Source organism: Cervus canadensis, chromosome 16 (genome assembly GCF_019320065.1).
Source record: "Cervus canadensis isolate Bull #8, Minnesota chromosome 16, ASM1932006v1, whole genome shotgun sequence".
In the NCBI taxonomy this organism is placed as follows: domain Eukaryota; kingdom Metazoa; phylum Chordata; class Mammalia; order Artiodactyla; family Cervidae; genus Cervus; species Cervus canadensis.
Window position 1 is genome coordinate 23575361 of NC_057401.1, and position 72089 is coordinate 23647449.

The 72089-nt window shown below is 40.7% G+C and overlaps 2 protein-coding genes and 1 non-coding gene across 3 annotated transcripts; 1 reads left to right on the forward strand and 2 right to left on the reverse strand.

The window, feature by feature from the left end:
* Nucleotides 1–4136: 4136 nt before the first annotated feature.
* On the reverse strand, nucleotides 4137–13798 carry HSPB3 (heat shock protein family B (small) member 3). The gene is made up of 2 exons (XM_043489132.1): nucleotides 13006–13798; nucleotides 4137–4530 (listed from the first exon to the last, which is right to left on the reverse strand). Exon 1 carries the CDS (start codon nucleotides 13464–13466, stop codon nucleotides 13017–13019), a length of 450 nt encoding a protein of 149 aa, XP_043345067.1. The 5' UTR covers nucleotides 13467–13798; the 3' UTR covers nucleotides 4137–4530; nucleotides 13006–13016.
* Nucleotides 13799–34827: 21029 nt separating this feature from the next.
* TRNAA-GGC lies at nucleotides 34828–34899 on the forward strand. Its single transcript has one exon. It is a non-coding gene; the product is annotated as a tRNA-Ala (tRNA).
* Nucleotides 34900–35822: 923 nt separating this feature from the next.
* On the reverse strand, nucleotides 35823–38993 carry LOC122454452 (vasculin-like protein 1). The gene has a single exon (XM_043488938.1). The coding sequence runs from the start codon at nucleotides 37872–37874 to the stop codon at nucleotides 36450–36452; it is 1425 nt and encodes a 474-aa protein (XP_043344873.1). The 5' UTR covers nucleotides 37875–38993; the 3' UTR covers nucleotides 35823–36449.
* Nucleotides 38994–72089: the final 33096 nt, after the last annotated feature.

A 72089-nucleotide genomic window follows, 5' to 3' on the forward strand; every position in this document is an offset into this window, starting at 1 on the left:
AGTTTTTCCGTTTATCTTTCTGTGGTTGATTTATAGTTTCATATCGTTGTGATCCGAAAATTACTGTGGTCTTAAATTTGTTGAGGCTTGTTTGGTGTACCAGTATGTGGTCAATCCTAGAAAATATTCCATACATACTTTAAAAGACTGTGTATTCTTTTAAGTTTTTTTTGGATGTAGCCTCGTATAGATATCAATTCAGTCCAACTATTCTATTGTGTCATTTAGCATCTCTGTTGCCTTATTGATTTTATGTCTGAAAAGCTGTCCATTGTCAGAGAAGTATTAAAGTCTCCTTTTATAATTGTATTCCTGTCAATTTTTCCATTTACTGTCTGTATTTGTTTTGCTCCTATGTTGGGTGCATGTATATTAATGAGTATAATATTCTCTTCTTGTATTGATCACTTTATATTATATAATGCCTTCTTTATCTTTCATTATAGCCTTCCTTTTAAAGTCTATTTTGACTGATATGAGTATTGCTATTCCTATTTTCTTGTTGTTTCTGTTTGCATGAAATATCTTTTTCCACCCCTTCACTTTCAGTCTGCGTGGGTCTTTCACCCTGAAGTGAGTCTCTCATGGATAGCAGATTGGGGGATCTTGTTTTTTAATCCAGTCTGTCATCCTACGTCTATTGTTTGGAATATTTAGTTTATTGACATTTAAACTAATTATTGATAAGTATATACTTATTACCATTTTATTTCTTGTTTTCCTGTTGTTTTTGTAATTCTTCTTCGTTTCCCTCATTGTGGTTTAACGGTTTTCTTTTGTAGTATGCTTGAGTTCCTTTCTTTTCTGTTTTTGTGTATCTATTGTAAGTTTCTGATTTGTGGTTACCATCAAGTTCATATACATTGACCCGTAATTGTATCGACTTGCTTTAAATGGATTATCATTTAAATTCAGACACATTCTAAAGGATCTACATTCTTTACTCCCCTCCCCTACATCTTGTGTTTGGAGTTTTATATTTTACATCTTCATGCTTATTATCCTTTTACTCCTGATTATAGCTACTGTTGTTGTTTAGTCACTAAGTCATGTTCGATTTGTTTGCAACTACATGGACTGTAGCCCACCAGGTGTCTCTGTTCATGGGATTTCCCAGGCAAGAATACCGGAGTGGGTTGCCATTTCCTCCTCCAGAGGATCTTCCTGACCCAGGGATCGAACCCGGGTCTCCTGCACTGGCAGACAGATTCTTGCCACTGAATCACCAGGGAAGCTCTTATTGTAGTTATGGCTGCTTTTATAATTTTTTGTCTTTTAATATAGATATTGGCTTAAGTAATCTTTAGTCCTTACTTTATATGTGCCTGTATTGGGGGGATTTTCCTTTCCCTAATAGATTCTTACTTCAGCATTTCTTTTAGGATAGGTTTAGTATTGCTGAACTCTTTTAGCTTTTGCTTGTCTGAGAAATTCTTTCTCTCTCCTATTCTAAATGATAATTGTGCTGGGTAGAGTATCCTAAGTTGCAAGTTTTTGCCTTTCAGGACTTTGAATATATCATGCTACTCCATTCTGGCCTGCAAAGTTTCTGCAGAGAAATCAACTGATAGCCTTATGGGGATTCCCTTGTATATGACTCTTCATTTTTCTACTGCTGCCTTTAGAATCCTCTCTTTAATTTAAGCTGTTTTAATTATGATATGTAGTGGTATGGGGTCATTTGGGCTCATCCTGTCTGGGACTCTATGCTTCTTGTACCTGGCGTCTGCTTCCTTCTTCAGATTTGGGAATTTTTTATTCATAATTTCTTCAAATACATTTTTGATCCCCTTCTCTCTCTTTTCTCCTTCTGCAACCCCTATAACGTGAGTGTTGGCACATTTTATATCATCCTATAGATCTCTTATGTTGCTTTCTTTTCATTTGTCTCTCTGTTTGCCATTCTGATTGGGTGATTTTCATTATTGTATCTTCCAGATCACTTATGCATTCTTCTCTGTCATTTAGTCTGCCATACATTGCTTTTAGAGTGCTTTTTATCTCAGAAATTGAATTATCTGTTTTTGATTGGGTCTTCTATACAGTTTCTAGTTCCTTATTAAAATGATCTGGGCTTATAAAAATCCTTTCTTAATTCATAAGTATTTTATTAACAACTTTTAAAACTCATTGTTTGGTAGACTGATTATCTTTCATCTATTTTTTCAGGGGCTTTTCTCTTGCTCTTTCAGTTGAGAATATTTCCTCCACCTTTTCGTTTTCTTAACTTTCTCTGTCTCTGTGAATAGAGGTGAAACAGTCATATATTGTGGTGTTTTTATGTGGGAGCATCTCTATGTAGACTGCATGTGCCCAGTGTCTTTGGTACAAGCAATTTTATGTGAATGCCAGCCACGTCCTTCCTCAGGTGTGCTGGTCACTATCACCTTGATAGGGGGTGTGGCTTGTGTTGAAGGAGCTAAAACCTGCCCAAGGTGTGAGGTAGGATTTCCTCCCTGCTCAGTGGCTTCACCCTCTTATCAGAAGCAGGGTCTGTGCCGAAGTTTCTGGAATGGTAGCCTTGAAGGTTGGGCAGGTTTTGTTCCTTTTGAGCGTGTTTTTCCTTCTCCCCACACTGGGGCCTTGCCCTTTGCCCCAGAGGAAGGGAATGTTGAAGCATGTGGGGCTTGTGTGCTTACAGAGGTCCAGGGTGCTTTCTGTGTGTGTGTCTGCACCTCCACTCACACACAGCCCATGTTGTGGTTGTCCCAGATCTACTACAAGGTTGTGACATGAAGTCTGCAGGGCCTGAGTGTTTGCTCCACCAGTACTGGAGGTTGCAGCATTGCAGTTGCAGGAATTGAAACAGCTATGCCATAGTCAAAAGGCTGGGCTACTTCCATGGTGCTGTTGAGTGAGTGGCAGAATGGCTGCCATGGCCCCACCTGAATCACCTCCCCAGTCACCTCTACATCTCTAGATTAAGTCTTTTCTCAGGACCTGGCTGTCCTACATGCAGTGTAAAGCTAGGGCATGGAATGGGCAGGGAGCATTTACTCAGCTGGAACTGGGGATGGCCATGTTGCCGGGGGAAATCTTTCTTGCAGCCTTGGTTGTTTTCTTCCAGCCTTCTGTCAGTTTCCAGTTAGTTTTCTGTGAGAACTCTTCCACATATAGGTATATTTTTGATATGTTTATAGTAGGAGGTGAGCTCCATGTCTACTTACTCCACCGTCTCCTGACCCCTCTTCACTTTTGGCATTTTGAAACTTAAACTTTGATTCTTCTCTGCCTACAATAAGCTTTGGGCATGTCCATATTATGAAGTACAATACTTCCATTAAAATCACATCCCCAACAAAAACTTTTTGACATAGAGATATCCCCACAAAAAAAGGTGAAAATTTTATATACCTTTTCTTAAATTTATTTTTTAATTGGAAGAAGATTGCTTTATAATGTTGTGTTGGTCTCTGTAGTACAACAGTGTAAATCAGCCATAATTATACACACATCCCCTCCCTTCTGAGCCTCTCTCCCCTCCCCCCATGTATACCTTTTACAACTTGCTTTTCCTCCTTACATTTAGTGAGTATTTTTCCACTTCACTCAATATTTCTCTGGAAAATTATTTTTATTAGCAAGATAGTATTTTATAACTTGAATAAACTTTAGTTTGCGTAACAAATTTCTTACATTTTCAACATTTCCAATTAAAGAATGCCTCACAAATTTTATATAATTTTATTGTAACATTAGAGTAAATTCTTTAATTCTTGCTCTTCTACTTCTAAAATTATATTAAGAGCCTTAACATACTCTCTGGCAGAAAGATTGTTCTAATTTATGCTACAAATCAGCAACATAGAGGTATTGTTTACCATACTAAGCAACACTGAATATCATCATAATTTTTAGTCTTACAGACTAGATAAAATCCCCCCAAAATGCAAATATTTCTTCAGTTCAGTTCAGTCACTCAGTCGTGTCCGACTCTTTGCAACTCCATGGACTGCAGCACGCCAGACTTCCCTGTCCATCACCAACTCCCAGAGCCTACTCAAACTCATGTCCATCGCGTTGGTGATGCCATCCAACCATCTCATCCTCTGTCACCCCCTTCTCCTCCTGCCTTCAATCTTTCCCAGCATCAGGGTCTTTTCCAATGAGTCAGTTCTTCACATCAGGTGGCCAAAGTATTGGAATTTCAGATTCAGCATCAGTCCTTCCAATGAATATTCAGGACTGATTTCCTTTAAGATTGACTGGTTGGATCTCCTTGCAATTTCCTCTTATGTTTTCCTATTTTTTGTTGTCTTTTTGCTCCTTGGACACAAGAGGCCTTTCTTGTGCCTGAGGAAGGATATATAGGTGGATACACCATTCAGAGTTACAAAGGGACACAAAAAGCATACTTAGCTTGGATTTGTAAGAAATATATAATAAAATGATTATTTACAGAGATGTGGGCAGGGCTGAGGGACCAAAAAAAATGTTGAGGCACTGTGATATTGGGATTTCTAGTAAGAAACATATATTCCATCTTGGACTCCATTTCTGTCACAGAGCTTCTAAAATCCTTGGAGTTTCCTAAGTAGAGAGAGAGAAAAAAGACATTTTTTGTTATGTTAAGAGTGACCTTTGGAAAGCCCCTAGGTGACCTAAGGATGAGGGCTGGTTGTCAGAAGAGCCAATCATGTGGTTAGAGGCTTGGAAAACTTCAGTCCTCATCCTTGGGAGAGAAAAGGAACTAGAAACTGAATTCAATTACCTATGGCCAAGGATTTGATCAATCATGCCTATGTAATGAAACCTCCCTAAAAACTCAAAAGGAGGTGGTTCATAGAGTTTCCATGATGGCGGACAATTCGAGGAGAAAGGCCCCCAGAGAAAGTATGAAAACTCTTCCCACTTTCCCTGTATCTTGTCCTTTGCATCTCTTCCATCTGCCTCTTCCTGAGTTTATACTATATATTACAATAAACTAGTAATCTACTAAGTATTAGTAAAATGTTTCTCTGAGTTCTCTGAGCCAGTCTAGCAAATTAGTCCAATACAAGAAAGGGGCTATTAAAACTGCCAATCTGTATAGCCAGTTGATTAGAAATACAGGTGATAAGCTGGGCTTGCAACTGATGTCTGAAGTTGGGGTTAGAGGAGCAATCTTGTCAGACTGAACCCTTAACCTGCAGGATCTAAGGGTAGATAGTGTCAGAATTGAGATGAATTTTAGCATACCCAGCTGGTATAACAGAATTCCTTGGTGATATGGGGAAAACCCCCATACATCAGAATTGATGCACATTTATAGGCACCCAGAGACCAGTAACAATGGGAAGTCATTACCCCCTTGATCCTAAAGGAACAGGGGAAAGACAACAGAACTATCAATGTGGGCTGGAGCCAGAGGAGAAAAGGCAGTCTCATCAGGGCTGCTGACAGAGGGAGGCAATCCCAGCCACAACCTGGAATCAAAACAGCAAGAGGCAAGGAATAAAATACTTCAATCTGCCTGTCTTTCTGCAGGCTGCTGTCTTATTGGTGCCTTCAGCTGGGTAAATTGAACTTGAAATCAGAGAGTAGTGCCCTGAGGGCACAGAACAGGGCACAGAAAGACAAGAGAAAAATAGAATAACCAGCACAGTGTTGGTTGGATACTTTTAGCATTTTTTGTTTTTTACATTTAGTACTTCTATTTTATTTTTACATTCAGTACTTCTAAAAGTCATTTGTAATTTTTCTTTTGATTGTAGTGTATCATAGGAATGAGCTTTTTATTTAGTTTTTATAGATACCTATATAGTTATCTTAGGTACACATGCTGTATCATATTCCTATCCATTTTATCAACTGCCATTATCAAACTAAATTTTTACAGTGGGGTTCTTTTCAGTGTTTCCTATTCTGTTCCACTGATTCATTTATTCTTGTGCAATAACACAGTAGCATGACATTATTGTAGCATGACAGTATGTTTTAACGCTAGGTACAGCAGCTCCCAAGTGTTCTTAAGTTCTGATGAAAATTATTAGGAAAAAGTAGCTTTGAAAACTAGGGGGAAATGTCAAATATAAAAACCTTAGTTATTCAGCTATGTTTTGAAATGGATACTGCTATGTGATATGTGCAAGTTTTCATTCTTTACTATGGAATCTCAATATATATTACTAGATAATAGACGGAAGTTTTTGTTTCATTATATTCATTATTTTGGCATATTTTTAAAATTCCACATACACATGATAATATACAGTATTTTTCCTTCTCTGACTTATTTCACTAAGTACAATATTCACCATGTCCACGTATGTTGCATATTGCAAAATTTCATTCTTTTTTTTAATGGCTGATTGGTATTCCATTGTGTTCATATACTACAACTTCTTTATCCTCTCATTTGTTGATTGACACTTAAGTGACTTCCATATCTTTGCTGTTGTAAATAACGCTGCTATGAACATTAGGGTGCATACATCTTTTCAAATTAGTGTTTTGTTTTGGTCAAATATATACCCAGGAGTGGAACTGCTGTATCATATGGTAATTCTATTTTAGTTTTTTTGAGGAACATCTGCTTTTCTACAGTAACTGCGCCAATTTACATTCCCACCAACAGTGGACATATCCTCGCCAACATTTGTTACTTGTGGTCTTTTTGATGAGAGAGTCTCTGACAAGTGTGAGGTGACATCTCATTGTTTTGATTTGCATTTCCATGATATTAGCAATGTTAATTATCTTTTTATGTGCCTGTTGGTCATCTGTATGCCTTCTTTGGAAAAATATCTATTCAGGTCTTCTGCCCATTTTTAACTGGGTTGTTTGAGTTTGTTTTGTTTGTTTGTTTTTATGTTGAGTTGCATGAGCTGTTTACACATTTTGGATATTAACCCCTTAGTAGTTGTATCATTTGCAGATATTTTCTCCCATTCAATAGATTGTCTGTTCATTTTGTTGATGATTTCCTTTGCTGTGCAAAGCTTTTACATTTAATTAGGTCCCATTTGTTTATTTTTGCTTTTGTTTCCTTTGCCTTAGGAGATTATTCATATATATTCTCAAATAGAAAACATACACATATATTATTTTCAAGTATACATAGTGCATTTAAGAAAAATTACTACATACCAGGTCATAGAGAAAATCTCAACAAATTACAAAGAATGGTATTCTAGAAGCCATCTTATATTACCTCAATATATTTTTTGTATTTGTCCTTGAAGTTAGAAAACACTAATAAACAGGATTTTATAAATATATACATGCAAATATACATGCTCTTATATAGTAAACAATGCTGAGGAAACATAAAAGAAAATAGTTACTTAGAATAATTTATTTAGTTACTTAGAATTCTTCATTTTTCAAATTTAAAATTACTATTCTGTTATTTTGTGGAGAACATCTAGCCAACTCAATTGCTAAAACAGAGTTATTTTCAAATTATGTCTAAGCTACAAATCAGCATATTGAACCAACATTTTAATTCTTGTTTCCAGCTAATTATTTGAGAGCCTTTGAAGAGAACAGAGGTTATTATTGAAAAGCAGATTTTTGTTTAGTTTTAGTTTAGTTGCTAAGTCATGTCTAACCCTTTGTGACCCCATGGACTGTAGCCCACCAGGCTCCTCCTCCAGGGGATTTCCCAGGCAAGAAAACCAGAGTTGGTTGCCATTTCCTTCTCCCGGGGCTCTTCCTGACCCAGGGATCAAACCTGCATCTCTTGCATTGACAACCAGATTCTTTGCTGCTCATCCACCAGGGAAACCAGTATTTTTGTTAAGCTTGTGTAAATGATTATTAGGTATTTTGGATCTTTTTTTTTTTAACCTGAAGTTGTTGTATTTTTTAAAAATCCTTCTTCAGATGTGCTAAGACCATTAATAGCAATTTCCAGATAATCACAAGTAGGTGAGAAATAAGGTAAGGGCAGTCAGTGGGATAAAAATCTCCATTGATTTTCGGACTTCCAAAATCTTGGAGAAGTTTAAGAGGACTTACACTGCAGATTAAAAATTAGATCAAAATATGAGGTGATCCAGTGATTAAGATACTATGCCTCCACTGCAGGGGGGATGGGTTCTATCCCTGGTTGGGGAACTAAGATCCTGCATGCCAAGTAGTAGGGTCAAAAAATACAAACAGGCAAACAAAAACACCAAAAAAACAAATATATATAGATAGCAAATATACATATTATATAATATATATAAATTATAATATATATCATATGGAGATGTATGTCTTTTGGGATATATAATATACATTAATTAAATTAATTTATATATTATATAATTTATGTATTATACATGTTATATATATAAAATATCACCATATATATTATACATATATAATATATATAACATCACCACATATTTATTATATATGGTAATGTTATAATAATATTGTATATAATATACAATAATATAATGACATATATAATACATAATAATATAATATTATATATAATACATAATATCATATATAAGGTCATGTTAAAGTTTATAATTTGAAGTCAGTGTAGATGCTATAAGACTGACTTGCCTGGTACCCTCTTCCTACAGCTCTGGGTCTGAGACTGCTGTGAATACAAACCCTGTGTACCTTCTGGCCTGCCTCCTTTTTCTGCCGCTGCCGCCTGCCTCCCAAGCCAGGCTGCTGCCACCTTTGCCAGAGCCTCTGCTAAGCTTCCTCAGGTGGCTGCTGTTCAGGCGGAAGCCCCGAATCTGCTCTTTTCTCCCTGACTGAGCTCTAACCAGGCTGCGTCATCCTTCTGCCCCCAGAATGGATGAAATGTCACCCTGTGAGGCATGGGTCTGACTTTCTGAGCAGTCACTAAGGGGCTGCATGATGCCACTCAGAGTTCAGGAGAGTCTACTCCCTGTGAGTTGGAACCTGACTGATGAGATATGGGAAATAGTAGGGAACAGGGCAATTTCCCTCTCCTTTATACCCTGTGGAGTGCTCTAAGATTCGATTTCCCCCCGAAGGTCTTCTGGAGACTTCCAGGTGCCTAGCTAACACCCCTGCCCAGAGGCTGCAGTCTCTTTATATGTGGCCACTCTTATATGGCCACAATGAAAGATATGGGCAATCTTTCATTGTGAAACAGCGGCCAGCATGGCAGCACATCACATCACTTTGTTTCTCGTATTTTCTTGCCTTTTTCTCCCTATTTCCTTACCTTCACCATTCTGGGCTTGCATGTGCCAAATTGTATTGCAACTTGAAGGCACCCAAATAGTGTCTCAGGCTCTATCTTTTCGTAGAAAAGATTTCCTAAAAGAGAGCTATAGCAACAGTTCTCACTTTAGTGGAGAGCTGGTGTTTTCCCCTGGCCCCTATGAGTCACTCTCCACTTTTCTCCACCTTGCTCTCTCCCCTGGGAGGTTGCTGAACTGTATCTAAAGGACACCCACACCCTCTGGCTACCAGATAGGTCCAGCCAATAGGATACCCCGGTAGGAGATTGGAGGGAGAAAGTATTTATTTTCCTGGTGCCTATGAGTCACCTTGGCTGACTGTGTCCCTCAAGATGAAAGTCAGAGCTGGAGTTCTTCTCTATCTGACCTTCTTTTTGATTTCTGAGACCTGCTTCCTCCTCTCCTTTGGACCTAGGGAACCTAAGAGCTCCACACTGCTACCCCCAGGGTAGGGAGCTGCCTTGTGGCTCATGTCCACCCTGCCCACTCCTCTGTAATTTATCTCTTTATAAATAAATTATTCTAATTTGAATTATTCCAATTTGACAGTGCCATCTGCTTCCTATTGGGATGAGTAATGAGAAGGAATGGTTAAATGATATTGTTGTTTATCTGTGTTGGAATTGTGTGTGACCATTACACATCACTTAATGTTCTCTAGCAAAAGAAAGCAATGCAGTATTTTTTTTTTTTCCTAATCACTTAAGAAGTCAAGCAATCAGGGTTCTAGCAAAAACAAACAAACAAGACCAGTCAGAATTCCATCTCCTGTGTGGATGAAAATAATCAAAAAGTAATCTATAATAGGAATAGAAATTATGTAAAAGAAAATAAAAAGAGTTTTATTTGAGCCAAACTGAGGACTATCACCTGGAAGAGAGCCTCTCAGCTCTGAGAAACTGCTCCAGAGACACTTGATTGTCAACATAGTTTTATATCTTATCAGAACCAAGAACATTAAATAAGTCAGGCATATACTTCTCTAGTGGCTCAGACGGTAAAGAATCTGCCTGTAATGCAGGAGACTCAGTTTCAATCCCTGGGTTGATCTTTCCAGGGAAGATCCCCTGGAAAAGGGCGTGGCAACACACTCCAATATTTTTGCCTGGAGAATTCAATGGACAGAGGAGCCTGGCAGGCTACGGGCCATAGGTTTGTGGAGAGTCAGACACGACTAAAGCAACTTAGCATTGCTGCACGCATACTCCTTCAAGGTTTCAGAAAAACAGATTAGAGTTAGTGAGTCAGCACGGCCTTTGCACCGAGGAAGGGAGTCTTATGGAAGGAGGACCAGCACTGGCATCCCAGGAAGGGAATCATTTGCTGTTTATTTTTAACATAGACATTCCTTAGTGTGCCCTTTTCTTTAATAATGAAAGCAGGTGTAAAACAGGCTGTTTTAGTTAGCAGTTAAAATTCAAGTCAACTCATGTATTAGCCAGAATGACTTCCTCATACCTCAACATGTGAAATTTTCTTTTATCACCTGAAAGGGTCTTTAAAGGGAATCAATAGGGAATTGTGAAGTACCAGGAACAAGAAATGGCAGGAGACATCACCACCCCAAGTGCTGAAGGGGCATAAGGAAGAAAGAGCGTTGGAATACTGGTGCCTGATACGAGTCCACGTCTTGGAAAAGAAGCTGTCCCTGCAGACCTCCAGTCCTGCGGAATGCAGGTCCTGCCAGAGCCTCATCTGCAGCAGGCTGGCAGTAGAGAATGAAATGCCCTCCTCTTCCGCCCCTCCTGCCCACCGGCTTCCTCTCTCCAGCCCCTGGTCTGCAGTCACTGCCTCCTATTGGCTGAGCCCAGTTGGAAACTAGAATGAATGGCCCATCAGGGTGGGCCTGCTTGGGCTCTGAGTGGGGCTGAGTGGGGCAGATGATGGTCTGGGTTGCTGGGAGGTGAGGAGGGCAACAGAAATTAACCAATATGATCAGGATATCAAACCCTTTGCAAATATAACCCTAATTTTGAGAAAAGTGATACATGCATTTATGTATAAGAGAATTCTGTACTATAAATTTAAAGTAGCTATCTCATGTAGTAGAAGAATAATCAATGGTTTTTATTTTTTATAGTGCTTGGTATATCTCCCAAATTTAAAAAAAAAAAGTATTACTTTAAACTTTATCTTAGGAAAGATAATTGCTAATTGAATGATGTGTTTAATATTAACTTTTAAAGGAAACATTTCCTATCAGTGGCTCCTCATGCTAAGAACTTCACTTTCTGAAATTTCTCAGATCTCACCTAGAGTAAGATCAAGGCCAATGAGAGGATGTTTGTGTTTGTTTCTCAAAGCACTAGCTTGTTTTCACACTATCCTGCCCAGTAATAAAAAAGAATAATCTGACGTGGGACAAAGGGCATCCCAGTCCTAGTGATATTAGTAGATGTAATCCATTAATTACTATTAACTTTGTTATGTAGCAGAGTTGGTCTATGACATTCAATTTGTCAAAGAACCAAATTTGTGATCCTAGAGTTGAATGTACAATCACCAACTTCATATAAACATCTAGCTTCAAAATGCTTTCAATTTAGTTAGACTATAAACTAACATCTCTGTTTTCAAAACAACTTGTGTAGCTTCTGATTTATTTTTCTTTTGTTTCATGTCTCTCGCATCTGCATGTAAACTACAAATAAAGCACCATAGAGGAACTCAGGGGTATTATCAGCAGTCAGCAGCTACCCTACTGTTTTCCATACCCAGATTCCTCTTCTATTCATAGCATTGTCCTCAGCCTCACATGGGGTCTGGGGTAAAGGCAGCTACTTTCCCCCACAGAAATACTTCACATGTAGAGAATGAGATAGCAAATCCTTGGGATGTCACAGACCAGCTGTTGAAGGCAATTGTTCCTAACCACCAATGTCTCAGCCGCTCCTTTGGGCCAAGGCAGCAGTTGGGGGAGATAGAAGCAGCCAATGTTCTGTATAAACTCAGACACCTATGTAAGCTCGGGCCTCAGAACTTCATTGCCTGCCAAGCTATTTAAAGCTAAGGATTATGCAGTGAGAACAGATGCAGTACATTTTGCCATCTTCTGAAATCTAACATTTTAAGTAACATTTAAAGAGCATAGTTTAAATTTTCTTGAATTCAGTCATTGTACTTTTCAAAGTGGTTTCCTAAACTTCATATTAATTTAAGTATGACTTAATACATCTTAATATTTCATAAATATCCACAGAACATACACTGTACTTTGAAAAACGTTGCAGCTAAGATTCAGCTTAGCTTTTTTTTTAAAATGAGGTACATATTTGGAACTTTTAAAAATCAGATTTATATCTGAAAATTCCAGTGTAAGTTTAAAACAGTAACAAATGTAGTGACTCATAAATATATTTCAGATCCAATTTTCCAGTACTATTTTTTAACCTTCAAATTCTATATTTACAAAGCTATGCTGTAATAAAATACACTGAAAAGAAAAGCTTATTAAGCAAAGGCGATCACAGCTCTTTTTAGCAATATAAAACACTTTCATAAAATGGATAAGAATTTCTTAAATTGGTGTGGCTCTTTTGCCATCAACTGTTACAAATGCAAGCTTCCCTGGCATTGTTGAAGTAAGGAAGAAATAATTCTGAGTCGTTTCTGCTATCAGACTACAGTCTTCTAAACTGTCAATGTTTCAGGTGTTAAGAATAGCATTAACTTGAGCTGTAGGAACATATTTAACAAATTTCCTTTCGGAATAAAAATAAGAAAGACAACCTCAACATACCAGGAACTATGTCTGTATTTTTAATCTTCATAAAAATCATTTCAAACGTGGGTAATACACACATTGACGTGATACCATGGTCTAAACTAGGATCTTCCTCTCGACGTATGAACAGACACTAACCCGACACGATGTCACTTGGTCCCAGCCGAATCCTTTACTTCCACCACTAGAATTCCATCATGACAGAGGATCGCCGACAAATCTTTGGTTTCAATGCCGTCGGGCAGTTTATACTGTCGGGTGAAGCTTCTGGAGATAAAACCGTGCTCATCCATTCTGGTTCCATGTTGAGCTTTTATCAGCAGCCAGCCCTCGAAGGTCTGAATGATGATATCTTCGGGGAGGAATTGGACCACGTCCAGCAGGACCTGGAAGCGGGACTCGCCTCTCTGGGGCGGCATCTCAGCGGCGTCCACTGGAGGAGCCTGGGCCGCCCTGGCCTTCCCCAGGTCCACCGTGGTTGGCCCGGGCAGTGCATATAAAGCGTGGTCCAGCCTGCAGTCTTCCAGACCTCGAGCTTCGAACTCCTGTTCGTACCGCACTGGAGTCTCGATGAGGTGCCTCAGTATGATTTTTGCCATAGTGGAGGCAAAGCCGGCCTCCAGCAGCGTCCTCCCGGGCCGATGTCCGCGTGGAGCTTCGCCGCTGCCGTCCGACTAGGTTATCAGGGGAGAGCTGCTCTTCACTTATAACCCCGGCGCAGACGCAACCCTTTAATTAGACCTGAATCACAGTGCCGCACGCTCGCTCTTGTCTTTTTGCTCCTGCTGACAATGAACGGCTATTTATAGGGTGTGTTTCGAAGTTGCTTTTAGCACACAGCCTGCTCGAGCTGCCGAGTCAAGGATTGCCCTTACATTCTCAGTTATCCTTGGCAAGTGTGTAGGCCTCGCTTACCCAGAGAGAAAAAGTCAGAAACAGTATTTGAGAAGTATCTGAGTGCTCTGTCTTTGTGAACTACAGTGATCTGAGGGATCAGAACAACCTAGAGATGAGCACTTATCTTGTATGAACTAAGTCTGCACTAATCCTAGTTTCCCGGCACCAAGTCAGGGGGAGGTGACTTGAGCTTTAAATTGATTAGGAATCAATTACACACACAGGCACATTAAAATCTCAAACATTCAACAAGCCCTCAGCCCTCTGTCCTATACATTTGCTTTCATTTCATCCTTTAATCTTCTATCCTTAAGTGACATCTGAGCCAGGCCATCTGGGTTTATTAAATTTGACTCATGAAAAATGAGATCAAATGACTGAGCCAGACAGTGATGTCCAACCTCAGATGGGGTTGGAAAGGCATAGAACAGAGAATCTTAGCAAGGAAAATAGAGCTCCAGTGCAAAGAAAAAGGTTAAAGCTTTTTAACTCTTTGATACTAAAGCCCAGAAAACTAAGGATTAATCTAGTTGCAGCTCTGCTGTTGAAATGGCAAAAATAAATAACATACTTCTTAACTGTAACCCTCTTAACATTAAACATATTGAAAAAGAATGAGGTAACTATCCACTGCTATGGCAAGAGCTTCAAGACATGTTAAGTACAAAAGGAAAGTCCAGAACAGCATATATGTGCTGTATTTGTCTTTTTTTTTTTTTAAAGTAGGCGTTTGCTTGTGAAATAGAATCTGAAAGTTATGTCATGGGGAACAGAAGTTGCCTTCTGGGATTGGAGCAGAGTGATCAGAAGGCAGGGGCTAAAGGGAGACTTGCTTATCACTATAAACACATTTGTGCTTGTAACTTCTATAGTGTGTTTGTAATGAACATACACACAAGAGGGTTTAAAATATAGAAAACTTCCTCTCCATGGAGGTTAGTATTCTCTAGAATAGGTAGACTCCAGAATACCTTTCCTTAAAACACATGTCCATTTTCTTAGAATTAAAAATAAATCTAACTAGCTTTTAGTTTTAGTTTTTTATGGTAAAGAATCTTCCTGCAATGCCAGAGACCCAGGTTTGATCCCTGGGTTGGGAGGATCCTCTAGAGAAGGGAATGGCAACCTACTCCAGTATTCTTGCCTGGAGAATCCCATGGACAGAGGAGCCTGGAGGGCTACAGGTCAATTTTTTAAAAATTAAAAATTAGAAAACAGAAGGGAACAATTTCCTTTAGCTCTTTTATAATATCCTAAAACTCTGAGTGGATATTTTGGTATATAGCTTAAAATATGCCTTAATTATGTTTTTCACACACAGCTTTTTTGACTTGCATTTTACAGGTTGATGACCCTCAATGGAAAAATGTACTCTTTGAAATATTAATGTCCATTGGCTCATAAAATATTGAGAGGTGTTTTCATTGATGCTGCTCTGAGTGGTAAGTCAAAAACAGAACTCACTACCAGTGGTAGGAAATGTATAAGGTACCAAGGATTTGGCTTTAAATTGCTGGAAAGAGTCATAGCAAAATTGAGAAGAAAGCATATAGATTTTCTATATATCCCCTGCCCCCACACATACATAGTATCCCCCATTGTCAACATCCCCACCAGAGGGTACATTTGTTACAATCAGTGAACCTACATTAATACATAATTTACATTAGTGTTTACATCACTCTTTGTGTTGCACATTCTATGAATTTGCCCAGAGGTTGAAGGAAAGTTATGACCAACCTAGATAGCATATTAAAAAGCAGAGACATTACTTTGCCAACAAAGGTCCATCTAGTCAAGGCTATGGTTTCCCAGTGGTCATGTATGGATGTGAGAGTTGGACTGTGAAGAAAGCTGAGCACCGAAGAATTGATGCTTTTGAACTGTGGTTTTGGAGAAGACTCTTGAGAGTCCCTTGGACTGCAAGGAGATCTAACCAGTCCGTCCTAAAAGGGGATCAGTCCTGGGTGTTCATTGGAAGGACTGATGCTGAAGCTGAAACTCCAGTACTTTGGCCACCTCATGCGAAGGGTTGACTCATTGGAAAAGACCCTGATGCTGGGAGGGATTGGGGGCAGGAGGAGAAGGGGACGGCAGAGGATGAGATGGCTGGATGGCATCACCAACTCATGGATATGAGTTTGAGTAAACTCCGGGAGTTGGTGATGGACAGGGAGGCCTGGCATGCTGCGATTCATGGGGTCACAAAGAGTTGGACACGACTGAGCAACTGAACTAAACATAATCACGTGTATCCACCAAAATAGTGTTATACAGAGTTGTTTCACTGCCCTAAAAATCCTTTGTGCTCCATCTGCTTACCTCCCCTCCTCCCAAGCTTTGCTCTGAAAAACTGCTGTAAAAAACAAGCCTGTTTATTTGCTGTGCTGGGTCTTCACTGCCGCACTCCAGCTTTCTCTAGTTGTGGTGCGTGAGGGCTGCTCTTCGTTGCAGTGCTAGGGCTTCTCTCAGAGGTGGCTTCTCTTTTGTGGAGCATGGGCTCTAGAGTGCAGGCTCAGTAGTTGTGGCACATGGCCTCATTGCCCGGGATCAAACCCATGTCCCCCTGCATTGGCAGGTGGATTCCCAACCACAGGACCACCGGGGAAGTCCAAAAAAAAAAAAAAAAGGAATGTCTATTTAAAAAACTAAAAGTTCTCTAAAAAATAAATACCTTTTAGAAAGGTGCTGGTAGGGTTGACAGAGAAAAATATATCCAATTAGTCTTATGGTTTTCTTGCCTTTAAGGATCTCAAAAATAGGTGAGGAGGACTAGATATGAGTGATGTTTCCATGTTGCTTGTATGATTGAGTTGCTGAGGTTTAAAGGGAGTATTCACATTTCTGGCGCAAACACCCAAGACTTCTACTTCTGCTATTTCCCCCAAACGGCCCTTTGACCCTAATCCTGCACCTTCTATCCTCCTCTAGGCTTCTGTTCAACCACTTACCTCTTTCTTGATGTTCTCTAGTCTCTCACTGTCCACAGGCTCCTCTCCATCAGCGTAAAGTCAGTTGTACCCCACCTTTTTAAACCAAAACAAGACCTACTAGCCCTTATGTCACCCGCTAGCTAATTATTCCCCTCCCAGCCCAGTTCCTTGAATTTTTAGCCTGTGTTCAATGATCACTCTTTGTGCTACTGCAAAATAACTCTGCCCTGGATTGATATCAAAGTCAGCCTTGTTGCCAAATCTATACTTTAACCTTATCTTCCTTAACCTCTTGAGCATTTGACATAAGCCTCTCATCAGGAAAGAATGTGAACTATTTTTGTCCTAGCCCTGTCAAGAGGACAAGTAGAGTTTTCTCTTATCCTATTCCATGCATTCTCAGTGGACGTGATATCACCCTCAAGGGGGCAAAAATTGGTTCTTATGGAGCAAATCAATCAAACAAAAAATCCATGTTATCTAAAGATTATACCAAATCTTAGCTCTAAGGAATGGATTATGGTCTTCCAAAAGGCCCAGGTACATAAACAGACATAAAGAATATCTGTGGAATTAAAATTTCGTGGGGGAGAGGGAGGAGAAATCAGGTGGACAATGTCTTAAAGACTCCTGGGTGTGGAAGGCTGGAGCAATAATAAAGGAAAAATTGAGGATACAGTCCTAGTCGTCTTCATGCTCATCCAGAACCCAATGGCATCAGGGGCTCTTTGGGGGAATTTCAGTACCAACAAGGCTTAGGGTCTGAGAAGGTTCCCTAGAAAGAGTAATCTCATGGCCTGAACAAGAAGATGATAGAGTGGGACAAAAGGAGCTTTGGGAATTCAAGTGTTCCTGGCAACAGAATGACATGTTCCAGGGCCTGGAACCAGAAGCAAATTCTGTGATTGGAAGACAAAGGACACAGTGTGACCACAATGCAGGCCACAGAGTAAGAAGTGGGAGAAATGAGGCTGGAGAGGTGGGGAGCAGGGACCAGATCAGAAGAGACTTGTATGTCATTTTTGTTTTCAAGTATCTACCAGTTGCTCTAAGGGTGATTATCAGAATTCTTGTTTTATAGTAAACACTAATCTTTTTCTTCATAGTCAAAAGGCCCACTGAGGATTTTTTTTCCAAATTAAGGTTTAAATTCTATTCTGAAATATAGGAGTTAACTTCACAAAGACCCAAATCAGTACCTTTTTCACTTTTCTGACTACACCCACAATAAGAAACATATCATCACCAGTGAACACACATATACACATGTGTGTGCATGCTCAGTCATGTCCAACTCTTTGTGACCTCCTGGACTATAGCTCGCCAGGCTCCTCTGTCCTTGCGATTCTCCAGGAAAGAACACTTGAGTAGGTTGCCATTTCCTCCTCCAGGGGATATCTTCCTGACCCAGGGATCAAACCCACATCTCCTGAAGCTCCTGCATTAGCAGGCAGATTCTGTACCACTGAGCTACCTGGGAAGCCCACATATACCCATACTGGGTACAAAACATTTAGCTTTACTACATATAATGCACTCTGATGGTCTCTGTTTGATTCCATTTAGCTTAACAGTGAGCTTTCAGTTCAGTTCAGTTCAGTTGCTCAGTCGCGTCCGACTCTTTGCGACCCCATGAATCGCAGCGCGCCAGGCCTCCCTGTCCATCACAAACTCCCGGAGTTTACTCAAACTCATGTCCATCGAGACGGTGATGCCATCCAGCCATCTCATCCTCTGTCATCCCCTTCTCCTCCTGCCCCCAATCCCTCTCAGCATCAGGGTCTTTTCCAATGAGTCAACTCTTTGCATGAGGTAGCCAAAGTACTGGAGTTTCAGCTTCAGCATCAGTCCTTCCAATGAACACCCAGGACTGATCTCCTTTAGGATGGACTGGTTGGATCTCTTTGCAGTCCAAGGGACTCTCAAGAGTCTTCTCCAAAACCACAGTTCAAAAGCATCAATTCTTCGGTGCTCAGCTTTCTTCACAGTTCAACTCTCACATCCATACATGACCACTGGAAAAACCATAGCCTTGACTAGATGGATCTTTGCTGGCAAAGTAATGTCTCTGCTTTTTAATATGCTATCTAGGTTGGTCATAACTTTCCTTCCAAGGAGTAAGCGTCTTTTAATTTCATGGCTGCAATCACCATCTGTAGTGATTTTGGAGCCAAAGAAAATAAAGTCTGACACTGTTTCCACTGTTTCCCCATCTATTTCCCATGAAGTGATGGACCAGATGGCATGATCTTAGTTTTCTGAATGTTGAGCTTTAAGCCAACTTTTTCACTCTCCTCTTTCACTTTCATCAAGAGGCTTTTTAGCTCCCCTTCACTTTCGGCCATAAGGGTGGTGTCATCTGCATGTCTGAAGTTATTGATATTTCTCCCGGCAATCTTGATTCCAGCTTGTGCTCCTTCCAGCCCAGCGTTTCTCATGATGTACTCTGCATATAAGTTAAACAAGCAGGGTGACAGTATACAGCCTTGGCGTACTCCTTTTCCTGTTTGGAACCAGTCTGTTGTTCCATGTCCAGTTCTAACTGTTGCTTCCTGACCTGCATACAGGGTTCTCGAGAGGCAGGTCAGGTGGTCTGGTATTCCCATCTCTTTCAGAATTTTCCACAGTTTATTGTGATCCCCACAGTCAAAGGCTTTGGCATAGTCTATAAAGCAGAAATAGATGTTTTTCTGGAACTCTCTTGCTTTTTCGATGATCCAGCGGGTGTTGGCAATTTGATCTCTGGTTCCTCTGCCTTTTCTAAAACCAGCTTGAACATCTGGAAGTTCATGGTTCACGTATTGCTGAAGCCTGGCTTGGAGAATTTTGAGCATTACTTTACTAGCATGTGAGCCTTGCAACTCACTAATTGATTTTACAGCCACAGTTTGGAAAGCACTTAGTTAACTTTTTATATTATTAAGCAAAGTAGCTCATCATCCTTGTAGGGTGAATTATCCCTCTGTAGGGAGACTGTGATGGGCTCCACTGGTTTTTCTTCTGTGGCTGCAGAGAGATGTTGAGTGGGTAAGGAAGCAAGAGATGTAGCCAGACGGCATGGCTTGTGTCAAGTGCTGAAAGGTTAAGAACGATAAGGATGGAAGCTCAGACTTAGCAGTGAGGGTGTCTTTGATTCATGAGGGAGAGTCAGAGGCAAAATTGGGCAAAGGTTGAATTGCAGTTGTTTGGGGAGTGCATATTGCAATTTCAAGGAGTTGGGTTGGGATGAGATGGGACACATTCACTAGAGGCTGACATAAAGTCTGGAAGGCTTGTTTTGTTTTAATAAGATTTTCTTAAGAAAAGTGACCATTAGTCTGATGAAAAGGAGAGAAGTGATTAGCAAGGGGCCCTGATGGACCACGGTTGATGGAGTTTGAGACCTGAAGGGCCAATATCCTAAATATTCCTTTTAAACAAAGTAATTTTCTTATGCCATTCTCAAATCATGAGTAAGGTTTTTGTTCAGTGTTTCAGCCTGGTGTCAGATAGCCTTTGAGAGAATTAAGGCAGAGATTGTACCAGGCTTTGGGGAAACCAGTGCAAAGGGCCTCTGCTATCCAAGGAAGCAGTAATGAGACAGAAGCGGATGATATCAGCAGTCTGGAAAGAGATAAAAGTGACAACCAAGTTAGAACATAGACACATGCCTGAAGGAACCCTAAAAATAAGTGAATGATAATTTGATTGCACCTTGCTGCAATCTTAGAGGCTGGAGTCAGCTCTGGAAAGTTGGCCTTATGGCCATGAAGGAATTTACATTTTAGATAGAAGCCGTAATAAGCATGGATACATTTTAACAGGGTTTGAAAGGACGGATCAGGAGTGAGCCCCTAACTGTGTTCACTCTGCCTTCCCTGAGTGCCTCCTGTTGGGTTTACCAAGGCGCCCACACTGAGGCTTGACCCTGCTTCTTCTCCCAGGCCCATTATAACCAACAACTCGTCAACAGCCTCAGCTTGCTACCACAGGAACTCACATCAAATCTGACCTTCTCAGAGCCTGTGGCATAGCCAACAACCAGGAGTCTGCCTGTCCTTCTGAGTCTCCAGCCAGATTCCAAATTAGAGTTGGAATCAACCAGCCCTTGGAGTTGGCCCAATTTGTAAAGCTGAATGTTGGCCGCGAGTTTCTCCTTTTGAGGCGTTCTTTCCTGCCAGGTTCCACAGGTCCTCTTAAGGCCTGGATACTGTTCTGAATCTCAGCTGGTGCCTGGGTCCAGGGGACTCAGGTAGAGCTGCCTATTCTTCCTGTAGGCATAGATCCTAGTTTCTCTGTCTTCCACCTTCTAGCTAGGCTCCTACCAAGCTATCTGTGTTCTGGCTTAAAACAGCACCCGGGATCCTTGCCAGCCATAGAATGATGACCTGTAACCATCGCTCGAACAGCTGTGCCTTTTGACTTAGAGGTGGGGCCTCTAGTGCAGCCAGCGAGAGCAGCCAGGTAGCTTCGTACCTCCCCTCCCTCATCCTCCTTTTCCTGACGTGGATTTTCTGAGCACCAGTGGACCTCACTCCTGAACCTGGAGCCAAGTCTCTGTACTTGGGCCCGTCTCATTTCCAGTAGATCCACTACTTCATGGTGGTTAATAAAACAGACAAAACATGTATTCTTTGGCACACAGCTTCACTTGAGTATGTTTCAATTTCTTCATCTCTAAAACAACAGAATGTACCTCCCAGGGACATTGGTAAGATTAAATCTGATTCTGGCCATAAAGCATTTTCACTATAAGGCATTGTGCTAAGTGATCAATAAATGAAATGTTCCTGGTGATCTCTCTAAATCATAAACAGAATGGACACTTGAAGTTATTTGTTGTCAATCAAAAACTTTAATCCTTTTTCTCAGCTACTCTTTAGAATCCTTATGAAAAAGCATATAAATCTAATTTTCTAGGGCAATACATGTTACTGAAACCCTGATGGTATATTAAATGGAATATATTCTAAAATCTTGGACACAGAGGGTGCTTTTGACTGTCACTGAGTGGTGTAAGGTTTCTACCTCTAGAATAAGACCAACCAAGCAGCTGTCTTTGGCTCATGTTAATATTCCCATTCGAAGAGGTGGTTTCTAAGATATACTAAGCTCCTTTAGTTGCTAGGCCAAAAAAGCAAGACATGACATATTAGTTTCAGACTGGAAAGAAGCTGAGATCCCGGAATTTCTACTGAGCTGTAAAACTAAATCCAGACGTGGTTGTGACGTGCAAGTCTGAAAATGAAGCCAGAAGTGGTTTCCTATTTTCGTGAGATAACTGCCCTCTGGTGGCAGAGATTAGAGTTATACTCATAAGAGACATACTAATAACCGAAATTCTGAATGAGCAACTCATTCCTCTTGTCTTTTGACTCTGTATTCCAGATAAAGGTGCTCATACACTGAGCCCATTTTACTATTCTTCCTAACCCTTTCAGCTTTTAGATCATTTGTATTGGGATGGGAGGTGGGATAAGGATTGGGAAATTTTTGAAGAATAAATTTTAAAATCTTGCTTTCTGATTGAAAACTACCAAGCATAAACTATGCTGATTCTATATAAATGTACCTAAAGAGTGTGATTAAAGGAACAGTTTTTAGGGGAAATAAAGACCTAAATTTGAATCCTCACTCTGCCCTTCACTATCTGTTTGATCTAGGGCAAGTCACAACCTCTCTAAGGCTTCATTTCTTCTTTGCCAGGAAAATGGGAAAAATACATATCTCTCTTAAGGTTGTTGTGAGGATTAGCAAAGAGATATAAAACATTTAGACTAGAACCTGGCACATAGAAAGTATTCAATAAATATTAGATATTATTATTTCTAATATACAATAGGATTAGAGTTCTTTGGAGAAAGAAACTGATCCATTTCAACTCAGTGGTGGCTATTTTAAAAGCCCATGTTTCTTTAAATATTAATCAAGTCCTTGGCAAGTGTGAGATGTTATTGGATAACTATACAAGCCACTAATTCTGTGCAGATAAGATTCAGCTCAAGCCAGACCCTGGGAGAGATATACTAAGGCTTTCCTATCATTCCAGAGTGTCTTTATCAGCTATGATCAAATGATTTTTATTCTTTTTCCACAATTTGCTCTTAAGCCCTTTGTTAGTATTAACATTACTTTTTAGTTGTTGAACTACCATGCTTGAGAAACTCAAGTCTGATTTTTAACCTAAGGAAAATCGCAAGGAAATACAGCTTGCCAAAGGTTCTTGGCGGGGGGGAGGGAGGTATTATTTCTTCCACAATGTAGTTTAACTTAGAGGTCAGATAAGGATGTCAGGTTAAAGAAAATGTAGGATTGGAGACTGTAAGCAGAGGGTAGAATGAAGAATTAGCAGTCAGTGGCAGAGACAGAAGCCAGGAGTCCTAACCAGCTTTGTAGCCCCAGGTAGATATCCATGGACCTCAGTTCTCAGGTGGAAAAAGAGAAAAAGGGACTTAACTAAATTTATAAGGTCTTTTTCAAGTTAAAAAGAAAAAAAGATGGAGAAAAGAAGACACACTTAGGTACGATGCTGTTTCTACGCAGCTTGCCAAAGTGCTCTCCAAAACATTAAGCATTTTCTTCTTTGTTCCTCTGTTTTCCAGCCCTAGCAACTACCTTTCTGTCCACTTCATGCTCATGCCTAGCAGCTACATGTGGCCCCATTCCCAGGCCAGGTGAGTGGACCAAGAGTAGACCCCTGACAAGAGGTGAGCCAATGAGATTCTACAGGGGGCATGGCATTGGGATTCTGACATCAGGCCCTTGTTGGCCCTTGGGCTGAGGTGTGCATGGCATTGAATGGGCATTTCCTGCCACAACAGGTCCAAGGCAGAGAGGGCCAGTCCTCGAGTCCAACTTGCTCTCCTTTCTCTGTGGGGAACTGCAGAGAAGAGTGCTCATGTAGCCTCAGAGAGAATAGTTGTCTTGGAATTAGGAATTCCCTAGAAACCAAAAAATTGCTAAGAATCAATTCCCAAGTCACTTCTTGCCCTTGTGTTAATACTTTGTTAAACAACACTTGTATCATTTGGATAAAATTATCTTTATTTCCAGAGCTAGTGTTAGTAGGTTTCTGTTAATCTTTAAAAAGCAAACACATATGGGTAAAGGAGCTTTGAGGAATTTATTCTGGGGCTCAAGACCCCAGTAAATCCATGATTAGTTAGTCCTGGACTGACTCCAAGAAGGGGCATTTCGACACAGTCCAAGCTATTAGAGATATATTTGAAGACAGAAGAATCTTCTTGCTGCTGCTGCTGCTAAGTCACTTCAGTCGTGTCCAACTCTGTGCGACCCCATCCCTGGGATTCTCCAGGCAAGAACACTGGAGTGGGTTGTCATTTCCTTCTCCAGTGCATGAAAGTGAAAAGTGAAAGTGAAGTCGCTCAGTCGTGTCTGACTCTTAGTGACCCCATGGACTGCAGCCCACCAGGCTGCTCTGTCCATGGGATTTTCCAGGCAAGAGTACCGGAGTGGGGTGCCATTGCCTTCTCCGGAAGAATCTTCATAGGTTCCCTCAAATCCATAGCAGCTTCCTATGCTATTTTCCTGGCTCTACTGGGAATTCTAGAGGAATATACTTGATCAGACTTTCTGTTTTGCTTACAAAGCAAACAACTAAGATCAATTGTTTAGTCGCTAAGTTGTGTCTGACTCTTTGCAACCCTATGGACTGCAGCGTGCCAGGCTTCCCTGTCCTTCACTGTCTCCCAGAATTTGCTCAAATTCATGTCCATTGAGTTGGTGATGCCATCCTACCATCTCATCCTGTCACCCCCCCTCCTCCTCCTGCTCTTTCCCAGCATAAGGGTCCTTTCTAATGAGTCAGCTCTTTGCATCAGGTGGCCAAAGTGTTAGAGCTTCAGCTTCAGCATCAGTCCTTCCAATGAATATTCAGGGTTAATTTCCTTTAGGATTGACTGGTTTGATCTCCTTGCTGTCCGAGGGCTCTCAAGAGTCTTCTCTGGCACTACAATTCGAAAGCAGCAATTCTTTGGTGCTCTGTCTTCTTTATGGTCCAACTCTCACATCCTTACATGACTACCGAAAAACCACAGCTTTGACTATATAGACCTTTGTAGGCAAAGTGATGTCTCTGCTTTTAATATGCTAAGATCTAAGATCTTGTAATGTAAAAGCACTCAAGGTGGTATTTTTATGGTCTAGACTCAGGAAGTCCTTTTTGGAGGCCCTTTTGGAGGAAGAATGAAGGCTTATCCAACTGATGCAATCTGCTCGCGTGCTCATGCGGCCCATCCATTCAAACCTTATGACAGGCAGTGTTGCATGATGGTCAAGAGCATAAGCTACAGAGTTAGTTGCCTGAGTTCAAATGCTGACTCCACCCAGGACCTAAACATCTATTAATAGCTTAGTATCCAACTCATTGGGTTCTTTTAACACCAAATGAGTTCATGTATGAAGCATCCAGTAGGTAGCAGACACAGTTGTAAATACTTTTACATAAAAATAAAAGGTGGCCTGTATGCACATAAAGTGCTTAGCTTGTTGGTCACAGGTAGAACTAGAGAGACAACTGAGAAACTGGGTGTGTGGGTTGTCTACACATGGGGAAGGCAGGCTTAGTGCTTTGATAGTAAGACCCAGTTGGTATTAATTAAAGTTCATAGCAACTCACCACCCACAGCAATTGGTCAGTAATAGTCAAAGGGTAGAACAAACCCCAGTGGTTTCTTTACTTCTATATGTGTCAGCAGGAATGCTCACAGTGGACACTGTTCTGAAGACGTCTTTTCTAAGCCCCAGAGCAAGATGTGTTATCTCATGGCCAGTTCATGGGCTTCATAGCTTGATGGAAGCAAAGTCAACAGGCTTGTCTCCTTGAGTGACATGTCAGAACACCAACACAGAGCACATACTCAAGGGTTCATTTCTTTCCTTTGCTTCTACAAAACATTAACTTTACTGGGTCACCACATCTTGTTGCAACAATCTGGCCATCTCTTAAGTACCTCCTTGTGATAACATCTTAGTAGTTACAGCATGTGCTTTTATAGAATGTATTTGTTTCATTTCTCACAACACTGTACACTACTTTTCCCAACCCCTGAAAAGTGTAGACTTCAATAATCTACTGCCTCCAGGACTATAACCTCCAAGGAACCTATCTTTACAACTTCACTGCCTGCATCTCCTTCTTCCTACCCTTCCTGCAGACACCCCCCACCCCCCTGTACACACACCTTGACATTTACCCGCTGAAACTTTTCTCCAGATTTCCATCTCCCTTCCTCCTCCTCTTCTACACAGGCATTTCATCCAAGCAAGCCTCTTATGCTTTCAACTCTATCTTGATGTCTGCTTCCCAGAGAACTCAACTAACTCAGTGGCCATACTTGGCCATGTATGGGGATTGAAGAGAAAAGGAAGCCAGTTCATACAGAGACTAGAAGAGAGGACAGGAGGATGGGCTGGTATTGTTGGTTTCCCTTTACCTGTTTCCACTTCCTTCCAGAGATCTGACTTCTTTTATATCCAGGACTTCCTTGGGACCCTATTAATAAATTTCTTGTCTCTTCTTGAGTTAACCTAGGCTTTTACTCTTTTGTCACAAGGATAATTAATTAATAGATTTTTTTGACATCCTCTTTAAAAAGAGGGAAAAGTCAGGGCCACAAAATCTCCATCCTAACTATTCCCCTTACATAGCTCTACCAGTACTCACCCCCAACCCACCTGCCATCCACAACAGTAAGTCTGAAAGGGATGGAAAACCACCAAGAAAATTCCCCCAAGAGAAGGTGGAAGAGGGAAGCCAGGGCAGGAGATGATCAACAATAATTGATATAATCCTCTTATTCTATGGAGGAAATGGGAATTCCTGCTAAGTTAACCAAAAGAGAAAAAAAAATGTAAAGGTGTAATTGAAATTTTTTCAATTGAATTAATTTTAATTGAAGCAATTAAAAATAAACTTTCTTTTTTAATTGGCTCTGTGAGCAGCAGAAAAAATAAACTATAGAACATATTTCCATGTTTGGGGGCCTCTAACATTCCAATATATTTTAGCGACATAACATTGATTGAATACCTTTTATGTGCCAGGTCCGGAAAAAGCATTGGCTATGTGAAGATAAAAGACTCATTTCTTAAAATCTCAGATGAGCACAGGAGGCAAATGATGAAAAAGAAGACTAGTGATAAACACTCAGAATAAAACTTCCTTGACTTGAATTGTACCAGTTTTTAGTAAAGAAAGGCAGTAGCCAGGGACCAGTTAATGATGCACTGGAGCAATAAGAAAAAAATACCATTTTTCAAAGACAAATGGGAATTCTTTGAAAATTAGGCATGTTTTGAAATGAGGAAGAGAAATTCTATGCTAAATGTAACTATGGAGATCTATCAAGTGAAGAATGAGGGCTTCCCTGGTGGCTCAGTAGTAAAGAATTGCCTGACAATGCAGGAGACACGGGTTCGATCCCTGATCTGAGAACATCCCACATGCTGTGGAGCAACTAAATCCATGCAGCACAACTATTGTGCCTGTGCTCTATTGATTAGGAGCCACAACCAGGCTCCACATGCCCTAGAACCCATGCTCCGCAGCAAGAAAAGCCATTGCAATGAAGTCCACGCATTGCAACTAGAGAGTAGCCTGCACCCACTGCAACCAGAGAAAAGCCTGCGTGGCAACAAACACCCAGTACAGGTGAAAATAAAGAAATATATAAAATAAATGAAAAAGAATTAAAAAGAGAAATGGAAAAGATCAGGCATTAATGTCAGCAGGACATTATCCTGAGCTGTGTCTCCTAAGAGCCCCAGCTCCAAGCCTGCTCTAAAGTCCTCCTGGGAAGTGTGCCACTGGTGAGGACAGCCCGGAACCTGAGCCCTCCATGAACCTCTCCAAATCAATTCTCTCCAGCTCTACTACCGTCATATCTTTTTGCCTTTTCAACCTAGACAATATATTAAAAAGCAGAGACATTACTTTGCCAACAAAGAAATCATTCTTCATACAACATTGGAAATATCTATTCATTTCTGAGATCACACAAAGTATCATTCTATTCATGTTTGCCTCTGGAAGATTAAAGAACCACAGTAGGTAAATAGCAACTCTACAGAGGGATTCTTAAGTGATCAAAGAGGAACGACAGCTGGAGCCCAATGACTTTCATCCCAGTGGCCTGCAGGAGCAGAAATTAACAGGGAACCTCAGTGAAGGCCAATCGGCAGACAAAATGAGATTCTGTTGAAGTCAGGTTTCTAGGTTACACTGCCCAAAAGCAACTGCCCTCAAAAATCAGGTTTGCTTTAAGAACCAGCAGATTAAATAAAGGAGACAGAAGCAGAAGATTCATCTTACTGTGGCAGTCACTCTGGGGCAAAGCCAAAGGAAGGTGACTGTGTTCTACCCAGACTTGCAAATTCTGGTTCCACCTCTCCAAGATTCTACAGCACTAACCCAACCTCGCACAGACGTCTGTCCCTTCTGGCAACCTAGCCTAAATTTCTCTAGGACATGTGTGCTCAGTCATGTCCAACTCTTTGTGACCCCATGGACTGTAGCCCACCAGGCTCCTCTGTCCAGAGGACTTCCAGGCATGATTGCTCAGTTCTAGCCTCATCCTCTTCTCCTCATGATAGCCTGAATCAAGGATCTCAAATCAGGAAAACCTATGCTTGTTTCTGAGGCCTCAAGGCCCAGCATATCTTTTAGCTGTGATCCTGAAGCTGAAGCTCCAATATTCTGGTCACCTGATGCAAAGAGCTGACTCATTGGAAAAGACCCTGATGCTGGGAAAGATTGAAGGCAAAAGGAGAAGGGGTCAGCAGAGGATGAGATGATTAGATAGCATTACTGACTCAATTGACATGAATCTAAGTAAACTCTGGGAAATAACAAAGGACAAGGAAGCCTGGTGTGCTGCAGTCCGTGAGGTTGCAAAGAGTCAGACACGGCTTATCAGCTGAACGACAACAAAATCAGTAACCTAGCAAACCCTGAGCTCCTTTAATACCTCAGTCCTGCCTCTCCGAGCTTTAACTAGAGTTTTGCAGCCCACAGCACTGCAAAGGGGTAAGTCAGGAATTCTAAGACCCCACACTGAGCCCATCCATCTCAAGGCTAAAGCTCTGGGTCATGCCAGAGCTTGTAGAGGCATCTCTTCACCCTGTTCTCACTATTTTCCAGTTTGTCTAATTCTTTACTCAAATACATAGGTCAGAAAATCCCTGTTCCCTTTGTGGGGGTGGGGGTGAAACACTGAAATAATAGAGTTTTTTTTGCAAAGATTCTGACCTACCAGCTAACATATTATAATTGCACTTAGGTAATCATATACACAGATCAACACACATTTACACACATGTACATCTCTGTGTGTATCTATGTATGGGTATGTGTAAATGCATAGAGAAAGTAACTTTAAAGAAGAAAAATAGTGTTCCCAATACTCTGGGTCTTGGTTTATCTCATCTGTAAAATAGGCATAAGACAGCATATCCTGGGGGTTGTTTTGATAATTCATTGAGATGTCTGATAACAAAGGACCTGGCATATATTGGCTGCAGAGCAAATAAGATCAGATTTATATGTTAAAATAAATGTAGCCACCTCTCCTTTCACAACTAGTGTCAGGGGTATGAATTTTTTGTTGCTCTAAGAGTGCTGGACAAAGAAAGCCTGCATGGCCAGTCTCTGACTACCTCTGCAGAATCATCTACTTAAATTGTAAGAGGTTTGTCTACTTTATCTCACTGACAACAAGACCTAATGTTCTATAGAAAAAAGATCTTCATGACCCAGATAATCACAATGGTGTGATCAGCCAGACATCCTGGAAGGCTAAGTCAAGTGGGTCTTAGGACGCATGACTACAAACAAAGCTAGTGGAGGTGATGGAATTCCAGTTGAGCTATTTCAAATCCTAACAGATGATGCTGTGAAAGTGCTACACTCAATATGCCAGCAAATTTGGAAAACCCAGCAGTGGCCACAGGACAGGAAAAGGTCAATTTTCATCTAGTCCCAAAGAAAGGCAGTGTCAAAGAATGTTCAAACTACTGCACAATTGCACTCATCCCACACGCCAGCAAAGTAATGCTCAAAATTCTCCAAGCCAGGCTTAACAGTACATGAACTGTGAACTTCCAGATGTTTAAACTGGATTTAGAAAAGGCAGAGGAACCAGAGATCAAATTGCCAACATCCAGTTGATCATCAAAAAAGCAAGGGAGTTCCAGAAAAACATCTACTTCTGCTTTATTGACTATGCTAAAGCCTTTGACTGTGTGGATCACCACAAACTGTAGAAAATTCTTAAAGAGATGGGAATACCAAACCACCTGACCTGCCTCCTGAGAAATCTGTATACAGGTCAAGAAGCAACAGTTAAAACTGGACATGGAACAACAGACTGGATTCAAATCAGGAAAGGAGAATGTCAAGATTGTATATTGTCACCCTGCTTATTTAATTTATATGCAGAGTACATCATGTGAAACGTTGGGCTGGATGAAGCACAAGCAGGAATCAAGATTGCTGGGAGAAATATCAATAACCTCAGATATGCAGATGACACCACCTTTATGGCAGAAAGCGAAGAAGAACTAAAGAGCCTCTTGATGAAAGTGAAAGTGGAGAGTGAAAAAGTTGGCTTAAAACTCAACATTCAGAAAACTAAGATCATGGCATCCAGTCTCATCACTTCATGGCAAACAGATGGGGAAACAATGGAAACAGTGAGAATTTTCTTGGGCTCCAAAATCACTACAGGTGGTGATTGCAGCCATGAAATTAAAAGATGCTTGCTCCTTGGAAGAAAAGCTATGACCAACCGAGACAGCATATCAAAAAGCAAAGATATTACTTTGCCAACAAAGGCTCATCTAGTCAAAGCTATGGTTTTTCCAGAGATCATGTATGAATGTGAGAGTTGGACTATAAAGAAGACTAAGTGCTGAAGAACTGATGCTTTCGAACTGTGGTATTGGAGAAGACTCTTGAGAGTCCCTTGGACTGCAAGGAGATCCAACCAGTCCATCCTAAAGGAGATCAGTCCTGGGTGTTCATTGGAAGGACTGATGCTGAAGCTGAAGCTCCAATACTTTGGCCACCTCATGTGAAGAGTTGACTCATTGGAAAAGACTCTGATGCTGGGAGAGATTGGGGGCAGGAAGAGAAGGGGATGACAGAGGATGAGATGGCTGGATGGCATCACTGACTCGATGGACATGAGTTTGAGTAAGCTCCGGGGGTTGGTGATGGACAGGGAGGCCTGGCATGCTGCAATCCATGGGGTCGCAAAGAGTCAGACATGACTTAGTGACTGAGCTGACTGAGCTGAATGCTCTATGGCCCTCAAGATGTCTCTAGCACTGTTCTTGGGCTGTTATATCAGCTAGTTTAATCTTCACTTGAATCCTGTGAAGACCTTTTTCTTTACCCTTATTTGAGGAAATAAGGAAATGAGGACCAGAGGGGTTAAGTAAACTGTCAACACACAGCTGGACTGGGACAGAGTAGAAATTGGATCCTTACAGACAGGCTTGTCTGTGCTAGAAATCCTATGTGATAGAAAACACTCTGCCCTGCAGAAACACTGGTTCCACATGTACAAAAAGGCACATGCAGTTACGTTCACTGCAGTACTGATAAGTGAAGTCTTGGAAATCATCTAAGTGCCTATCGATAGGAAACTGAAGACATTTGTCATGGCACATTCATACTGTGGAATACCAGACTGAATTTTCTGGTTTACTTTGGTTTGGGTTTTATTGTGAACATCATGGAACAATGTTCCAGAAATATTAGGTGCAAATGTATGTCGCAAAATAGGTGCAGAATGACACCATTTATTTAAGATGTGAAAAGCTCCACATTTTCAACAGCTAGTTAACTCTGTAACTATAGATGTATAAAATGCAAAAGTATTTTAAAGATCTGAAAATAGGGGCCAAGTTACAGCAAGTTTTGGTGTTTCTGCATGTTTAAATGTTCTGACAATGGAAATTCCTCAGTCTCTTATCTGTGTGTGTATTTATGTGTTTATTTATTATTGAAGTGTGAATAAGTATAAACAAATTATTGAAGTATAGTTGATGGACAATATTATATAAATTACAGATATACAATATAGATATGCAACATATTGATATACAAATATACAAATGATTTCACAATTTTTTAGCTTATACTATGTTTATCATTGTTACTAAATACTGGCTTTATTCCCTGTGCTGTACAGTAGATCCTCGTAGCTTATTTTTTATATAATGGTTTGTACTTCTTACTCCCCTACCCCTATCTTGCCTTCCCACTCCCTCCCCACTGGTAACCACTAGTTGTTCCTGTGAGTCTGTTTCTTTTTTGTTACATTCACTAGTTGTATTTTTTAGATTTCACATGTAAGTTATCTGTGTATTTAAATGAAATATATATATACTTTTAGTTAATAACATGAAATAGGCATTTCTCCTCACTTCTTCTTACATCCTTCAGTTTGTCCATCTTGGAAAAACGGATTCCCCTGTGCTATTCTTCTATCATCCCTGGAATGCTGGTTACCTGTTTCTACAGTAATCAGCCTTGGGAAATGGATCCCCGATCTCAAGCCTTCCTAGCCCCCCATATTTCAGTTCATATTTTTGTGGACTTTAACATCCTAACTTGTCTTTCTTCCCAGGCTACAAGCAAGAATCTCTGTAGGAAGAGGCGTAGACTTGAGAGAGAGGTAAGTATCTCTGATACAAACCAGTTGAAAACTTGACTTAAAAAATTAACTTAGGACCACACGTCTATGGCCACCTAATCTGTAACAAAAGGAGCAGGAATATACAATGGAGAAAAGACAGTTTCTTCAATAAATAGTGCTGGGAAAACTGGACAGCTACATGTAAAAGAATGAAATTGGAACAGTCCCTAATACCATACACCAAAATAAACTCAAAATGGATTAAAGACCTAGATGTAAGGCTGGATGTTATAAAACTCTTAGAGGAAACCAAAGGCAGAACACTTTTTGATATAAATCACAGCAAGATTTTTTTCATTCCACTTCCTAAAGTAATGAAAATAAAAACAAAAATAAACAAATGGGATTTAATTAAACTGACTTTTGCATGGCAAAGGAAACCAAAATAAAATGAAAAGATAACCCTCAGAATAGGAGAAAATATTTGCAAATGAAGCAACTGACAAAGGATTAATCTCCAAAATGTACACACAGCTCATGCATTTTAATATTTAAAAAGTTTAAAAGTGGGCAGAAGATCTGAATAGACATTTCTACAAAGATATACAGATGGTCAAAAAAAGCACATGAAAAGATGCTCAGTTTTATTAATTATTAGAGGAGTGCAAATCAAAACTACAATAAGGTACACCACACAGTGGTCAGAATGGCTATCATCAAAAACTAAATGCTAGAGAGACTGAGAAAAAGCAACCCTCCTACACTGATGGTGGGAATATAAATTGGTATAGCCACTATGGAGAACAGTATAGAGGTTCCTTAAAAGCTAAAAATAGAGCTATCATATGATCCAGAAATCCCACTCCTGGGCATATATCTGGAAAAACAAATGTAATTTGAAAGGATACATGCACCCTGGTGTTTTTGCAGCACTGTTTACAATAACCAGAACATGGAAACAACCTAAATGTCCATCAACAGAAAAATGGATAAAGAAGATGTAGTCCATCTATGCAATGAAATATTACTCAGCAATAAAAAGGAAGAAAATAATGCTATTTACAGTGACATGAATGGACCTAGAGACTGTCATTAGAGTGAAGTCTGTAAGAGAAAGACAAATATATAATATCACTTATATGCAGAATTTAGAAAAATGGTACAAATGAACTTAGAATCAACCCTGAATATTCATTAGAAAGACTGATGCTAAGGATGAAGCTCCAATTCTTTGGCCACCTGATTCAAAGAGCTGACTCACTGTAAAAGACCCTGATGCTGGGAAAGACTGAGGGTAGAAGGAGAAGGGGGTGACAGAAGATGAGATGGTTAGTTAGCATCACCAACTCAATGGACATGAGTTTGAGCAAATTCTGGAAGTTAGTGAAGGACAGGGAAGCCTGGCGTGCTGCATTCCATGGGGTCGCAAAGAGTTGGACATGACTGAGTGACTGAACAACAAAGAAAAAGGGTACAAATGAACTTAGAGTCACAGATATAGAAAACAAACGTATGGTTATTAAGCAGGGAAGAGAGTCGAGGGAGGGATAAATTAAGAGTTGGAATTAGCAGGTATTAAATACATAAAAACAAGGCATGGAACCCAATGGCTTTCCCATCTAATTCTATGAGTTGTTGATGTCTGCTCCCATTTGGTTGGGGAGTGGGAACATCAGATCACCATAGTGGATATTTTTACTGGGCTTTATTTGCTTGATTTAAGCACATATGAATGTCTGAAGCCCATGAGTGGCAGCTTGCAGGCTGTCTGTCCCTTCCATCCATTCTGGAGTCCTTTGAGATGGCATTTAAGCTGTCCTCAGCTAACTCTGTCCCTTGATGGGACCCCTGAAGGGTTTCCTAACCCGATGTCTCTTTCCTATCACCTCCCTATTTCCTGTGTAGGGGAACTTTGCCTGTTTTGATTGTCCTTCTTTTCCTCTGCAGTTAAACTGCTTGGGCTAAAGTTGTGTCAGCTATGGTGATCTTTCTTTTAGTCCCTTTTCATTTCAACATCTGGCTTTTCAACTCACTTTTTTCATTTATTATCTAAATACTTGTTGTTGTTCAGTCGCTAAGTTGTGTCTTTACTCTTTGCAACCCCATGGACTGTAGCACACCAGGCTCCTCTGTCCTCCAGTATCTCCTGGAGTTTGCTCATGTTCATTGAGTTGGTGATGCTATCTAACCATCTCATCCTCTGCTGACCCCTTTTCTGTTGGCCTTCAGTCTTTCCCAGCATCTGGGTCTTTTCCAGTGAGGGGGCTCTTCACTTCAGGTAGCCAAAGTATTGGAGCTTCAGCTTCAGCATCAGTCCTCCCAAATATTCTGTCCTGAATCAGTCTGGAATATTCAGGGTTGATTTTCCTTTAGGATGGACTGGTTTGATCTCCTTGCAGTCTAAGGGACTCTCAGGAGTCTTCTCCAGCCCCACAATTCGAAAGCATCAATTCTTCTGTGCTTAGCCTGCTTCATGATCAACTCTGCCTGGAGGTATGGTTCAGCGGTAGAGTGCATGCTTGGCATGCATGAGACCCTGGGTTCAATCCCCAGTACCCCCATATTCATATTTTGGACCTCCCTGGTGGCTCAAATGGTAAAGAATCTGCCTATAGTGCTGGAGATCTGGGTTTGATCCCTGGATTGGGAAGATCCCCTGGAGAAGGAAATGACAACCCACTCCAGTATTCTTGCCTGGAGGATTCCATGGGCAGAGGAGCCTGGCAGGCTACTGTCCATGGGGTTGCAAGCAGTCGGACATGACTGAGCAACTAAGCACAAGTACTCACATCTGAACACGACTACTGGAAAAACCATAGTTTTGCCAGCAAAGGTCTTTATTGTCAAAGTGATGTCTCTGATTTTTAATATGCTGTCTAGATTTGTCATAGCTTTCCTTCCAAGGAGCAAGTGTCTTTTAATTTCATGTCTACAGTCACTGTCCACAGTGATTTTGGAGCCTAAGAAAATAAAATCTGTCGCTTCTTCCACATTTTCCCCTTCAATTGCCATGAAGTGATGGGACCAGATGCCATGATGTTAGTTTTTTGACTGTAGAGTTTCAAATCAGCTTTATTACTCTCTCTTTTATCTTCATCAAGAGGCCCTTTAGTTCTTCTTCATCTTCTGCCATTTGAGTGGTATCATCTGCATATCTGAGGTTGTTGATATTTCTCCCGGCAATTTTGATCCCAGCTTGTGATTCATCCAGACCAGCATTTCACACGATGTACTCTACATATAAGTTGAATAACCAGAGTGACAATATACAGCCTTGTCATACTCCTTTCCCAATTTTGAACCAATCAGTTTTTCCATATTCCATTCTAACTGTTGCTTCTTTTTTTTTTTTTTTTTTTTTTCAAACTGATGCAAAATATTTATTCCAAGTTAGTTATTTTATGCAGTAGTTTTCCCCCTCAACAGACTTGTGATAACCACATCTTTTAAATCTGTAAATAATGTTATCAAAATAATCTTAATCTTTGAAATCTCACAAAAATTTATATTTTACAATCCACCCTGAATATCAAGGCTGCAAGAATAACACAACATTTCCTATATCCAAATATTTTACAGCTGTACCCAGAAAGAAAAAAAAAAAAGGGAAAAAACCACATATGCTTGGTTAAGGGCTAACGTTACCCGAGCAGCCAGAAATAAAATAAAATATCCAAATTATTAGCATTAATTTAATACAATTATAACTTCAATAGTCACTTTGTCATTGACAATGATTGCTTGAGCACAGGGGTGAGTGCCCCAAGGGCTGGTAGTAGAAGCTGTTGCTGCAGACCAGTGTCTCCTCCTCTCTGCACTGCCAGCTCCCACCTGTGCATTGCCCCATATATACTGTGTGTATGTGTGTTTTAAAAATCTTTCCCACCACACAAAGTTCTCTCTATTAAGCAGATAACAGGGAAGAACAACAACAAAAGCTAAACAAGCCAATCGCTCGCTCTCTCTTTGGGATATGATTATTTCCCTTGTGCATGAAGTACTCAACAATAACATAGGAAAAGGAAAAGGAAAAGAACGATTTCTTCTGTATAACCCCTAAACACACAAGCTGAGTTTACTGGGTCAGATTTAACTGTGAGCATTTATACGCCTACTTCCAGGCATCGTCATCAGATGTCTCACTGCTACTTGTCTCCGTGTCTGAGTCCTCAAACTCTGCTCTGCAAGTGCTTCTCCAAGGGGAGAATAGGCTGGAACTTCGACTCTGCAAGAAGCCATTCTTTCCAAAGCCATTTCTTCTCAGCTGCTCTGTCTTCATGTGGAACTCTCTGAGCTCATCCTCTGTGAGGGGAAGACAATTCTCGTCGTTTTCAGGATACTCCTGCCATCCCATTGCTTTCAGTAACCTGTGCTCTGCTTCCAAAGAGTGAGAGAGGACCTCCCCTTCCTCTTCTACAGGGAGAGCAAGACCATTCTGATGACAGCCTTCCTCTCCATTTTCCTTTGGTTCAGGTGTGCTGTTGTCCTCCGAATCTTCCAACTTCTCACACTCTCTGCTCTCTGAGAAGTCTCCATTCCGGTCATCCTTCAGAGTCTTCAGGAACTCGCTCTTCCTGTCAGTAGTTCGGCAGGTCAACTTGGTCAGACGAGAGGAGCTGATCTCAATCGGAGGAGTGGTGCTGGCGGGGCTCTCTTTGGGAGAGCTTAAAACTACACCACCAGCCAGTACTACTGGTTTGGTAACAGAGATTGGACTGGTAAAAGCAGACTCTCGGCTAGAGGAAAGGGGTCCTGATTTGTGTTCCATTCTGTTAGCTTTCCACGCACTGGCCTTGGATGGAGGTGGTACAGGCTTAGGAACCAGGTTCTTATAGACACTTGGAACCATGGTTGACGATTTGTTTCCATTTGCATGGTGAGATCCTGGTGAGGTGAATGCAGCAGAGAAGGCAGCAGCAGGATCTTCTTTGGAAACTTTTTTGATGACTAGCATTTTGGAGGGTTGCTTGGCACTAGGTGGGTTTTCCCACACTCCAGAAGGGGTCCCAATAGGTCTGCATGGCTGATTCTGTTTGCCAGCTTCTGGATTCAAAGAAGGAAAGTCTTCCTCTTCAAACTGCAACTTTTCCACCTTATCTTCTTTCTTCTCTTCCCTAATATCTGTAGGTGGCTTTTCCTGAAAGGCACAGCCTTTCTGGGAGTGGAAGCTGCCATTCCAATGGCGATGGATTCCTGTGCCACCCCCACTACGCTGGTTCATGCCATCATGACCTCGTGAAGAGCCATGCCAACCAGATAGGTTCCCTGTGATTCCAGCATATGCTCCCTTAGAGACACCAGAGTCCACAGAATCATGGCGGAACAGGGAGGGCTGGTGCCAAGAATCTCCTGTCGTTCGAAGAGGTCCATTGTTGAAAAAGCCATCAGAGGAATTATGTCTACGACGGCTTACTCCAAATCTACCATCTCCTCGGGGTAGGTGCTCTCCGTGTTTTTCGAAAGTCGCTGTAGGTGACTTAGCTGACTGTGGTGTTGAGAAATTTAGCCAAGCAGGAACAAAGTCATGCTGCGCCATTTAGGTCCAGTGTCTCTTTTCAACAAGGTGAGGCATCCAACCTCATGGCCAGGATCCCAGAGTATAACCTCTGTGGTCCTGCTTCCTGAACTTCTTGAGTTGCCAGCTGGATTTCCACGAGGTTCTCTTGTTAAAAGGGTACTTAATTAGGCTGGCCAGCACAAGGCCTTACGATGAAGCAAAAAGAATCCAGGCTCTGTGTGGATCAATCTATCAGTCCCCTCAATTGCTCATCTTAAACTATCTAGTTCCTGAAACGTTTCCCAAAGGGGAAGGGGAAAGGGGAAGGGGGAGGGGAACATAAAAAGTATTTGTTACATTTAAAAAATGGGGGGAAGGGGAAAGAGCTATATCAACGTTCACCTCATTCAACTTCCTTGAGTGATAGCACTATGATGTTGCTTAAATAGATAATACATGGACATTTGCACAGTGAATGCAAATACTGTTCATAACAAGGTCATAGCTTAGAAAGACAGAATGACTTTTGTTTGGTCAAATAATGTCATTGAAGTGATAGATCAAAAATAAAACACTGACGAGCTATAAAAGATCTTCTGAGTAGTCAGTCAACTCTAGGAGCAAAACATCTACATTACAAAGCCCTTAATTTATAAATCTCATTATTCTTACACAGCTGGTAAAAATAGTCTGCAGGTATGAGTTTATATTTGTCTTATCCTTCAAAATCTAAGGACATAAGAAAGCTTGTTAAAAAAAAAAAAAAAAACAGACAGGAACTTGATATGCTTTTCCCTCCAAGAATAGCAGCTTTCAAGGCAAGTTTTCTTGGTATAAAGCTCTCAAATGTTTCTTCTATTTCTTTGGTCTTCACTATTTATAAATTCACAGCAAAATTAAAACAAGTAGAAAGGCAGGGCTTAAGAACAGTCACGGAGAAAGTTCCAAAGTGAGGTTTTCTTCTCTTCAGTTTTCTGTATTTCACTTGTTCTGCCCGTTCCCAAAGACTACATTGAGTTAATGGAAGGTAATAAGAATCTTCTGCTTCAGTAGAGAAGTCACTTTGGATCCATTTTCATTGTTATTCAATCATTTAAAAGGCCACAGGAATCTATCAAAGTACTAACAAACCGGTTTTGTAGGCGCGTGTGTTTTCCGACCCTTTCGCACCTTCGGCTCCTTCCTTCCCTAACTGTTGCTTCTTGACTTGCATACACCTTTCTCAGGGTACAGGTAAGGTGACCTGATATTCCCATCTCTTTAAGAATTTTCCACAGTGTTGTGATCCACACAGCCAAAGGATTTAGCATAGTCAATGAAGCAGAAGTAGATGTTTTTCTGGAACTCCCTTGGTTTCTCCATGATCTAACTAATGTTAGCAACATCTAAATACAAACGTGGACCAAAAAAATTACTCAATAATCAAAGAAAGAAAAGGAAAATTTTATTTGAACCAACCTGAGGATTATAACCTGGGAGAGAGTCTTTCAGAAAGCTCTGAGGACTGTTCTGAAGTAAGGGAACAGGTGGTCAGGATATATATATGTGTGTGTATATATATATATATATATATATGCAAAAGGAGAAAAGCAGAGGATGCAATGGCTGGATGGCATCACTGACTCACAGGACCTGAGTTTGAGCAACCTCCAGGAGATAGTGAAGGACATGGACTGCATGTTGCAGTCCATGGGACCTCACAGGAAGCAGCTGGTGGGAAAAGTGGGGAAAACATTTATTTTTCAAAGCTTCAAATGATGAACATGCTACATATTTTTAAGTTGCGCATTAGAAAAGAACACTTGTTTGTGCTTCTTGGAAAGAAGACAATAACTGATGCCAACAGTGCCCAGTCCAAAACTCACCTGCAAACCATTCCCTTGGTGCTGATAGACTCTGCTTCTCAGCCGGAGGACGTTCCCTGAACCAGGGGGAGCTTGTGTGCAGGGCCGCAAGGAAATTAACACCCTGGGATCCCCTTTCAACAGAAGAGGGCAGGAGTTTGTCAATAAATACCCCAACTTTGTCTTCTCTCAGCAGGACAGTTCTGGGGTATGTTCTATGTAGTTTCTCAGAGGCCCCCGGGAGGATTACACCCCAATGCCGCCAGCAGTTCGTGCGTGCTCAGTCGCTTCAGTTGTGTCCGACTCTTAGCAAACCTCTGGACTTTAGCCCGCTAGGCTCCTCTGTCCATGGGATCCTCCAGGCAAGAATACTGAAGTGGGTTGCCATGCCCTCCTCCAGGGGATCCTCCAGACCCAGGGATCAAACCCACATCTTTTACTTCTGCATTGGCAGGCAGGTTCTTTACTGTTAGTGCGGCCTGGGAAGCCCCCACCCACAGCAGTAATATGCTCATAAATGCATGTATGTGTTAGTTTTTTTTTTCCTCCTCTGTGTTACCCATTCCCTCACCATTTTTCCTGGGATCACCTCTCAAATTAATAACCTCTATCCAGATCTTCATGTTAGGGTCTGCTTTCATGGGAGCCCAAAGACAGAAAGCATATATACAAATCTGGAATTTTATTTCACAAGTTTTACATTGTAGTCCCACAGATCTCCTGCAGCTGATTAATCGAATCAGCAATTAGATTTACCAACAGTTGGAAGCATTCTTACATCCTTTCACAGGCCAGGAAAAAGTAGTGGATTGGCTAGCTCAGAATGGCCTACAGTTGACAGTAACTGAGAAAGATGGTAAGACCTCTCTCCAAAGAGAGGGAGGTGGTTTAAATAAATGCCCTTAGGTAGTAGACCCTGGAGGGCCTGCCCAGGGCAGAAGGAGAAAAGACCTTTTGCTAGTCCTTAAGGATGAATCCAGCTCAACTAATGTCTTATAGTTTATGGGCAGTTGCTTAACATCTTTGAAAGATATGGACAAAAACATTCAGCAGACATTAAAAGAAAAGGAAGATTGCCTTTTGCAAACCTGTTGCAGAAAGCAGCAGAGGAGGGAGCAATAGAAAGAGATAAGACAAACCAGGCCATGTGGGAGCACCCTGGATAAGCTACTGACAGTCACTGTGGGATCTCACTCTGCCTGAGACGGCAGCCTGCAGATCCTTGCTGTTCAGTGCAACCAAGAGAGGAGGCCCCTCTGCAATCAGAAGGCCATTGGAGGAAGACCTAGGGGTCAGCATTTTGCCACCAGAACTGTGAAGACGGACATAAGGACTTCAGCTCTAGCTGCCAGGCGATCCACTCAGGATCTGAAGGTGTTGGAGACAAGATGGGACAGATCTGGAAAAGAGCCCACAACCTGGGCAGCCAGAGCCATAGCTACACTTGCAAGGGAGCCGGAAGCCCCAACGTAGGCTCTGCTCTGAGCCCAGGGGCTTGGAAGTCTAGAAGGGCCATCATCCAGTCCTGAAAGGAGAATGCCTCAAGACTGAGTGCAGTAGTCCTGGCCAAATGATTTTTTTTTTTAAACTGTCATTTAGCGGAAGACTACTATGTGGGAAAATAAGTGCTGCCCTGGGTGATTCAGAGGGCTTCCCAGGGAGCCCAGTGGTAAAGAATCCACCTGCCAAGGCAGGAGACGCAAGACATAGGTTTGATCCCTGAGTCAGGCAGATCCCCTGGAGGAGGAAATGGCAACCCACTCCAGTATTCTTGCCTGGAGAATCCCATGGACAGAGGAGCCTGGCAGGTCAATAGGGTCACAAAGAGTCGGACTTGACTTAGCAACTTAACAACAACACGGGTGATTCAGAAGCTAAAATCTTCTAAATGAGCATGAAGAATACCAGATGGGGCCAGTATGCAGCCACCTGCTCAATTTTAAATAAGTTGCTAAAATTAATACCTGTTGTTTTTTATTTCTTCATTTATTTCCCTAATGTGCCAAGTTATCTTTGATTGTCCCTCCATCTTTCTCCCGCCATGGGGCTGAGCAGTAGGGATTACATCCACAGGCATCCAAGCTCCCAGTCTTCCCTCTGGGTTCAGCCAATAGGAGCCAATAGGCAGGAGATTAGAGGGAGGAGCGGGGAGGAAGGCTGGGGTGTGGGTTCCCCAGCTCTCTCTGTAAGGTCACCTGAAGGTCACCCAGGCTGGCTATGCACCTCACCGAACATCATTGTATCTTTGAAGGGGACCTGCTGGACAGGGCTCATCCTTCCAGGTTTGAATCACCTCTCTGCCCTTTTCTGATCAGGCCTGGGGGGTAACCCCTGTTGCTGCCAGTCCTGGGTTTTCCTGCTGGGACTATGGTTCTCATGCATCCCCTACTCCTATATATTTGGTCCTTTTGAAAACAAGACCTCTTTGAAAGTGAAAGTGTTAGTCTCTTAGTTGTGTCTGACTTTTTGCAATCCCATGGACTGTAGCCCACCAGGCTCCTCTGTCCCTGGAATTCTCCAGGCCAGAATACTGGAGTCGGTAGCCCTTCCCTTCTCCAGGGGATCTTCCCAACCCAGGGATCAAACCTGGGTCTCCTGCATTGCAGGCAGATTCCTTACTGTCTGAGCCACATCTTGGCTCTCTTTGGATAACCTTAATTTGACAGACCATCTGTGTCCCCTTGGGTCCTAGCTGCTACAGTAGTGGTGTCTGGTGGGGAGAGGATGAACTGGGGAGCATGACCGCAGCCGCAGGATCGGGGTAAAGAGAAGTGTTACCTTGGCAACAGGCCCCTGTGAGACCTCAGGAAAAGCTACAGACAACTCCGTGTCAGGTCCAAAGTTACTGTGACAGGACCCTCAGCAGCAGGGTCCTGTCTGGAAAGGGTTTTCCCTCCAGCTGAGTGGATGTGGGAGTGCCGAGTGCAACCCCAGACCCATGCAGGAACAGGGCACTCTAGCTTCCAGGCACGGAGCCTCCACTAACACTGAAGAGGGAAAGTAGATACCCTGTAATTGCTGTAGACACAAGTTCGTTTTTCTAAAGCTTTGCTGCCAGTTTCCAACAAGCACACAGAAAATATATCTGACCTCCAAACCCAAAGTTTACTGCCATGCCATTTTTTTTAATCTTGTCTAGTGTGGTTTTCTATTTCTATTATACCTTCTTTGGAGCTCTGTGAGAGAATGAAGTCTTCTCAGTGGCTAAAAATAATTTTGTAGTAATAGTACCAGCAAACTTCTAAGTGCTTCAATTTGTGCTCGCCATATACAAAGCTCTTCATTTGCAGCTCTCATTTAATCTTCATAGCAACCCCGTAAGTGCTATAACCAAACTCATTGTCCAGATTAGAGAATCGAGGTACAGAGAATTGAAATAACTTCCATGTAGGTAGGGAGCTGGGGTATGAAGGGTGAAGTCCTAGAGTCCAAGCTACACAGAGGAGGCATCTCCTCTCCATACCCCCAACCACCTCACTGAGATTAGAGGACTATGCCTGGAAGTGCGATGATGATAGAAGAAATTCTTAAAAAGTTTTGAAAATAAATAAGGGAGAATATGTTTAAAGTGCACACACAAAACCAATTCTAATCTAGTAAGGGCTGGTTCAAAACCTTTCAGAAGTGCCCTTATCACATGCCTCTTGGCTGCAGTTCCTGAGCTAGAACAGGTGCCCCAGGAGAAGAAAAGCCCACTGGAGCAGATGCCTCCAGAACTTATGGCTTCTGTTCTCAATATATTTGAATGTCATTTCATTGGTTTTGTCCTGAACAAAATATATTTACCTTGGAGTCTAGTACACAATATGAACTACTAAAGAGTAATTAAAATCTGTTGTGATTGATGTAAACAAATATTGAATCATGTTGTACATCAGAAACTAATCTGTCAACTACACTTCAATTAAAAGAAACCAATTGTGCCATTTAAGTGAGCAAAACCACCAAGAAAACTTGTGAAAATACTTAAGGCTGGCAGGGCCAGAAGTATGCTATATGAGGCCCAGGGAAGAGAGTCAAAACTTAGTTACACTGGTTCTTCTCCAATTCTCCTTTTTGGAATTTGACAGGAAATAGTAAAAGAAATATGAAATTAATAATAGATATTTTTATATGTAAAAATCTAAATTTACCTCAAATCATATTTTTATGTATCAATAATTACTTTTTAATAAAAATCAGATACTTTATTAAATAGCAATTCAATCATTAAATGTCTACCTATTATAGTAGTAGCAATAATAATACCTATCATTTTACCTCAAATCATTATTATTAGGGATAAATCATACCTACAGGGCAACAATACTGTTTTCTCAGAATTAAGTGTAAAATTGGAAATATTCCTTTCTCCAATTGTGGCAGAAGAGAAAAAGGAGAGTGACATGCTGTCAAGAGTCCGGTATCCTATTTCTGAAATAGAACCTTCTCTCCTTTTGTTCTTGAATATCCTAGACTCCATTAACCCCCTAACCACCCTCCATCTTCCCTTATGCATTATGCATTGCCCCCCTGCCAAACGGAGCAATGAATTAATCGGTGAAAATTTAAAGATTGCATTCTTCTTTCTGTCTTAATTCATATTAAATAGTGGACCAAGAAATTGTAGAGTAAGTGATTTATAAAGAAAGAACTAGATCGAATTTAATGATCTGTTCATGACCAGACAAGAAGAACTAGAGATAGTAATAGCATATTTAACCATAAAGTTTAATCAGAATATTAACATGCCAAAAAATATAGATAGCATCTAGACCAATAAGAAAAGCCATATAGGTTTGCCTGATTATTTATTAGTACATAGGAGCAACCAATAAATTAATTTATCACACAGAACTTCTAAGTTTGCTTTCCTGGAAGTATCATAAAGAGTCTTAGATGGACTTTTAAAAGGATGTCCTGGAGGTTAGACTTTTCAGTTCAGTCGCTCAGTCATGTCTGACTCTTTGCGACCCCATCAACTGCAGCATGGCAGGCTTCCCTGTCCATCACCAACTCCTGGAGCTTACTTAAACTTATGTCCATCAAGTCAGTGATGCCATCCAACCATCTCATCCTCTGTCGTCACCTTCTCCTTCCACCTTCAATCTTTCCCAGCATCAGGGTCTTTTCCAATGAGTCAGTTCTTCACATCAGGTGGCCAAAGTATTGGAATTTTAGCTTCAGCATCAGTCCTTCCAATGAATATTCAAGACTGATTTCCTCTAGGTTAGACTCTTAGCCAAGCTGAAAAATCTCTCTCCTCCAAACTTCACTGGCAACACCTATAAATGTGAGCAAATTCCTCTGTTCTTCAGGTCCCTCAAATTCCTCAAACTTCCTGGCCTGACCAGAAGTGACCTTTCCTCTTCTCCTGAAGGATAAGGATACCTCCTTTAGCCAGGTAACAGACCAGTTTTAGGGGGAAGACGACTTTAGCTCCCCACAAGTCTTTAGTCATATCTGATTAAGTGGCATCTCTCCCAAATATGACATTCCAGGCATTCCATAATTAATTTTTCTAGTTATGGGCTGGTTAAAGGAACCCAGATTCTTTTCTTTTTGTTGTTTTTCCCCCCCAAACTTACTTACTTTTAATTGAAGGAAAATTGCTTCACAATATTGTGTTGGCCTCTGTCATACAACAACATGAGTCAGCCATAGGTAAGCATGTGTCCCCTCCCTCTCTAACCTTCCTCTCACCTCCCACACTTCCCACCCCTCTAGGCTGTTATAGAGCCCTGGGTTGAGGTCCCTGAACCATACAGCAAATTCCCCTTGGTTATCTTTCTCACATACGGTAGTGTATATGCTTCCATGTTCCTCTCTCCATTCATCCCACCCTCTCCTTCCTACCCTCTGCCCATGTCCATGAGTCTGTTCTCTATGTTTGTGTCTCCATTGCTGCCCTATAAACAGGTTGATCAGTACCATCTTTCTAGATTCCATATACATGCGTTAATACACGTTATTTATCTTTCTCTTTCAGACTTACTTCACTCTGTATAATAGGCTCTAGGTTCATCCGCCTCTTTAGAAGTGGCTCAAATGTGTTCCTTTTTATGGCTGAGTAATATTCCATTGTATATATGTACCACAATTTCTTTATCCATTCATCTGATGATGGACATCTAGGTTGGAAAGCTGGATTCTCGTTGAACCTTTGCAAATAAATCTATTGCTGTTTAAAGTAAGGATATTCACTAATATCTTCTGAATTCAAGTAATAGAGGAAAGGGGAGTTCAGCAAAAAAATATACAGATACCATTTTAAAATGTTTTATTTCAATTTATAAAAGTCTATTAAACTGTTATGGGATACAGATAAAGATGGAAGGGCTTCCTTTTATATCCAGACAATATAGCATTAAAACAATATCAACAATATTCCAAATATAAAACCACCATCATGCCTCAGGAGTTCATTCATCCCAGGTAATTAAGTCTTCTGTTGTGTCTCTAGTTAGCAGCTTTATGATGCCATCTGTTCTTAGCTAAAGAGTTCAGGAAATCTCAACTCAGTCCTCAGTGATAGACTAAAACATGCCTGAGCAAAGCCAACAGAAGTCTACACCCCAAAGTCTATTCTCTGAAGTATCACTAACATACCTGGTATAGTCTTTTTCTGTGGGGTTCTGAGATAGTCATTGTTTGAAGACACAAACTCTGATCAGTAGCTGACTACAGAACCTTCAGGAAGACATTAGAGTAAAATAATCTATTTGCAGATGATAAAGACAACAGCTGTGGTAAATGTATTATTGGTGATTTTTAAAGTAAAAGGTCTTTTGAGAGTTTTATAGTAAGAATATTGCAATTTATAAGTAAATTTGGTTGTTTTTGTGACATGTAAAATAAAAATAATGAAGTAGCTTAAAAAATGTTTTAGATAAAATGTCTATTATGACAATATTTAGCCAATTTTCAAGGTCAGTACGTATTTCATCTGATTTGTAAAAATGGATGAACCTCATTTTTACATATAATAATCTTGAGACATACGGTACCAAGACATAATATACCAATGACATACCAAGCATTTGCTAAGACTCTATGAAGAGTATATCAAGAAAATTAAGTAAAGACAGTAAGTCTGGGGTAAGTCCTGAGCATCTATATTTTAATAAAACTTCTTTGGTAAGTCTGATATGCATTTTAAAAACACTGGCCAAGAAGATGCTAGATTCAAATTAAAGAAGTAATGTTGCAGCCAAGTTTTAAATAATAAATGAAATCATGATCAATAACCCTATAGTGCAGTCAACTAATATCACCAAAAACAATCACAACTCTGATAAATACAGAAAACCTCATCAGAACTATTTCATATAAATTATTTCAGTATTTTTCCTAAGGTTGAAACATATTATTGAAACTGAGGGCATTTACATTTCTTAAGGACCTTCCCATGAAATACCACATTTCTAAAGTATTATTATATTGCTAACATTTTACCTATACAAATTTAATAGATTTAACCTATAGTTTAAAAAGAAAAGCATGATTCTTTCATAAATAATATCCATTATTAATGAACAATAACATTGAAAGCCAATAACCCTGAAATTACTTGTATATCTGCTTAATAATAATTTAAAAGAAGAAACAAAATCCAATGCATGTTTTGTGGCTATGTTGGAAAATATATATAAACTTGCAACATGTAAAGCAAGCTGTTGCGTTGGAGGAGGTGCAGAGGTGCCACTAGAGGGCACTATAAGCAGATTACAGAACCAACCTGTATTTCATGGTACAGAGCATGACTTTGTCTTAAAAAATCTTAAACCATTAGTAACAAAAGTGAGAAAGTACATCTCTTTGAGACTTGTGCACTCTTTTATCTCATTGCTGTGCTAGCTTTATGGATATTATATAGAGGATTTCTGCTATAGGTGGAAAGGCAGAAGGTAAGGTTGGTTAGAAGGCTGCACTGGTCCATGCTAAACTAGACCCTTCACATCAGGTTCATTCAAGTTCACTTCAACAGCTTTTCAAATATTTATTATACAACATGAAATTAATAAATGAATCTATGTACTCCTCTTAAGGTTTAATAGAGAGATATAGGTATTTCCTTCAGATGTTTTCAAGAAACGAAGACCAGTACAGGTAGAAAGGAAGCCTTTTGGAACCCTCTCCTAATTCCATTTGCTCCCTCCCTCCTTATATGAAAAAAATTACAAAATATACTACTATTCTGAAACTGATATGTCCATCCCACCCTGTGTTTAATCCTTCTATTACTTATAAGGAAGTACGGTTCATGTCCTATTGTATTGTTCCAGAGGGCACTATTCCTTCCCTCCATTTGTATTCTTTTCTTTATTCCTGCTACTGGATTAGAAAATATGTTTTCTTTTTATTCTTTTAGTACTGTATTTTCAGGCCACTATACATGCTACATTTAAGGACCTTAGCATCTTAAATCTGACCCTCGCTTATCCCATTCTTCATGTCATCTATCATATTGTTCTTTTTTACCACCATTGCGCACCACCCATTACTATCTGACCCCCTATTTCTGAGTTTTGGTACTGGGAGGAAATCTGCGTCAGTTCAGAATATCATGCAGTTGAAGCCCACAAAACACCTTCCAAGTGGTCTTCCTTCCAATTCATTTTAACCTTTTTATTAGATTAAAATATTTAATGAAGTGTGGCTGTATTCCTGGTATTGTATAATATATCCTTGTATCCTTGTGAGTTCCTTACTTTATACACAGTAATCTGTATCTGTAATCCCTCACGTGTATCTTGCCCCTCCACCCACCCACCTCCCCACTGGTAACCACCAGTTTGTTCTCTAGAAATCTATTTGTATTTTCTATAGTCATTCATTTTATTTTTTAGATTCCATGTGTCAGTGATATGGTACTTGTCTTTCTGTCTGACTTATTTCATTCAGCATAATACCTTCCAGGTCCATCCATGTTTTTGCAAATGGCAAAATTATATTCTTTTTATGGCTGAGTAGTATTCCATTCTGTGTATATACCACATCTCCTTCCATCAGTTGTTGATGGATGCTTAGCTTGTTTACACATCTTGGCTATTGTAAATAATGCTGCTATGAATGTTGGGGTGTATCTTTTTGAATTAGTGGGGTTTTTCAGATATATACCCAGGAGTGGAATTGCTGGGTCACACAGTAGTTCTATTTTTAGTTTTTTGAGGAATTTCCATATTGTTTCCCACAGCGGCTACACCAATTTACATTACCACCAACGGAATACAAGGTCTCCCTTTTCTCCACATCTTCACCAAATTTAATTGTGTTCTTTTAGATGATGACCATTCTGACAGCTGTGAGATGATGTCTCACTGTGATTTTGATGTACATTTCTCTGATCGTTAGCAATATTGAGCATCTTTTCATTTGCTTATTGGCCATCTGTATATCTTTCCTAGGAAAATGTCTATCCAGTTCTTCTGACCATTGCTTAATCAGATTATTTGTGATTTTTTTGATATTGAGTTGTATGAGTTGTTTATACATTTGTTAACCCCTTAGCAGTCTTCTCATTTGCAAATATTTTCTCCCATTCAGTAGTTTGTCTATTTGTTTTGTTGATAATTTCCTTTGCTGTGCAAAAGATTTTAAGTTTAATTAGGTTCTGTTTGTTTATTTTTGCTTTTATTTCCTTTGCCTTAGGAGACAGATCCAAAAAGATATTACTATGATTTATGTCAAAGAGTATTCTGTGTATGTTTTTCTCTAGGAGTTTCCTCCAGTCTTACATTTAGGTCTTTATCATCCATTTTGGGTTTATTTCTGTATATGGTATGAGAAATTGTCCTAATTTCATTCTTTTACTGTAGCTGTCCAATACTCCCAGCACCACTTATTGAAGAGACTGGCTTTTCTGCATCGTATACTCTTGCCTTCTTTGCTGTACATTAATTGACCGTTGAGAGTGTGAATTTATTTCTGGACTCTCTCTCCTGTCCCAAAGCTTGTGTCAGCTCACTGGTGAGTGGGGCTGGGTACCAGGATGGCTGGCTGAGGGGCCCATGGTGTCTCAGAGCTAGTGTTGGCCTGCTGGTGGGTGGGCTGAATCCTGACATTGCAGGCTGTGGATTGCAGTCATCCTAGGGCTGGAGCTGCCCTGCTGGTGGGAAGGCCTGGGGCCCAGCGGGTCCTGGGGCTGCTGCCTGCCCACTGGTGGGTGGAGCTGGGTCTTGGGGTTTCTGACCACAGGGCCCTGGGGATCCTGGCTCTGTTGCCTGCACCCTGGATATACCAGTGTGGTATATGTATGGGTTGTGTCCTGGGCCTCTGGTGGACATGGCCAAGTCCAGGGATGGCTATGGGCTAAGGGAGACTTAAAGCAACCTGCCTGCTGGTGGGCATGACCGTGTCCCTCCTTGGCTAGTTACTTGACTTACCCAAGTACTGGTGCCTACAGGTTGGTGGGTGATGGCAGGGCTGGATCCTGAGGTTAACAAGCTAGAGGGAGGATTGCAAACGGCAGCGGCCTGCACCAGTGTCCGTGCGGCAGCAGGGGCTCCCCGGAGTGGCTCTTGCCAGTCTCTGTCCCCAAGGCAAGGCTCTCCAAGATCAGCAGTTAGGTCTGACCCAGGCTCCTTTCAAATTAATGTTTCTGCCGAGTCCCAGAGCATATGAGATTTTGTGCACATCTTTTAAGAGTGAAGTCTCTATTTTCCACAGACCTCTAGGACTCCCAAAAGTAAGCCCTACTGGCCTTCACAGTCAAATGTCCTAGGGGTTCAAATTCCCCTTGTAGGACCCTCAGGCTGGGGTGACCAATGTAGAGCTCAGACCCCTAGCTCCTTGGGGAGAATGTCTGCAGTTGTAATTATTCTTCCGTTTGAGAGTTTCCCTCTGGAGACATGGATCTTGTCTAGATTCATGTGAATTTGCCTCTCCTACTCATCTCATCCAGTTGTAGAAGATCTTTTCTGGTAGATTCTGTGTTTTTCATCAATAGTTGCTCTTAAATAGTTTGTAGTTTTGGTATGCACTTGAGAGGAGGTAAGCTCAGGGTTTTCCTACTCAGCCATCTTGGCCAAGCTCCTCTACTGTATATATCACTACCAGGTTAATTTTTGCAAAGAATTGCTTTCTTTCATTATACCTATGAGCATTATATTACTTTCTAGCTCAAGTACCCACTGATAAATGTTTGAAACCATATGGTATGTCATATCATATCTTTTCTAATTTCCCTCACTGTTTGCAGACATCATGTTTCCCTAATCTAGATTATGATCCTTCCTCACTGGCCTGTAATACCTCTGTGTTCATTTCTGCATTTGTGCTTTTTTTTTTCATTATGCCTGTAAGCAAATTTTCTCTTCTTTTCTTCTGTCCAAATCATTCTTCCTAAATCCACTGAGAGACATGTTTGTGAGAAAGTCTTATGCCACCTACCCCAATTCTATCTTTCTCTCTTGCCTGATCATCTCTTAAGACTCTAAAAGCCTGACCTCTGTATTTCTTAAAGGATTGTTTTTCCTCTTTATTGGAAAGTAGGGTGGGTTGTTTATTGGCTCTTTCATTTAACTGATAGATGCAATAGCATTTATTAATTTAAATTCAACTTCAAAACACGTTAGTGATTAAATGCAAAAAAATTGTATCCTATGTGGAGAGACTTTGCTAGACTAGTTTTACGAGAGATTTTTTATTAAACCAGTGCTTGCTCGCTCTCTTATTATTTCATATCATTGTTACCAGTCATTTAAGTACTTAATGAGAAAGTATGCACACGTCTTTGTGCTACATATCATGGGGAAATGCAGAGACACACGATACAAAAGCATACCTAACTCACTAGAAGTCATGCACAAGAGACGGTAGACTGGACAGCCTGAGTTCAAATCTCAGCTCTACCACCTAGTGGCTGTGTGATTTTAGAAAGTTCTTCTCTATTCTTTAGCTTGTCTTGCAAAAAGAAAACAAAAAAACAAAAACAGGTGGGATGGTGGAGACAAATGACCAAACTCCTGAAGCAGGACACACTGGGAAACACTAAAAGACAAGGAAATGACTAGGTGTGTGGGTCTCTAGTTACTCACACTAGGACAGCACACAGCAATCTGGCAGATCTAGATTTCAGATTTCAGGAGAGGGGGCCCTCTGCTTATTCCTGAGTTGTGGAGCTTTTGAGCTGCATGGTTAGGAAAACCCAGGCTTCTCTCTGGGTCATCAGGGGCTAGAATATAGCAGCAGTCTGGTGGGGTAGGTTCTTGCCTCCAGCTCTGTCCTTCCAGCTCAGCATTGGTGATTAAGGTAGCACTAGCTGTCTGTGTGCAAGATCAGGGAACTGGGGTACGAGCCAGTGGCAGGATCCATCACCTCAACATTCATGGCTGGGTAGGCACTGGCTCTTCCTAGTAAGAAGGAGGAGTAAAGGATAAGACTTGTTTTTAACTATGGTCCATGGGTGAAGGCAATCAGTCCTGATCAGCTTCCATGGAAATTTGGAGTAATTCAGTACCTTTCTTCCGTAAGATCAGCCTGTAGAGGATCAGCTTCACCTAAGTCATTCTTACCTCTTATTTTTCTTATCTGTAACACAGGCATAATAATAGTACCTACCTTCATGGAACTAGTATGAATTTAAATGAGTTACATATAGTATGTATAAAAGGGTAGCTAAGCCCTTATTAAGTATGCATGTAATCATAACACAAGAACCTTTCAAGTGATATCATGCTATAGGAGTTCAGAGTGAATCACTAACTAGAATTTCCAGAAATGACAATCTCCATCAGTCTATAGTTGGCCTCCTCTCAGATCTGCCTGTACAGAATCTCAGATCTTAATGTCAACCTCTCTGTCTTGATTCTGCATTCTGCCTGCTTGTTTTGATCCCTGGACCCTAAAGTCTATTCACATCTGGGCGTCACTTCTGCCTATGAGCTAACTGGTCTGGATGACCAAGCACTGCCTGGCTCATCCTTACTGGTGGACATCCCAGATCTCCTGGAGGCTTTAGCTCCAGCCAAGGCCCTGCTGTTATTTGCCTTCCCACACCCTACAACCCTAGACTGAACTTCACTGAGAATCATCCATTTAATCAAGCTTTGTCCTTCATCCTCTCTCCCTCTGCAGCTCTGTCCTTTGCATTTCTCTCTCCTTTATGAAAGTTATTTTTTTTAACTTTTTAAAAATTAAAATATAGTTGCTGTACAATATTACATATTACAAATGTACAATATAGTGGTTCACAATTTTAAAAGATTATACTCCATTTATAGTTATTATAAAATATTAGCTGTATTCCTCATGTTGTACAATATATCCTTGTAGTTTATTTTATATCTAATAGTTTATACTCTTACTTCCCTGCCCCTACACTGCCCCTTCCCCCTTCCCTTTCCCCACTGATAACCACTAGTTTGCTCTCTATATCTGTGAGTCTGCTCCTTTTTTGTTCTAGTTACTAGTTTGTTGTATTTTGTGTATATATCATACTGTATAGTATATAAGTGATATCATACAGTATTTGTCTCTGTCTGACTTATTTCACTTGGGAGAATAATGCCCTCCAAGTCCATTCATGTTGCTGCAAATAGCAAGATTCTTTTTTATGGCTGAATAATATTTCACACACACACACACACACCATGTCTTAATTATTCATTTATCTGTTGATGCACACTTAGGTTGCTTCTATATCTTGGCAATTGCAAATAATGCTTCTTTAAAGTTTGGGGTGCATGTATCATTTTGAATTATGGTTTTTTTCAGATATATATACCTGGGGTGGAATTGTTGGGTCATGTAGTAGTTCTATTTTCCTTTTTTTTGAGGAAAAAAAATGTTCCATACTGTTTTCCACAATGAATGACTGTACTAATTTACATTCCTACCAACAGTGTACAAGGGTTCCTTTTTCTCCATATTCTTACCAGTATTTTTGATAATAGCCATTCTGACAGGTGTGAGGCAGTAGCTCACTGTGGTTTAGATTTGCATTTCCCTGATGATTAGTAATACTGAACATCTTTTCATGTGCTGTTGACCATCTGTATCTCTTCTTTGGGAAAATGTCTGTTCAGATCTTCTGTTCATTTTTAAATGGGTTGTTTGCTTTTTGGGGGTGGAGTTGTATGAGCTGTTTATATATGCTATATAGTAATCCCTTATCGGTCATATCATTTGCAAGTAACCTTTCCATTCAGCAGGTTGTCTATTTGTTTTGCGACGGTTTCCTTTGATGTGCCAAAGTTTTTAAATTTAAATAGGCCCCATTTGTTTATTTTTGCTTTTATTCATTTACTCTAGAAGATGGATCCAAAAAAATTATTGCGGCAATGTATGTCAGAGTGTTCTGTCTATGTTTTCCTATAGGAGTTTTATAGTAACCAGTTTTACATTTAGGTTTTTGATCTATTTTGAGTTTATTTTTGTATATGGTGTTAGAGAATGTTCTAATTTCATTCTGCTACATGTAGTTGTCCAGTTTTCCCAACACCACTTATTGAAGAGATTTTTTTCTCCATTGTATATTCTTGCCTCCTTTGATGTAGATTAATTGATCATATATGACAGTCATGTTTGACAGTTAAATCAGGTGTGTCTTAGTCAGTTCAGGCCACTATAACAAAATATCACAAACTGGGTGGCTCGGACAACAGACATGTATTTCCCACTGTTCTTGAGACTGGGAGATCCACGGTCCAGGTGCTGGTAGATTGTATGTCTGGTAAGAGTCCTCTTTCTGGTTCACACATTGTCGCCTTCTTGCTCTGTCCTTGTATGGTCAGGAAAGATCATCTCTCTCCTGTCTCTTCTCAGAGGGCACTGACTCCTTCATGAGGGCTCCATCCCATGACCTAATTACCTCCACTTCCAAACAGCATCAAGTTGGAGATTAGGGCTTCAGTGTGTGAGTTTGGTGGGGAAACATACATTCAATTCATATCAAGGCTCTACCACCTGATATAACTTCTGTTCCCACTTTTTCTCTTCTTTCAAACTTGTCTCTGCTTACAGCATTTCTTCCGTGAGTGACAGGACCAAATCATATCATATTTTAGAGGAGATCATGAGGCATTCAATAGGTGCTCAAGGATGAATAAAACAAAACCCTCGCTATCAAGGAACTTGCCCTACTGTAGGAAAGACAAAATGTATCAATGTGACATGTGCATTTATAATAGAAATACATAGGAGAAGGAAATGGCAACCCACTCCAGTGTTCTTGCCTGGAGAATCCCAGGGATGGCGGAGCCTGGTGGGCTGCCGTCTATGGGGTCGCACAGGAAGAAAAAAAGAAAGAAAGAAAAAAAAAGAAATACATATAGGGTAGCCGGGAAATATGATTATCATTGAGAAAGAGATGTCTGGGTCAAAATTCAATTTTTGGCATCTACCATATGTCAGATACTGGGTATGGGAATAGAGAGAAAGGACTGTTTCTTTTCAGGCTTGACACAATTGGAGCTTGAGTGCACAAAGCTGATAGCAATAAAGAAGAAAATCCTATGAGCTTGTTTCCATATTTGCTTCAAGTATCTATTTATCTTTCTTGTTGAACCAGTTCAAAGTAAATATATCATCATCACATTTCATCCCTTAATACTTCAACATGCATTTCAAAAAACTAAACTAAACCAAAAAAAAAAAAAAAGAAAACCCAAACTCAGGGCATTCTCATATATAACCCCAGCATTATTATCATCTAACAATTAACAAGAATGTTCTACTTTACTCCCCAGCTGTGCCTTATTGTCCCTTTGATCCTCACCTACAGACACATTATCCACATTCTGTGCTCTTAGCCCCAAGAAGCTGACTTGTACAGACTGTCACAGCCAGGCTACCGATTGGGTTCAGCCAATAGGAGTTGCCCACAGACACCAGAGGCTAACAGAAGCCCTAATAGAAGATGATGGTGCAGAGATAAGCTGGGATACATTTCCTCTGCTCTACACTGCCAGGTTGCTGGTCTGGCATTGAGTGTACCTAGCACTGAATCTTCTGTGAAGCATCGTCCCCTGCCATAGCTCTACCCATGACTGGACTCTTGGAATTGCCCCCACACTTGCTTATTAAGGTCTAAAAGTAGCTGGCAACGGCTTCCCTGTTAACCCTGGGTAGCTCAGCATCCTTATTGATTCCTTTAGACCTGACCACACCTCTCAATAGTCTTTGTCATTAAGTGCTTCATTGGTAAGTTCTTTGAGTCTGTGATTTGTTTCCTGCAAGGACCCTGCTTGACATTTGGATAATCCATAATCAAATGTCATCATTAGTTTAAAGTGTTTTTAAAGATTATTTTTAACCAAAATCCAGTGAAAGATCTTGCACTGAACTTGGTTATGCCTCTTTATTTTCTTAATCTAGCAGCTCCTTCCTTTTTTCTTGCCATTGGCTTTCTTTTTTTTTTTTTTTTTTTTCATTTATTTTTATTAGTTGGAGGCTAATTACTTTACAATATTGTAGTGGTTTTTGTCATACATTGATCAGCCATGGATTTACATGTATTCCCCATCCAAATCCCCCCTCCCACCTCTCTCTCCACCCGATCCCTCTGGGTCTTCCCAGTGCACCAGGCCCGAGCACTTGTCTCATGCATCCAGCCTGGGCTGGTGATCTGTTTCACGCTAGATAATATACATGTTTCGATGCTGTTCTCTCGAAACATCCCACTCTCGCCTTCTCCCACAGAGTCCAAAAGTCTGTTCTGTACATCTGTGTCTCTTTTTCTGTTTTGCATATAGGGTTATCGTTACCATCTTTTTAATTCCATATATATGTGTTAGTATACTGTATTGGTCTTTATCTTTCTGGCTTACTTCACTCTGTATAATGGGCTCCAGTTTCATCCATCTCATTAGAACTGATTCAAATGAATTCTTTTTAATGGCTGAGTAATATTCCATGGCCATTGACTTTCTAAAAAGACTGTGGACCAGTTTTCTTCAAGTGCCACATTCTGAATGTACCCAGTCGTTTCCTCGTAGTGTCACTTAATTTGTTCTTCTCCTCTGTGTATTCCTTTAACTTGAATCTAATCAAGCCTTCAGATTCAACTTCCATTTAAATATTGTTAATTAGAAAACAGGTGATAACATATCATTTATAAGGCATTATCAGAGCCTTGAGACCTCATTAATAATGGGACAATTGGATAGTAAGTTCAACTACCAAGTGATAATAGCCATATTTGTCTATTGTAAAAGGCACTCCACCCCTACTGCTATTAGCAAATCATCTGTGAGGTGGTCCTTTTGTACCAACTTTTGTACCAAAGTGAATACCTAGCTCTCTATCAATTCAGTCCTTCTGCTAATAGTTTTAGCATTCATTATTGATTCTTGCCTGCATCAATTATTTGATTATGTCTTGCAAACTTCTTCTCTATTCCAATCATCACTTCTACATTTATTAGCTAATGTTCTTCCATAAATAAGAACTTTAATGAAAAAGAGACTTTTAAAAAAAAAACAAAGAAAAAGAGACTTTTTCTTTTTCCTGACGACAGTTGCTACAATAAAGCAGAATAAACCCTAAGTGTTTCCCCTTCAAATACTTACTCTAAAATTACATAATCAATATAATACTATTGTACTATGCTAATAGTATAAACATTATACTGTATTTCATTAATTAAGCTTGAACTGGTTATCAGAGAAACTAAATGCTTAAACTTTCTGATACACAATATGTTCAACTCCATCTGCCGTCTTGCTTTCAATGATTGCCTCAGAGTTTCCTACCCCAGCCCTGGTCATGTATACAGTTCTAGCACTAACAGACAGAGACTTCATATAGCACAAATGGTAGGAATAAAAACCAATATCAGTAGCTGGCAATTACACCACAGTTAGATTGCACCTCTCATAGGAGCACTCAAGATGCATTCTAAATGGCTATTATCCTCCTCTGTGTTGGCTATTAGTTTCACAAATCTTTGATCACGGGATCTTAAAGCTTTGTTCTATTGTGACATTGCTTTCTCTACATGTATACTGAAATAAGCCATTTTGCTCCTCTAAGTGCTTCTGTCTGGATGAAACAATGGAATTTTAAAAGCTTAGGCAGTGAGACTTCTAGGTTCTGTTTGGATTTTTATAAGCAATCATCTGGGAGCTGGTCTTCTGTTATCTGAGTGACCTCTGGCTGTCCCCATTCTCCCTGTGCTGTCACAGATACTTGCTGCAGGTAGCAGCAGCTGGTTACCAAGCTTCCTGTCAGGAATACTCACTGCTGTTCATCTGTATGCTCCTGGGCTTTTTTCTGCAGCCCCCACCTCTTAGTAACTGTTCCTCAATCACAAACACCAAAGCAGAAGGAGAGAGCCAGTCTCAAGAAAAGGCTGACATGGCCCTCATCAATTATTAAAATCCTTCTCCAAGATTCACAAAAATTAGCTGAATTTTCTAATATCATACGGTCATCATAAATGAAGCCTCTTTTGCTAGTTGATGAAATCTTCATCATCACTGAGAAAACAGTGATCCATATATGCCAAAAGCCTTAAGGATGTATGAACAAAACTGTGGTATGGTCTGTTGGGTCACTGGCTTCTTTGCTCTCAGGCCCATTATTTGTTTCACACACCACCCCACCCCTCAAGTCTGCTCTAGGTTATAGAGACTGTCCCCTGCAAACACCAGTTGCCAGTATATTCATTTGTTATTGCTATCTGACAAATTACCACAAACTTAGTGGTTGAAAATAACACCCAGTAATTATCTCCTGTTTCTGTAGTTAAGAGCTTGGGTGAGTTTGACTGGCTGTCTGCTCAGGATCTCGGGAGACCACACGGCTGCTGGGCTCTTACCTGCAGGCTCTGGGGAAGCGGCCACTTCTGAGCTCGTTCAGGTTGCTGGTCTAGTTCAGTTCCCTGCAGCTAGAGGACTCAGGTCCCTTTTCCTTACTGGCTGTCAGTGGGGGGCTACACCTTGCTCAGTTACTGCCACCAAACAGACTGGGCTCAGGGCTCGAGTTGAGGTGAAACTCAGTGATAAAGAATCCATCTGCCAATGCAAGAGATTCAGGTTCAATCCCTGGGTCAGGAAGATCCCCTGGAGGAGGAAATAGCAAGCCACTCTGGTTTTCTTGCCTGGAGAATCTCATGGACAGAGAAGCCTGGCAGGCTATAGTCTATGGGGTTGCAAAGAGTCAGACAGGACACAGCAATTAAACAACAACAACAAAGGTGGAAGCTAACTGCTCAAGGTTGTTAGATAATACTCCTCAGGACTGGGCATTACTCCTTTCTTACAGGAGGACCTAAGCCAGGGTTGGCAAACTGCAGCCTGAGGGTGAAGTCTGGCCGGCCACCTGTTCTCACACAGCCCTGCAAGATAAAAATGGTTTTTCCTTTTTTAATGGTTACATTTTAAATGGTTATGTAAGTCTCAATTATTTTGCAGCTTTGCCCACAAAGGCTAAAATATTTACTATCTGGCCCTTTACAGAAAGAACTAGTGGAACCATGAATTCTATTTAAATTATAGTTCAAGCCTGGCAGGTCAGAAGAGAGGGCTTGGGGGAGGGGAGCTGTGATGTGTTGGGAAAGAAGGAGGTAGAAGACACGCTACAAAGAAAAGAACCAAATTCTGGGATCATGAGAATACCACAGGTCTAAAAAGTGAGACTGTAAATCTTCCTGGAATGAAGGATAATTTTTTTTGAGGCTTTGCTAATTTGTTGTAAGAAAAATGCGCTTGCTTTAATTTGCATATCATTTGGTTACTAATAAAGTTGGAATTGGATTTTTTTCACATGTTAATTTGAAGAATTGCAAATGACTGCCACAAATAAAATGAACAGATTTCTGAACCAAGGACAAAATCAAAATAGTTAATATCTATAAAGCTAAAATAATCTATAAAATGGAAAATATATTAATGTTCCAACCAAGAAAGGAGCAAATGTTTACTCTTTTAAATGTGTTAATATTCAAAAATAAGGAGAAAATTTGAAGTATAACTTCTGAGTCCAAAATTTCATAGTTGAGCATTTGGAAATACTTAAGGTAGTTTCCTAGTACTTCCTATTACTTCCCTATAAGTTTGGCTACACCTAACTGTATTCCTAAGACTCATATTACCAAAGAAGCAGGAAAAATTTTTTTTCATAGGGAAAATGGAGCCAAGACTGCTGAGTTTAGATTGGCAATAAGGCTATTTCCTCTTGAAGGAATTAAAAAAGTTTTATCAGTATAGTTGGAAAACTTATCTGGTTGCATCCAACTCTTGTTCAAGAGTAATATTGCCTTTAATGACCAGAATATGATCTTTAGATACCTTTCCTCCACTAAAAGAAGCTCCTTTAGAAAATAGTGGATTTCAAGTCTACATCAGGACATTTACAAAATGAGTCAGATATGATTTTGTGCCAGAAAACAAAGAAACATTCAAACTCTGAAGAGGTTTTATCAAAGGTATACAAACAGTAAACTGAAAAGGCTCCTTTTGCAAAGTTGAGACAATTTGAGCAAAAAAGAATAACATCACTGATTAAAAACGTCATTATATAAAAATTTGGTAGTTTACAATGACATTCATGGAAAGACTCACTGGTTCTAGTTATCTGGGTTACCAACTCTTTGCTCTCAAAATTGATAAAAGGATAGAATCGAGACTTCACTTTTCCTGAATGAGCTGTGTTTCAGCCCATCCAAGAGATGAGGGCTTCCTGGTGGCTTAGCTGGTAAAGAATCCACCTGCAGTGCAGGAGACACAGGTTTGATCCCTTGGTCAGGAAGAGCCCCTGGGGCAACCCACTCCAGTATTCTTGCCTGGGAAGTCCCATGAACGGAGGAGCCTGGCAGGTTTCAGGCTGGAGGGTTGCAAAAGAGTCAGACAGGACTTAGTGACTAAACCACCAAGAGTTGATGAGGTCCAGTTCTTCACAAAAAGAATTCTAGCTAATAAAAAGAGAAGGAATGTTAGAAATTTGCTATTTTTCAATCTCAGTGAAACAGTGGATCTAGGGGGTTATTAGTGGTTGATAAATCATACAGTGCTAAGTTGCTGGAGACTTTATAATGGAGGGATCCAGTTGCCACCTCGTATGATGCTAATCAGCCTTGGCATCACTAACATGGTGCTCCAACATGTGACGCAATAGGAACCATAAAGTTCGGTTTATGATGCATTCTCACCAGCAAAATTGAACCTGAAACTAAACCAAATTTCAAGGTCTAACAACCAGTTTGCTCTGTTCGTGCTCAGTCTTGTCCGACTCTTTGTGACTCCATGAACTATAGCCCACCAGGCTCTCCTGTCCACGGAATTTTCCAGGCAAGAATATTGGAGCAGATTACCAGTTCCCCCTGCAGGGGATTTTCCCCACCCAGGGATCAAACCTGAGTCTCTTGCATCTCCTGCTTTGGCAGGTGGATTCTTTACCACTGTAATACCTGGGAAGAAACAACCAGCTTACCAGTGATAAATATGCAGAAAACAATCAGCTAAATTCAAAATGTGGACTATTCTGTAATACAGAGAACTGGTTTCTCCAGCAAATGAATTATATTAAAAATGGGTAGAAGGTATAAAATTTAAAATATAGTCAATAAACAACCAAGTGCAGTGTTTGGACTTCAGATTCTAATTTTGACAAACCAGCTATAAACAACATTTGAGACCATCAAAAAATTTTAACATGGGCAGAGTATTAGGTGGAATGAAGGAACCACTGTTAATTTTGTTAGGTATGATCTGATCAAGACATGGCAATTGTATGAGGAGAAAAAAAAAAGTAGTCCTTAGTTAGAAATGCTTCAGCCAGTGTAAATGTCCCTCAAGGCCAATGAGGACTCTCTAGAACAGGGAAGAAATCTCAGGGGCTTCGAAGCAGGAATTTTCAGCCTGAACAGTACTTGTTTCCTTGATGCAACATACCTCCTAATTGACTGGCAATCTGAGGAGTAAAGAATGTGATGCAGAAGTTACTTTGGTGAATATGTGATTTTTGCCAATACACTGATTGAGGCAATTAGGGTGAGCTTTCTTACATTTAGGGAGAAAGTCTTAGAAATATAGAAAGACTTTAGTAAAAATCTGTATGTCTATACAATGAGGACCTTCAATAAAGTAGTGGTTTTTCAAACTGCTAACCAGCCACTAAGTTTTCTATGATATTAAACTATCTGATGAAGCAGTGAGTATAGATGAAGATGCTCCAGGGATGCATTCCTCTATATTAAAACCCTGTATCAGATCACTGATGTTGATTCAAGTGTTCTCTACTGGCAGCAAGGGCCCCAAGGTCACGCATCCCTAGGAAGAAGCCTGAGCTCCAAAATGTAAGGCTTCAAAGGACTGGCTGTATTATCAGGTACAAAGACTGAGATTTGGTATGCTCGCATTTCTGCTTGTGTAGCTATTGGGGTTTTTAGTTTCTAATTATAAAGTTTCCTAGCACCAACTCCATTTTTTCCATAAGCTCTATTTTTGGCTCACTCTTTTGACAACTGTGAGGTTTATTTAGGAATGCATATGCATTATAGCAAAAATAACTGTTCAGGCATACCTTACTTTATTGTGCTTCATAGACATTGCAAATTGAAGGTTTGCAATAAACCTACATCAAGCAAATCTATCAGTGCCATTTTTTCCAACAGTATTTGCTCACTTAATGTCACTTTTTGGTAATTATCACAGTATTTCAAACTTTTTCATTATTATTATACTTGTTGTAGTGTTCTTCCATCAGTGATCTCTAATGTTACTATTGGAATTGTTTGGGGCACCATGAATCCCACCCATATAAGATATAATTTAACCAATAAACATTGTGTGTGTTCTGTCTGCTCCACCAACCAGCCGTTCCCCCATCTCCCTCCCTTTCCTTGGGCCTCCCTATAACCTGAGACACAATGATATTGAAATTAGGACAGTTAATAATGCTACAGTGTCTTCTAAGTGTTCGAGTGAAAGAAGAGTCACTTTAAATCAAAAGTTAGAAATGGTTAATCTTATTGAGGAAGGCATGTTGAAAGCCAAGATAGGTAAAAAACTAGACCTCTTATGCCAAACAGTTAGCAAAGCTGTGAATGCAAAGGAAAAGTTCTTGAAGGGAATTGAAAGTGCTGCCCAGTGAACACATGAATGATAAGAATGGAAAATAGCTCTATTGCTGACATGGAGAAAGTTTTAGTTGCCTGGAGAGAAGATCAAACCAGCTATAACATTCCCTTTAGCCAAAGCCTAATCCAGAGCAAGGCCCTAACTCTCTTCAATTCTATGAAGTCTGAGAGAGGTGAGGAAGCTGCAGAAGAAAAATCTGACGGTAGCAAAGGTTGGTTCATGAAATTGAAGGAAAGAACCCATCTCCATAACAGAAGTGCAAGATGAGATAGCAAGTGCTGATGCAGAAGCCACAGCTAGTTATCCAGAAGATCTAGCTAAGATCGTTAATGAAGGTGTTCTATAATAAACAACAGATTTTCAGTGTAGACAAAGCAACCTTATATTGGAAGGAGATACTATAGCCAGAAAGGTGAAGTCAACATCTGGCTTCAAACCTTGAAAGGATAGACTGACTCTTTAGTTATGGCTAATGCAGCCAGTGAGTTTAAGTTGAAGCCAATGCTCATTCATTGTTGTTGTTTAGACACTAAGTCATGTCCGACTCTTTTGTGACCCCATGGACTGGATAATCCACCAGGCTACTCTGTCCATGGGATTCTCCAGGCAGGAATACTGGAGTGGGTTGTCATTTCCTTCTCCAGGGGATCTTTCTGACCCAGGGATTGAACCTGCGTCTCCTGCATTGGCAGGTGGATTCTTTACCACTGAGATACCTGGGAAGCCCAACAACAACAACAGTGCTCATTTACCATTCTAACAATCCTATGGCCCTTAAGAACTGTGCTAAATCTATTATTTCTGTGCTCTATGAATGGAATGGAATGACAAAGCCTGGATGACACACATTTATTTATAGTATGGTTTACTAAATACTTTAAGCCCACTGCTCAGAAAAAAAGATTCCTTTCAAAATGTGACTGCTCGCTGACAATGTACCTTGTCACCCAAGACCTCTGATGGAAAAGTACAATGAAATTAATGTTGTTTTCATGCCTAATAACACAGCATCCATTCTGCAGCCCATGGATCAAGGAGTCATTTGGACTTTCAACTCTTATTATATAAGGAATACATTTTGTAAGGCTCTAGCTTACAGATGTAGTGATGCCTCTGATGGATCTCGGCAAAGGAAATTGAAAACCTTCTGGAAAGTATTTACCATTCTATATGCCAGTAAGAACATTTGTGATTCATGGGAAGGTGTCAAAATATTAACCTTAACAGGATTTGGGGGAAGTTGATTCCAACACTCATGAATGACTTTGAGGGGTTCAAGACTTCGTTGGAGGAAGCCCCTGCCGATGCGGTGGAAACAGCAGAGAAGCAGAGCTCGAAGATTTGGAGTGCTGCAATCTCATGATAAAACTTTAACAGATGAGGAGTTGCTTCTTACAAATGAGCAAATAAAATGAATTTTTTGAGATGGAATCTATTCCTGGTGCAGATGCTGTGAAGATTGTTGAAATAACCACAAAGGATTTAGAACATTACAGAAACTTAGTTGATAAACCAGCAACAAAGTTTGAGAGATTGACTCCAATACTGAAAGAAGTTCTTCTGATAGTATTATCCAATACTATTCCCATCAAATAGTATTGCATGTTACAGAGAAATTGTTTGTGCAAGAGTCAACGGGTGCAGCAAACTTCACTGTTGTATTATTAATATTTTAAGAAATTGCCACAGCCAACCCAACCTTCAGCAAATCCACCCTGATTGGTTGGCAGCTTTCAACATCGAGGAAAGACCCAAACAAAAAGATGACAACTCTCTGAATACTCAACTGATGGTTTGCATTTTTCATCAATAAAATATTTTTAAATTAAGATATGAACATTGTTTTTTTAGAAATAATGTTACCACACACTTAATAGATTATAGTATCAAGTTCAATTTCAGTCGCTCAGTCATGTCTGACTCTTTGTGACCCCATGAATCACAGCACACCAGGCCTCCCTGTCCATCACCAACTCCCGGAGTTTACTCAAACTCATGTCCATCGAGTCGGTGATGCCATCCAGCCATCTCATCCTCTGTCGTCCCCTTCTCCTCCTGCCCCCAATCCCTCCCAGCATCAGGGTCTTTTTAGTATAGTATAAACATAATTTTATATGTACTGAGAAACCAAAAATTTCATGGTGACTCGCTTTATCACGAAAATTCACTTGATTGCAGTGGTCTGGAACCAAACCTGCAACGTTGCTGAAGCATACCTGTATCAGTTCAGTTCAGTTCAGTTCAGTTCAGATGTTGACCCTATTAGAAAGCTGACATTAAACAAACCACTAAATTTCTCTGGACTGCCTGGCTTTTCAGTTTCACAAATGGGAATGCCATTAGCAATAAGGTTGCAAAGGTTGTATGTGTAAAGCACCTAATGTGTCACTGAACACATGGGAAGCACTGAATACATAGTGGCTGTTATTATCCAAGTACAAGCTTTGATTGTCTACCTACCACCTCTCGGCCAGGCAGCTCAGAAGTAACCAGGCCAACCAGACTGCAGAGATTCCGTAACAAACACCTAGTGATTTATCCAATGGCCTGGCCTCCAGCTCTGCCAAACCACAGGAACATAAGCAGCCTTTCATTGTTCCTTCCTCTGGTCTGCAGGTTAAACCCAAAATGGAGCCACACCCTGCACCATTGTCCTGACTGTTACAAACAAGCTGAGCCAAGTGCAGAAAGCCCCAAGTTCCTGCTTCTCCCGATGGTAATTTGAGTTAGTATCTAGTATGTTGAAAAGCAGTCCCAGAGTTGACCAGTGGCTTTTCCAAGCATCCCATTGCTGCTCTGTGATAAACCAGGACCTGAAATAGCTCCTCAGAGGAACTGTAACTTCAGAGTCCAGTGCCCGGGGTCTCAGCATGCATCTCCTCACCTTGTGCCCTCTTCATTGCTTCTGGCTGCAAAAGCTTTCCCAAAGGAAGTCCTTTCCACACAAAAAAAGTCTTTTGCCAGAAGAAAAAGCTCTAGAAGGAACCTGATCAGAAACCCTAAGAGCCCTTTGTTAATATCCAATATGGCCATCCATATATACTTGGTCAGCGTCAAGGAAAGTTTAAAAGCACAGTGCTAAGCTGAAAACAGAGCTCTGGTCTCTGCTCATGGCAGCTCTCCTAAGACTCAAGGGGGCTCAGCCCTTGGGTTCCCACTCAGGGGAACCCAGTAAGACTTCTCAGATTCATATTCTGTCCTGCCCCTCTATGAGCCCAGGGAAGGACCAGCCTGTTTAATGATGTCTCCCTTCCTGCTCAGTCCCTCCTGACCCAGGGCATCAGGCAGACTGCATCCAGTACAGGTTCCACTGAGGGATGATGATGCAGTCCAGGAAGAGAAAAAGAGATGTGAGTGAAGAAAGTAGAAGAAAGAAAAGAAAACTAGAGGGACTTCCCTGATGGTCCAATGGCTAAGACTCCATGCTCCCAATTAGGGGGCCTGGGTTTCATCCCTGGTCAGGGAACTAGATCCCACATGCTGCAATTTAGAATGTGAATACCACAGCTAAAAGATCCCATGTGCTGCAGCTCAGACCCAGTGCAGCAAATACATACATATGTTTTTAAAGTCGGAAGGAGGCTTAAATTCTAAGAAACAGCAAAGTGTTTATTCATGCCCAGGGATCTCACATATTACCATATGTTTTAATATAAAAAATACCTGAAAATATTCAGGAAGAAACCACAGAGGATGGGGGAAATGGGAGGAGATGGTCAAATGGTATAAGCTTCTAGTTACAAATAAATCTGAGCGTGTAACATGGTGGTGGTTTAGATGCTAAGTAGTGTCCGGCTCTTGCAACCCCATGGACTGCAGCCCGCCAGGCTCCTCTGTCCATGGGATTCTCCAGGCAAGAATACTGCAGTGGGTTGCCATTTCCTTCTCCAGAGGATCTTCCCAACCCAGGGATCAAACCCAGGTACAGCATGGTATATAAATCTAGTTAACAATCCTTTATTGTATATTTGAATTGCAGGTCTATATCCTGGAAGGATTCACAGTTTTATTGTGAAAGTTTGGCCCGTAGGGGCTTTTGTTTCCCATTAATATGTATGAATTATGAGAGTGGAAATTTTTGGCCAACTAAGATCTTTGTTATTTAAGTTTATATCAACCTATCTCACTCTCCTTATTCTTCCAAAGCAGTTGATCATCTAGACATTTAATGTTAATGAATGAAGTGACATCTGATGTCGTTGGTATTGTCCATGTAGAAGTGACTGCTACCCACACAGAGCTTTCTTTCCAGACAGTGTAACATTCCCATGGAATGCACTAACAGAACAGACAGATCTTCAATTGTTTCTCATAAAGTGCTTCCAGATTTTTATCCTCAGAGAGGGTGTCTTGTTTTCAAGAAGTTTGAGAGCAAGCTCTTACATGTTCTAGAAGAGAAGGCTTTAAAACATAGAAACAGCTTGTTTTTCAAAAGATGTCCAATTGATTGGACAAATTAGTTCTAGGTAGAAAAGAGAATGTGAAAGGCAGATGATGAATTATTATTAATGTGCCTCTGCTTTATGGAGTGCGTGCTAAGTTGCTTCATTCATATCCGACTCTTTGAGACTCTATGGACTGTAGACCGCCAGGCTCCTCTGTCCATGGGACTCTTCAGGCAAGAATACTGGAGTGGGTTGTTATACCCTCCTCCAGGGGATCTTCCAGACCTAGGGATCGAACCCATGCCTTTTATATCTCCAGTATTGGCAGGCAGGTTCTTTGCTACTAGCACTACCAGGGGAGCCCCAGTATTAGAGTCAGATCATTTAAAAATTCAGTGGTTTTTCCACCATTCTCTATAAAAGTAACTGGCAAAATACAATGTCAAAATTCACATAAGAGCTTAGCACAATTGATAAAGCATGGGCAAATAGAAGTTATGAGTGACACTTTCTAAACTCAATGTCTAGAGCTCATTTGGGTGTTTAAAGATAACTTCACAAAAATTAAACCCTAAAAGAATAAAATTTCCACCAACTTACTAGGCTTTTCTTTCAAAGGAAAAAAAAAAAAAAAACTAAAGATAATTGAGTTTATAGCTTAGAGTTTTGGGTAAATTCTAAGAATATTCATATTGCTAAAATTAAAGCCAGCCCAACTTAAGTGCATTAAAAACTCAACTGGGGAAATTCCCTAGTGGCCAGTGGTTAGGACTCAGGACTCTCACTGCTGGGGCCCCAGGTTCAATCCCTGTTAGTGGAACTAAAATCCTGCAAGCTGTGTGGTGTGGCCAAAATAATAATAATAATAAAAACCTCAACTGGTACTGTTTCTAAATTAAAGAAAATGCTCCAGTTGATTTTGTCTATTTAGGATTGTACAAAATAAGAGTGTAAATATCTGCTAGGAATACTGCCAAGTTCAAGTTTTTACTTCTGTCAAAGGGGTTCTACTGAAGGAAAAAGAACAGCCTTTTCTGTTCTTTCATGCATGAAGGACTTGTTCTGAAAATATAGACACTAATTATCCAAGCAAATGTAAAAATTGCTCTTTTGTGAGATCTTATTGGTGTTTAAGCACACTGAATGCATTGGAGGTGTGTCTCAATTATTGCTATATCAAAAATGACCCCTAAAGTTAGGAACTGAAGACAACATGTATTGTCTTCACACAGTTTATAGTGTCAGGAACCCAGGAGTGGTTTAGTTGGATAGTTCTGACTCATAAAATTATAATCAAGTTGTCAGCTGGGGCTGAAGACTTTTTTTGGTGGTGGGGCGGTGCAGGGTTGAAGACCTCTAAGAGCTTGATTAGAGCTAGAGAATCGGCTCAAGCTTATACGTGGTTGGTTTTTTTAAAAAAATATTTTATTTGGCTGTGCTGGGCCTTAGTTGCAACATGCTGGATCTTTAGTTGTAGCATGCAGGATCTAGCTCCCTGACCAGGGATCGAACCCTGGGCTCCCTGTATTGGGAGCATGGAGTCTTAGCCACTGGACCACCACCACGGAAGTCCCTTATTCATGTGGTTGTTGGCAAGTCTCAGTCCCTCATCCCCTGAGATTCTCTGTAGGGCTATTACATGGTGGCTGGCTTCCCTCAGAGATGAATCCTGGTGCTGTAGGGGAGGATGCTCTATAAGGGTATGAATACCAGGAGACCACCTTGAACATCTGCCATCTGGGTCCCAGAGATTCACGTCTTCCCTCACACATAAAATACACTTGTCCCATCCCATGACTCCTAACATTCTCATCCCATTGAAGCATTAACTCAAAGTTCAGAAGCATGACAACTAAATCAGATCCAGCTTCACATGCGGTTCCTTGGGTATATTTCTTAATGTCCGGTTTCTTGAGTATCATTTCTCTTAATCTAAAAACCTGTGAATTAAAGCGAGAAGTCATCTGCCCTCCTCACAGCCAACACACAATGGTGAACAGGCATGGGATAAACACCACAGGCATCACTATTCAAAACATAAGGAAATGGGAGGCACACAGGAGTCCCCACGCCTTCTTTGACATCTAGCCAGGCAAATATTGGAAGCTCTTTAGGACTCATTCCTGTTCCTTTTGTTGTTGTTGTTCAGTCGCTAAGTCATGTCCGACTCTCCAGGAATAATTCTCTGTGATTCTTGCTTATACTTTCTGAAACATCCATTCTTTTTCACGAAAGTTGTACATGTATGCAGCTGAATAATTTCCCAATCCTGCAGTAGAATTGGGGGGGTGGAGGGGGAAAAGCCCCTTTTCATTTTATGCTCTTTCTATTCCTTTTAGTTCTAGTTTCTGCTGATATAATTCTTTAAAAATGGTAAATCTCCTGGAAATTTTATCCGGTCAATCCATTAGACAAAAGCCATACTCAGAGATCTCTATGAGATAATCCCTTTTTCCATCTTGCGATTCTGCTGAGGAGCAATGCTGTCAAGCTACTCAATGTGTGTGTGTGGGTGTGGGTGTATGTTAGTCACTCAGTCATATCTGACTTTTTGTGACCCCTTGGACTGTAGCCTGCCAGGCTCCTCTGTCCATGGAGTTCTCCAGGCAAGAATACTGAAGTTCTTCAGGCAAGAATAATACATCAGTAGCCACTCCCTGATGCTCTATTATTTGAGAGGATCTGGGAGCCTCGCCCTAAAAAACTTCAGAAAGCCTTTTTACATGACTAACCTGTAGTTCTGAGGTGCCACTTGCGATCTTACTGAGATCATAACAAAGGATTTTATAGTCACACCTTCAGCTTCATCTTTAAACCATGATGGTGCCCTGGGTTTGACCTTCGCTCTGAAGACCTTCCTTAATTTTAACATTGTTTGCTGCTGGTAAAGGCCGGCATCTTTATAGCTAGTGAGTCCTGGCTCTTTTTGCTTAATTGCTCTTCTGTTAGCCTCTCTCTCTCTCCTCTTGCGTTTTATTATAAAAAGGTAGAAGAAACCAGGTGAACTGTCAACATTCTGGCTAGATATCTCCTGAGTATCAGCTCCCTGTTCATTAGATACATTTTCTACCTTCCACATTGCTAAAAACAATGAAGTTGCTAAATTTTCTGCCACTGCATAATAAGGATCCACTGTCCTCCAGAATTCAGCAAGCTTTTCCTCCCTTTGTTTTCAACCCCAACGAGGAGCCTGCTCAAAATTCTGCTAACAGTCTGTTTAAGGCTCTTTAGGCTTTCACCAATACATTCTTTAAACTCCTTCCAGCTCCTGTCCAAGGCCCAGATTCTAAGCCACGCCTAAATTTTAGGTGTTTGTTACAGTAGCATTTCACTTCCAGGCACTAAAATCTATGTAGTTATCTATTACAGTATAACAAATTACTCACAAAATTTAACAGCTGAAAGCTGCAAATGTTTATTATTCTACAAAATTTCTGAGGACCAGGAATCCAGAAGCAGCTTAGCTGTGTTATTCTGGCCCAGGGTCTCTCATGAGGCTGCAGTCAAATTGTCAGCCAGGGCTATGGTCTTCTGAAGGCTTAAGTGGGTCTGAAGTTCCTGCTTCCAGGCTCACTCCTGTGGCTATTTGTCACATGGGCCTCTCCCTGAGACTACTCACCACATGACAGCTGGCTGACCACAAAGTCAGTGATCTAGGAGAGAAAGAGTCTTTTATAAATTAATGTTGGATGCTACATACCATCACATCTGACACATTGGAATTACATGGGAGGGTGTGAATACCTGATGTTATGATTTTGGAGGCTATCACAGGGTATAATTATTTTTTTAAAAAACTCCTTTTTTCCTTTCCCAGAACCAAGTTTTGCCATGCAAAAATTAAGCAGAGAGCAAAATATTAACATTATTGTGAGTAGAAGTGGAATAGCAGAGGTGGCTTAGATATGTGGCCACAGTGAGCTTCACTAGACCTAAGAATTAGACTGACCCAACCCAGTCACAGAAAGAAAACAACATCTTGCCTTCTCCCAGATCAGCTTATCACATAAGTCAAACAAAAGCAATTTTCCATGGTTTGGGAAATCTAAGAGTACGAAAAAGCACACAATCAGAGTGAGGAAAAGGAAGCAGGCAGAGTGGAGGAAAGACAGATGGGTTCCTCCAACCATCGTTCTTCCCCAGGGACAGGAGGGCAAGAAATGGAGACACTCACCATAGGTTTCTCTGCAGGGCTCGGCTCCCAGGGCTCAGACAACAGTTTCAGGAGTCCCTTGTGCAACACATCTAGCAAAACCTGCCCTGCCTCTTCTTCATCAGCTCAGAGCAGGTCTAACACAATAGTTCTCATGCTCACCTTCAGAATCCTGGGCTCTGCTCCTGAACAATTTGCATTTCTTTACAAGTCCTCAGGTGATGCTGGTACAACTGACCTGAACACAGACTTTGAGAACCACTGGTCGTTCAGGTACCCATGACCTGCAAGTACTTTATATGCATTTCATTTCTCATTCACATGTTTATTAATCTGCATAACAATGTAAGTTGGATTTCATTAACCCTTTATCTGCATTATACAGAAAAAGAGACTAAGTGAAACCACTTCGGAAGTGAAGCATTTGGCTAAGTTTACCTTCTGCTGGCCATACAGAGCCAGTTGTCAGTCCAGATCTGACTCCAATGTCTGTGATCTTTTTTCTACACCAAGTTGCCAAATATTAGTGGGAACCAGGGTGTAGCCAACTCTGCTTCTTCTCTTCTTGACCTATAATCTTAAGCACAATTTTCTCCGTTTTCTTTATTGAAAGTAATTGTACACTAGGCAGTTTGGTCTATGGCCATGTCTGTGAATCTTAGAGGTGGATTAACACATTCACCTTTAGTGGGCTTCCCTGGTGAAAGTGAAAGTGAAAATCGCTCAGTTGTGTCTGACTCTTTGCGACCCCATGGACTGTCCATGGAATTCTCTGGGCCAGAATACTGGACTGGGTAGCCTTTCTCTTTTCCAGGGGATCTTCCCAACCCAGGGATAGAACCCAGGTCTCCTGCATTGCAGGCAGATTCTTT

Bases quoted from the DNA above. Each gene is read 5' to 3' on its own strand.
- HSPB3 (XM_043489132.1), bottom strand. From the start codon at position 13,466: ATGGCAAAAATCATACTGAGGCACCTCATCGAGACTCCAGTGCGGTAC.
- LOC122454452 (XM_043488938.1), bottom strand. From the start codon at position 37,874: ATGGCGCAGCATGACTTTGTTCCTGCTTGGCTAAATTTCTCAACACCA.